General features: G+C 37.3%; 1 protein-coding gene across 1 annotated transcript; it reads right to left on the bottom strand.

Moving 5' to 3' along the window:
• Window positions 1–23,156: 23,156 nt before the first annotated feature.
• ITGB8 (integrin subunit beta 8) lies at window positions 23,157–65,581 on the bottom strand. The gene is made up of 14 exons (XM_062567800.1): window positions 65,452–65,581; window positions 51,064–51,149; window positions 47,681–47,855; window positions 45,687–45,933; window positions 43,628–43,793; window positions 40,713–40,871; window positions 34,579–34,674; window positions 34,390–34,479; window positions 32,404–32,538; window positions 28,952–29,357; window positions 26,546–26,771; window positions 24,953–25,056; window positions 23,623–23,786; window positions 23,157–23,530 (listed from the first exon to the last, which is right to left on the bottom strand). The coding sequence occupies exons 1-14, from the start codon at window positions 65,579–65,581 to the stop codon at window positions 23,408–23,410; spliced, it is 2,307 nt and encodes a 768-aa protein (XP_062423784.1). The 3' UTR covers window positions 23,157–23,407.
• Window positions 65,582–72,089: the final 6,508 nt, after the last annotated feature.

The following is a 72,089-nucleotide window of genomic DNA, read 5'->3' as shown; positions in this document are numbered from 1 at the left end:
TTGTGCACAATGTTGCTTTCCCCAAACCCAGGCTGATGATTCACTAATTAAATGTTGCAATCAGGAAGGTGCTTCTTCCTCATAAGTGTCACAAGAGACGTTAGTTTGGAAATGAGAGCACCTTTTCAAGCTGAGACCCATGACCTCATTTCGCATTCTGTTCAGTTCAGACTCAGGCATTAAAGATCTCTCAGCTTTACTCCAAAGCATTACATCAGAATTATGGTGATGATGTGACTGCAACTGATCATATACGAATGTAATCACACTGTATATAAATCATATAGTCCTTCCCCCCGACACTTTTATTCTAATGGTCACAGAGATGCTTCATGAACTAGCTCATAAACTTAATTATAGTTGTTATTACACAAAGTTATATCGGCATCACTTCATCCAAACCTCTACCATGGTTCATGGACACTGAACGCTAGCTAAGACTGAGAGCTATGTTTTTCTTGGCCTGTTGCTGTCGATGGTCCCATGGAAACAGCAAGCAGAAGTCAAATAAGTAGTAAAAACATGGCTAAAATCAATCCAACATCTGTTGCAAAAGAATTGCCTAGGATTTTATTTCAAATGGATTAGACTACTCATGAATGACATGACATTTGATTATAGGATGTGTAGTAACCTGTAAATTACCTCTCATTGATATAGCAGGATATACAAAACATCTTTCTTCTCTTTTAGGCCCTCATCTTGAGTAACATATTAGAAAAAACTTGTGAATAGAATTAATTTTTAATTACATGTATTAATGGGATATCATAATGGAATTAACATTTTAAATTAAAGTAATTAAAAATTTTTATTTGGGAAACAAGAAATACTCAAATAATCCTATGGAAAGAGAACAGAGGAGTTAACTGAGCTAGCCACTGGATGGCACAATTGCTCTATTTAACCATTGCAAAACTGTTTTTTTTTTCCTCTAGATGTAAGTGAATAAATAACTTAGTTGGGGTACAAAGTAGTTATCTTGCACACAGTGTAATAAACACAAGTACAAAATCAGAGTCATGCAGCAAGTAGGAAGTATAATGTGTTATTGCATAATTTATAACGTCTTGCAAGCAGCACTACTTTAATAGATCAAACAAAGCAATTATTTGAGTAATTGTCACAATGCCAAACTTTGCTTTCATTTATGTTATGCATTGCCACTGTCTTCAGATTAGTTAAAAAAAAACCCTAACAAAATGAAATTAGACTTCTTAATCAAATAATTGATGTTTTAAAAATACATTAAAACTAATAGGTCTAAACAGTGGTCACATAGAAATTGCTGTAATTTCTCAGTTGAGTTGTTGAGAACATCACTGCTCAGTTTGTTTTAAGGCCTCTATTTCATAACGTCAGAGATAACACTTTATTTAGTTGTTTTTTTTTCTTGATGACTTTATTTGGATCCACACTTTTTCTCCTCTTTTGAGGAAAAATAGGAAAGATATTATAAATTACAGCATGGAAGGCTATGATATACGATGCTAGCCTTCCATGACGTGTATTATTGGTTGGATTCTTGTTTTTCAAAAAAAGAATAGTCATACAAGGCTGACATTCAACCGTGGTAATACAACTACAGATCATCAGCATCCTTCAAATAGGCTTTACTGGCAGCCAATTACTCATATTGGACCTCTTCTCAGAACTTATTTTAATTTTCAGCTGGTCTCAATTGTTATTTCATGGGTAGATATAAGCCCAGCAACTAGGTGGGCAATCTGGGTGGGCACCATTGTTTGTCCAAACCAAATAAGGAATAAAGCTTAAGAATTGCTGATGTAACTTTTATTGTGGTTTCCTTAAAAAAAAAAAAAAAAAAAAAAAAGAGAGAGAGAGAGAGAGAGAGAGAGATCTACATGATCACATCACTTGTTACTTGGTTGCCTGCCTCCAATAATTTCTGGAAGATAACAGCAGGATGAAATTCTTAAACTTACGAGGTTTCTCCCAGTGTTGGGAGGAATAAAATGGTGCATGGTACAGAAGCAGACAAGGAAATAACAGGGTCTCATTACTCTTTCCAAAAGCCTGCTGTTGTTGGCTTGTCAACACACTAGTTTGCAAGTGAGCGCATGCATTGCTTCTACCTCTGACCTGCCCAGCCAAACTGAAAGGGACATGAGAGACCATACTGATATTATCAGGGAAACATGGGGAGGGTTTAGGTGGATGGAGATAATAATCTGCGGGAAACTAGACTTCATCAATTCCACTGCTCATACTTTATTTATTTATTTATTTTTAATTTAAAATCTTTAAAGACACAATCGGATGCCTAATTTCAGACAGGCACTGAAAAAAAAAAGGAAGAAATAAACAGTTATACCCACGAAAGCTATAGAAGCAAAAAGCATCTATGGAAAGAGTGAGAGTAGCTCAAAGAGTTTACATGTGGAAACCATGGCTTGTGGCCAGCTCAGAATCCCAGAGACTCCAGTCTTGCAGCAAAGCAAATTCTTTAATAGGCATATTTCAAAAACAGAAGAATAAACAATATTTGTATGAATAGCTGACCAGTTCATGTGTGGAGGAGGGATCCCCTTGATGGGGAAGAGGAGTAGTACCCTTGAGACCCAAAACCACTGGATAAAACTGAAAAAATGCACGTACTGAATACTACCAAAGACTCCTACACAGATCCAAGGCATTACCATGAAGGAAGAGCTTGCTTCTCTGTAAAAAAGAAATAAAAAAAATAAAGAAAAGAAAAAAAGAAAAAAAGAAAAAAAGAAAAAAAGAAAAAAAGAAAAAAAGAAAAAAAGAAAAAAAGAAAAAAAGAAAAAAAGAAAAAAAGAAAAAAAGAAAAAAAGAAAAAAAGAAAAAAAGAAAAAAAGAAAAAAAGAAAAAAAGAAAAAAAGAAAAAAAGAAAAAAAGAAAAAAAGAAAAAAAGAAAAAAAGAAAAAAAGAAAAAAAGAAAAAAAGAAAAAAAGAAAAAAAGAAAAAAAGAAAAAAAGAAAAAAAGAAAAAAAGAAAAAAAGAAAAAAAGAAAAAAAGAAAAAAAGAAAAAAAGAAAAAAAGAAAAAAAGAAAAAAAGAAAAAAAGAAAAAAAGAAAAAAAGAAAAAAAGAAAAAAAGAAAAAAAGAAAAAAAGAAAAAAAGAAAAAAAGAAAAAAAGAAAAAAAGAAAAAAAGAAAAAAAGAAAAAAAGAAAAAAAGAAAAAAAGAAAAAAAGAAAAAAAGAAAAAAAGAAAAAAAGAAAAAAAGAAAAAAAGAAAAAAAGAAAAAAAGAAAAAAAGAAAAAAAGAAAAAAAGAAAAAAAGAAAAAAAGAAAAAAAGAAAAAAAGAAAAAAAGAAAAAAAGAAAAAAAGAAAAAAAGAAAAAAAGAAAAAAAGAAAAAAAGAAAAAAAGAAAAAAAGAAAAAAAGAAAAAAAGAAAAAAAGAAAAAAAGAAAAAAAGAAAAAAAGAAAAAAAGAAAAAAAGAAAAAAAGAAAAAAAGAAAAAAAGAAAAAAAGAAAAAAAGAAAAAAAGAAAAAAAGAAAAAAAGAAAAAAAGAAAAAAAGAAAAAAAGAAAAAAAGAAAAAAAGAAAAAAAGAAAAAAAGAAAAAAAGAAAAAAAGAAAAAAAGAAAAAAAGAAAAAAAGAAAAAAAGAAAAAAAGAAAAAAAGAAAAAAAGAAAAAAAGAAAAAAAGAAAAAAAGAAAAAAAGAAAAAAAGAAAAAAAGAAAAAAAGAAAAAAAGAAAAAAAGAAAAAAAGAAAAAAAGAAAAAAAGAAAAAAAGAAAAAAAGAAAAAAAGAAAAAAAGAAAAAAAGAAAAAAAGAAAAAAAGAAAAAAAGAAAAAAAGAAAAAAAGAAAAAAAGAAAAAAAGAAAAAAAGAAAAAAAGAAAAAAAGAAAAAAAGAAAAAAAGAAAAAAAGAAAAAAAGAAAAAAAGAAAAAAAGAAAAAAAGAAAAAAAGAAAAAAAGAAAAAAAGAAAAAAAGAAAAAAAGAAAAAAAGAAAAAAAGAAAAAAAGAAAAAAAGAAAAAAAGAAAAAAAGAAAAAAAGAAAAAAAGAAAAAAAGAAATGGTAGCACACCATTAATAACTAGTGTGCAATTTGGATCTCCTGTAGAAGACAAATTAGCTCAAGATCCTAATTGTCCCACCATGACCTGTTACTGCTGCCCACTGGCCAGCACCAGCCCTCTGGGAAGGCTGCTGCAAAGAGGGGAACCCCTCAGGTATGGGGGAACAGCTGCTACTGCTTTCCAGAGGCACTGTGATACTGATCTCACCCCCATCTTGACTTATAAAATGGTCGCTGTAGAAGGTGGGGAAGAAAGTAAGTTAAGAAGGGCACCCACAAAATGCCCCTAAATTTGCAGCTGCTCCGGTCCATAGTGTCCCAAATGGATCATCCTGACTTAGATGGACCCTCCTTGAGGGAGAATTTGTCTTATTGTTCTGGGCTTGTATTGAGCAACATGAGTGAATAACCAGGATTTGGGGTGCTCCTGTGGTGCAAGTAACAAAGATATTTTGTACTGAATTAAAAATACATGTAGAACTATTTGGACCTACTGATTCCACAGGCAAAATCACAAGTTTTTGGTGTCTCTGCAATTAAAGCTCTGAGGATAAAAGCCTTCCTTTCTGTACATTTAGTGCTTATTTCTCATAAAGAATTCTAAAACAATTGTCAAGAGAATAGAGCACATAGAATAAATAAACTGTAGGTCTCTAATTTATTCTCAGAGCTTTGCTGATGCCACAAAACCACAAACAGCAACAGATCCCTTTACGCAAATTAAAATTTATATTGAGTTACAACCATCTGTTTACAATGCATAGTTTTGGGGTCTGATTCATTATGGCACAACTCCAATTTTATAAATGGCATTTACTTTATAGTAACATTAGAATACTATTTGGATGAATCTGGCTGTTTAATGTTTTAATAGTTTGTTTTGCTTTAACTGGCAGTTATTACCTGTTGAAAAAATAATGGCTGAATGTAACTTTCACTGCCACGAGCCTACTAGAAGGTCTCCTGCAGTTATCTGAGAAATGGACTATGACTACAGACCAAGAATTGGAATATGTTATAAAACAGAAACACTGGGCAATATATTTGGCAGGGTGCCAAATACTTTGCCTCCTTTTTTCTTAGTGTGCTAATCTCTCTTATGAAAACTCAAATGTGTGATAGTTGTACAGGGAGGCAAATAGATAGGGAGTTTGTACTGACATGTTGGTGTCTTTCATTTTTTGCTCTGATGTCATATTTGCTTGGTCATTCAAAGTGCATCCACGTTGTTGGATGGCACCCCTATTGAAAGAAGTCAAGTGGCTCCCTAGGCAGGGAAACAGAGTCTTGTTCATGGCACACTACTGTTGGCTTTCCTACAGCGTCAAAGTGACCTGTCTGTGCTATGTCTACATCTTGGCCTCAGAAGCAAGGGTTCTTCTGACACCAATGACACAATAGTGCAGAAGAAACTGGTACGAGCTGTCCTTAATAGGACAGTCTTACGAGGCTGCAACATTGACCGAGTTTATTGTAAGCCTTGGTGCCAGCACAGTGCTATTGATATAAGAGATATGCTATTGGCTTAAGCCATGCCAGATTTCACCCTTCTCTTATTATTTCGATGTAAAGCAAGCAACTTAAACACCAGAACCTATACCTTTCTAATACAAAGGGTATCGGTTTCAGGATACCACGAGTGGTTTGTATCTACTGTTCCCAGTCTGGTAACTAACCTGCTACAGATTTAAAGCATAAGGGAGAGCCCTACACAAGAGCTCAGGTTATGAAAAAGAAGTGTTTTCTTGTTTGTTTTTAAGATATACTACCCCAGCTTCAAGTATCTCACCTGGGATTCTTGAATTTCCTTATATGTTCAAGTTAAAGAAAAAAAGCAAGTATTGTGGACTGCTGGCACATGGTTTGCCATCATCATTACCTGCTGATAAAGATATAGATTACTGGTCATCTGTCTAAGTTTCACATTCGCAGACCTTGTCCAAGGAAGTATACATTGGCCCATTAGTCAGGAATACTTGCAAAGACAAAGTTTTTTGTTCAGATATATCTGCTGCACCCATCCTTGAAAATGTGGGAAAATACAAGACAATAAGTTAATGAGTTGTGTTTCCACGATTATATAGTCTATAAAGCAACTGAAAGCAGTTTTGTTTAATTTTAACTTTAACCATAGCAAAGTTAATTGTTGCTCATTTTTTTCTTAGAGACAGTTCCTGCACATATATACTACATTACATCTTGAATTTCAAGAAAGACTGAAGGAATATGTATGGTTTTAGAGGTTCTTTTACAGAACATTTTATTAGACCTATAGAAATACATCTTTTACAAATCAAGCTAGTAATGCATATTTTTAGAATACACTGAGTTTGTATCTCAAACTTCTACCTTTGCTCTTGTTTATTAAGTTAAAAAGCAACATCAAAAAAGGCACATGAGTTAAGTAAAACTCAGTAAAACTTCACCATAATCTTGACATTTTTTTGCACAATACAGGAAATTAACATTAAATATTAAACTGAGGTATCCAAACTTCACTCATTTCTTTTTTCCAAAACATCAACATTAGCATAGTCTCACTTTAGATTGTCAATTAGCCTATCTTTTTGCAGGAAAATAAAATAAAACCGTTAATAAAAAATGCATCTAGTACTTCTGCCTATGAAATGAAATTACCTTCACTGTTGTAGTATCAACTGTTGTAGTATCAGAATGCCTTTCCTGTCTAAAGTTATAGTGAGTGGTATTACATTTTACCTAGTTTATAGCATCACTTTGTTATATTCCTCTGTTTAATATTTAAAATAGCTTGGAGACTGCGATTTGATTCTAAAAAGTAATACAATATTCTACAGTGGATTAAGCTTTCTTGTACTTAGACTTTTTCCTGCCAAAGTCTACTTTTTTTTTTTTTTTTTTTTTTTTTTTTTTTTTTTACAAACTATCAGTCAGCAGCTAAGGACTCCCTTCAGTTACAGGCATCCATACAGTTGTTTTCACCTCAGAAATTTAGAAGAGAAGAATTTTCCCTTTAGGATTCCAATTTAATAAGAAAAATATAACTGCTACATCACAATAGTTTAAGCAATATTATAGAAGCCCAGAGGGGGGGAAGAAAAGCAAAAAGGAAAAAAAAAATCTCTATGACCTTGAGCAACACTCATACTCATTTTATGGTTCCTATTGTATCTGGTTCAAGGTCTTCACATGGAAAAACTAAACTGTTTTTTCCTAGTCTGTTCAATGCATGTTAGTAATGGCTTATGGCCATACAACCCCAGGCTATGCTCTCGTAATGTTGTATTAGGGTCACGCTTGCTCAGGGCCTCGGGGAGAAACCTCCAAGGAAATTGAGGCTTTGGTGGGAAGTGGCACAGGTGTAGGTGACACCCTGGTCCCTAGCAGAGCTGTGGGGGACATACTGAGGAGACAGGAATAACCCCAAATACTTACCCCCTGCACCAAGATGCCTTGGTGCTCTCTTCAGCTGTAGGGCTATTAAAGCCGGTGTGTCAGCTGTAGTTCAATGTGTGCCATTACATTTTGGCTAATTAAATTCTTTCAGCAGTTGCAATCAGGTGGGACGTTAGGGAATTTATTTATAGCACCCTCTCCTAAAGCTCAGTGGAGTGTTAACTTGCATTAAACAGCTGTGGTGTTTCAATGAGAAGGTGGCTATGCTCAGCAATTAGGTTTCTCAGGACAAGCCTGACTCAAACTTTGCTATTCCACTGAAGATGGAATAACTATGGCTTAACAGTAAACTATTAAGAATAAATTTTAACTCGAGGTTTATAAATACACATTGTTTTTTTCTGAGCTGAAAATATCATCACTGTAAACAAAATGTCACTATAATATATAAAAACAAACAACCACAAACAGTCCAGGGCAGGATTCCTTCTGCATTGCAAAGCAGAGGCACTTATATATTGGGCATGAGGAAAGTTGTAAGATACCTGAAGACAGGGTATAGCATCTCTCCCCACTCCACAGGATTTTCCCATGTGCCTTGTGATAGGCCACCTGATTAAAGCATGGTCATGTACACCTCCTCTCCCTGAACTCCTTCCTTGCCTCCAAAGGCAAATCACATCTAATTTCAGACCCACTGTAAACACTGTGACAGACAGACAAGGCAGTACTGGTTCAGAAAGGCTGTAAGATTGACTTTTAAGTATACGAATAATTCTGCATAATCATTTATGCATATCTCAGAAAAGGAGCTTAGACTACAGCTGTGCTTACTTTGTTTTGTTTTATCTGGTTAGTTCTGTTGGTGTAGCGTGTACCTGGCCTTGAACCGCTAGTATCAGAACAGATCTCAGATGCATGCGAGGCTTTCCTTGGAAAAGTCACAGGAGCTATCCTGTCTATGAAGCTGGTCCCTGATAGAGAAGGCCTAAAAGCATTTTGTCCAGTGTTGTTACTTCTTTATGCCTTGTGATAGTCTTCACTTCTGGCCGGTATTGACCTTATATAGGAAATTTTCCACCCTGGTACTTTATGCTTTGCTAACATATGGTGGATGTCAGTCTGTTGTTTCTCTTACATCTGCAATAAATCCCCTTTAGATTGCTCATAAACTAAAAGAGCCTTCCTAGTATTTATAAATTACAGTGAACCAAGTTATGCTTTGCAACTTTGTTGACATCAATGATATAACGCTGGTGTAACAAACAAACTTTAATATGGGAAGGAAAGATCACAGAAAGGGAAATTTTTCATATGAAATGTGAGTATGGAATATATGAAGAATATTTGGCACTTCTCTGATATGTCATATATATTCCACAAGCTTTTCAAATCCAACTCATGGGTGGCAAGAGAGCATGAGTTACAGAGCAGTCTCATAGTATTTGATCTAATGCTGCTGTGTGACACTTTTGGCCTGAAGTGATCATGTGGAATCGTATTTCAGATTACCCAAGGTCTTTCTCGAGAAATCTAATTAGACTTCAAAGATATTCCCACTAAAGTAGAGGAACTCTGTAATTGCAGCAATAGAAATGACATCAGAACCTTTGGAAAGCAAAAGATGCATACTACAAGAAAAAAAAAAGACAGGAAGAAGGCTGGCTGGCTTTTAGGAGAACATTGACCACGGGCCAAGCCATGCCCTCAGCTATGTGTATGCAATTCTCATTGAAGCTAAGGGGATTTGTATATGCCTCAGAACAGAATATGGTCCCCTGCTTTAGATGACAAAGCTCTCCCATAGCCAGATGAGAAACATACATTAAAAAATCAACATATGCTATAAGTTTCAATGTATTAAATTTCCTAACATAGCTATTCATTCAGCTGAAGAGGAGCTGTCTGCTTTTTACTGAAGTTTGAAAGTTTGTTTTCTTCCTAACAAATCCTTAGTAAATTGTTGCTTGCAGTACTGTTGCTCACTTCCACACAGCAGGCTTCTGGAAGGAAATTCAGGTAATACAGAAGGGGATGGTCTCACAACAATGTCCCCTTCAGAGTTAACTAGACTCCATATTTATCATGGATTCACGGGCCTATTCAGGTTGGAAGGAACCTTGCAGGGTCTGTATTCTAACCACCCTGCTCAAAACAGGGCTGACACTGTATTGAATCAGGTTGCTCAGGGATTCGGCCAGTTGGTTCCTGAGAGGACTGAAGAACAGATGCCACATCCTCTCTGAGCAACCTTAATTACTCTCCTAATGATTCTTTTTTCCTTATATTCAGTCTGAACCTCCAGTTTCAACTAATGTGCAGTATCTCACCATGTACCACAGTGAAGAGCTTGTGCTCTGTGTTCTTGATAACTTCCCCGTAGTCACTGTCAGCCTACAGGTAGGTCCCCCCAAAGCTGCCTCTTCTCCAGGCTGAACAAGCCCAGCTTCCCTAGCCTCTCCTCACAAGGCAAGGGCTCCAGCATCTGATCACCCTGAGGGCCCTCTGTTGAATTCACTCCAATTTATCAATGTCTTTCTTGTCTTGCAGGTCTCAAAACTCAGATGCTGTGTTCTAGATATCATCGAAGGATTAGAGAAGGAAAACCACTTTCCTTGAGGTACTGGCTTTCCTCCTGTTGAAACAGCGTCAGATTTTGTTAGCGTTCTGTTGCTGCCAGGAGACCCTCTTAGGTCATGTTCAGCTCCCTGACACCAGTACCCTCAGACCCTTTTCAGCAGAGGAGCTTCCCAGCCTGGATCAGTGCTATGCATTAGTCTGCCTCAGGTGTGGGACCTGGCACTTGTCCTTGTTGGGCTTCATGAAGTTCAAGTTGGCTTGTTGCTCCAGACTGTAAAGATGTCTACCTTAATTGAAATAAACACCCACATGCAGAAAAGCTCTTAGACATCAATGCTATGGAAAATCTCAAAACAGATTTCTGTGATGCAGAGCCTTACTTTCAGAGCAGTCCTAATAATCTTTTCTTGTTATAAAATTTTCTGCTTCTTGGGATTCAACCAACACAGAAGTGGTTTTGCACCTGTGCTGTGCTGTGCCAAAAGTTGGAGAAATCTCTGCCAACATTTTTAAGTGGCAAAAGTTCAGAGCTTTAGCTTTTGAACAAAGCCTAGGAGTACAATCATAATTTCCCATCCTTAACTAGTCAGGTAGCCAATCAAGGGTATTAAGGGAGAGCAACCCTGTCAGGGAAGCATCCAGGGGTTGGGGTCAGCTGTGAGTGAGAAGAGGCCACTGAGCTACAGATATAAAGCCAGAGACAGGGCAATGATGTATTCTTCAGTTAAGGACAATTCTAGCTTGGAGTGAGGAGGATTTGAGAAGTAATTGAACAAGAATTTTGGCTCTAGTGAAGAAGTAGTAGCAGAAGAGGTTGGCTAGTCTTTGCTTTTTGTGCCTAGGGAGATTAATGGAAGAAGGATCAACTGGCCAAAAAGACAGCGTTGGGAGCTGCTCTTGCATCTATTCTGAAAGATAAAAGGAAGGGAAAGCTCTAGAAGAAGTACTTTTCTTGCAGCAAGAGAGGGAAACTTTCATGAGAACTTATCCTATAGAGAAACCGGCAAGTGTATGGATATTTCTGAATATTCAGGGTAGGACAGCTGACCAGAGAAAACCAAGATTATGGAAATGTTCATAGAGGACACTTTGCTGAGCAGTTTAGTTTTCAGAAAGAGCATCCTACTTCTGCTGAGAACTAGGCTGATGGAAGAGATGTCCAGGAACATCGTACTGCCTAGTGAAGGGAAATGGAACTGCAGCAACAAGGTTCTCTCAGCTGGGTTATGGCTATGTACCCTCACTTACTGAAGGTACCCTTCTGGAGTCAGGATGTTCAGCAAGAAGGAAGTGACTGCGTATAGACGTGGAAGATGCTGTCATCCAGCAAACAGATAGCTAGGGCTTGTGCCTACAGAGATTCACACGGTTTGCCTACTTGGTGCAAAGGCAATAAACCTCAGAAACCGTGGGTTGCAGCTTCTAGTTACTATTCGGGTGAACATCAGCTACATACAGAAGAGGGAACATATGAAATTCTGAAGGCAAAACCTTTTGCTTTGTCATAACTTTCTCTGAAATATTTACCGTATCCTATGCAGGACTGGAAAATAAAGCAGAAAGACAGAGTTTAAAAGCCTGGCTAAGGGGATGGTATGTGGCAGAAGATCTCTGATTCATTAGGACTCGTTTATCTGCAGACCAAAGAGAGCCTGTAATGGAGAGAGGGACAGAGAGAAAGACATGAAAACTATAAAATAAAGGCTTCCATTAGTGGCCTACTGTAATATCACTTAATTAAAATACAGGAAAGACAGAGAAAGTTCTTGGAATACTACAAAGAATTGAAAGGATCTTACAATAAAATTACCAATCTAATCACCGCTACAAGCAACATGGATTGAAATTTCAGGGCTAAATGAGGAAAATAAAGGGTTAGGTCATATTACTTCCCATTCTTACTTTGGCAAGAGATCATGATGTTATGATAGTTCCACAAAAACATCAGCTGTGTCCTAAAGCCATTAATCAAACTAGTATTAGGATCTATTATAAAAGGAATAAGGGGGAAAAATGTGTATAACCATACATAAATAAATCTTTCATCTACATTTAAAATCCTGTATATAGCTCTACTTTCTCATCCTAAAGGAAGGAAAAAAAGAATACTAAGGACTGGAAAGCATTGGAAAAGGGGCAATGAAGATGGCCAGAGTTAAGGAAAAGTTTTACTATAAAGAATGATTCTGTAAGCTTGGACTCTTCAGTCTGGAAAAGATGCCTTGCACAGGTCTGACCAGCTCTGTAAGAATAGAGTTGATAGGGCTCAATGTCTATTTTATTTGAACACAGGAGGTAGGGACCACCAAGCAAAGTGCCAGGTTCAAAACGAAAAGAAGTGGTTCTTTATGCAGCTATTTTAACCTCAGTGTATTGGGGGAAAAAAAAAGAAAAAAAAGAAAGAAAGAAAGGTGTGTTCAAGGGCAAGTACTTAGAAGAGACAGTTACTGATTAAACAAACTAATCAGATTTAGGAAATTCCCTGAGCTGAAAGTGATTGGAGGCTTTAGGAAACTTGAAAATATTGTACAATTGTGCTGGTCTTTCTTACTTTTTTCATGGCATCCATTTTCTCCACTGTTGGAGAGCGTGGTTCAGCTAATGTCACTTATGTATCCCTAATGGATGGCACAATGCCTCTGACTGTCCTTGTGAATATTTCAAATGAAATCTTATTTTAAGATCTTATAGGAGGGCACTATGGGAAAATGAAATACATTGTTACAATCAAACTAATGTTAATACTTGAGAATTATTACTCCAAGCGACATCTCAGAAGCCTTTAATTTAAAAAAAAATTTTGACTCTTCAAGTAAATTACCCATTGAACAATAATCCTTAGAATTAGCAAGATTTCAGATATATTTTACTGGTGACTTTAGGAGTAGCTGGATAAAAATTCCACTATTAATTTTATATTAGATAAAACTGCAATAATCCAGGTGTTATAATCTAAAAAAATTATAATAGTCATCTCTGCCAAAGCTTACTCAAGCTTAGTTCTGTTATCTCACTAGTTCAAAGAACATTGCAAGCTTCACTTTGTTGGCAACCACCAGCATTGCCCTACACAAGGGCAATGGCAACGGGGCACTGAACAAGTAGGGAGTAAAATTTGGCAAGATAAAAACATTTGAATTCCACTTGAATGATAGCAATTAAGGTCAGTAATACACTTTCTTTCAAGATGTTTGAAGTTTTGTTAGGAGCTGTTTGTTAAATATTCATTTTTTCACGTAAAGATCAAGTACATTTTTCACTAACACATTTAACAGAAAACAGCTAACAAGGTAAGCAAAACTCTTTCAGGAAAGACTAGCCCAGTGAGTTGCACACTGCATTATTTTCAAGCAGTTCAAATCCAGAGTCTAGTCTTGGTGAATGAAAGAGGATAAATACAAAATGCAAGAATACTCTACAATAGTCACTTGAATAAATTCTTTGTGAGGCAAGAGGGAACGTCAGCTAAGACAATAAATAGAAATTCTTATGTTTTGGTTTGTGAAATATGTCCTGTAAGACAAATAATCAGTTTTTCAGTGGAGGGATACAAGATGTGTTACTAACATTATCTTTCCGAACCTGCTACGCCTGTTCTCAAAGGGGAGCTTAAGGAGTTGATCCACAAAGGTGCTCATCATGTTTCCTCGTAATGGTCTTCAGCTAAACTGCATGGGCCCTGAGACTCTAAAGACTCAAACCTCAGACAAAAGTGTTGAAACCAAAGATTTCTATTTTTTGCCTGAAAATTGATCTAACAGGTTTTCATGCTAGGCAGCAAAAAATTCTGTCATATGACAATGAATCTCCCTTCTGAGAATGTCACTTTTTATTGATTTGCAAAATGACCCGACACATTAGCCATTATCTTTTCTTTCTTTTGATTGTTTCATTTTTTTAAAGAAAGACATGAGCAATAAATTGCCTAAAGGCATATTCATTTGTTCTCTGTAACGTCATGATTAGAACCTGGTCATGAAACAAGAATGTACTGTGAAGGTGCTGTCTGTCTTCCATGATTTAGGTTTAATATGCAAGACAGCGGGCAAAAAACAAACAAACAAACAAAAAAAAACAGGAAAGTGCAATCAAGGAGATGGATTTTGGACAGCACTTCAAATAATGGTTTCGCTGTGATAGCAGCCTATCCAACAAAAGAAACTTGAAAATGTGAAGGAATTTTTAAAGAAAGATCTGATAATGCATGAGAAAGTAGGAGAACAATTATCTTAAATGTAGAAAAAGTAAGTCATATAGCTTGTAGCCTCTGACAGGCTACTTAGCAATGTGTGACAGACACTTTGATACTGAAGAAAAGGTAATTTGGATGATATATTCCCACTCAACGACTCACATATAAAAACCTACATATAGAAGTATTTATAAATAAAACTTGTCATCAAAATGATGGTACTTGATAGGAAATATGCTTTTGTTATATATACATTGTAGAAGCTGTGAGGGGTCCAGATTTAGAGCCAGAGAATCCCTGTGGGTGTTTCAGGATTGGCTAATTCACCAAGAAATAACTCTGACTTCTTAATATTGGAAAGCACCAGAGAAATGTGACTGCTGGCTGCATCCGACAATTTTGGGAGATGCACTGCTCAGCTTTGCTCTAAGACTTTTTTTGAATTTTTTCCTGTGTGTCCCAAAATAATAAAAAAGTTCTCTTCAGAATAAATCAGCTGTTTGCTGAAGAAGTCCTCTGATTCAGTGCCTACAATTTTTCAAGAAGGCACAGGGGGAGAAATCTCCAATAGCCCAATTTAGATAGGGAGAAATGCATAAGGAGCTGAGAAAGATGTAAAGTGTTTATTTTTAACTATGTTTTTTTTTGTTGTTTTGGGGGTTTTTTTGCACTTGGGGCAGCTGCAGAATGATTCAAGAACAGAAGACAAACTACAAGCTACAAACTACAACCTTCTTAAACACTTCTGAAGACACCAATGACAAGGGTAAAGAGCCCTGTATTTAAGATTTAGAAGTCTTTAAAAGCCCTGCTTTGTCTGTTAAGTAAAGCAAAGGAATGCGTAAAAATTCTGTGTAAAACCTGTCAGCTGATGTGTCCTGCTCCTTAGCAGTTAAACCACATATTTTGAACCCTCAGTGATGCTTTCAGAAAGATTGAGTTAGGGCTATGATCACAGGCTAAGGAATCAGAGGTGGATTTGTGGGAAGGACTGGTCCTGCAAGCAGCTCTGAGGGCACTGGAACCCCAAAGAGGGACAGGTCCCAGGCTTCAGAATTCAAATTTCAGAAGCATAAAACAGAAGCTTGGGATGTAATTTTGGTTAGGAGTCAAGTAGGAGACTTGTCAAGCTGCAAAGCTGAATGAAACACACCACATACACTGATTTCAGTAAGCATAATGTGACATAATTTGGCAGTGTTATGTTTTTGTGGTTAATCATTTAGTTTTATCAACTTTATTAACTTTATCAACTTAATTTATCAATTAAACAGCAACTGTTCTTTATGAATCACGCAGTACAAGGCCAGAAAACAATTACAGGCCACATTACGCTCTGGGCTAAGTAGATGACAGATGATTTGTAAAAAAAAGGAAAAACCTGCTTTCTGCCATCTAGCACAGTTTCTTCAGGGTGAAAGGCCAGGAGTTGATAGTGTTTGCTCTCTAGCCCTAATAAATAAGACTTGCAGCCTATGTCTATATAATGTGAATACTGAACAATCAGAATTTGGACCAACATCAAAACTCCCAAACAAAACAGAGCAGTCAGAAGCTCCAGCACCACACTTATGATATCATTGCTCCAAACACAGCTTCAGACTATTTAGGCTTTTTGAAAAACTCGATTTTTTATTTAATTCATTCAGTATACTTAAACAGTTCTGTTTTAGATCCAGGGTAGCAGGAGTGTATTATTTCCAATATTCTTGTCTTCATTGTAGACCTGGAAGGAAAAGAACCACCCGTCTTTCAGATTAACATTTTACTAGTTAAGATCAGCCTGTTAACAAAGTCTTCATTCCTAATTCTAATAATCACATTTTGGTTGTCATCATGCATATTCAGATCTTCACTTAAAACTGAGCAGCTAGCTTATGCACAATGGTCCCAAATGCCAAACCTTTCTCCTCCCATCCTCTCTGTATATCAGATCAAATTGTGCACCCAGCACAAGGGGTGCACAGAGAAAAAATTTTCATGCAGGGAAAAAAATTTATAATAGTGTTCACCTACATGACTACTGTCAAAAAAGTCTCCGAAATCAGGATTTCTTTCCTTCTCCAGATTTAGAGGCTGTAATTTAGGTTTCGTTCCTCTTCTGAGAGCTTGAGCAGCAAGACTTTTTCTTGTCAATGGTATCTGCAATAAAATAATACTTGCATTACAGCAGAGCCAAATGAGGGCATTGCTGTGCCCTCACTTGACAACTTCATGGAAGTGAATGAAAATTGGTTCAAGACAAGGGATCACTGGATAGTGCCAAAAATCCTCACTACCTAGACATATTAAAGTATATAGGTATGTTTTAATAACTGGATTTCAGGACACAGGAATAAAGGAAGACTTCATACAGCTCACTTATAATTATTCCACAACATATAGGGTATGCAACATAGCTTGGTGCCAGGATCATAGTTTATAGGAACTTAAGATTAATCTTAACACTGGCTTCTTCAGGATTACATATCAACTGGCAGAGAAGAAGCTCTATGTCTGTAGCTCAAGTTGCATGCTTAAACTACATGTCTGAAATTCAGATTTGGGCCTACGTTTACCCTGAGTTGGTGAAAATATTAACGTTCCCTCTACACAGAGCTTTCATGGGAAAATGTGTTTACTTCTCAGTTAGTGGACCTGGATATACGTGCTTATTCTGTGTGTCAGTGAACGCTTATGGATCTCTTGTCTCTGTGACAAGGACATGAAAGGACATGTCTCATATACTGAGATGATGTTCCTTGTTTTGATAGAAAAAGCAATAAGGATGCACAGGCTGTTGTCAAAATATGTATTTATTTTTTCTTCCTAGTTTTGCTGTACTTCTTTTCCTAGGTTTTTCTATTGTACTGGTAAGTGCTGGAGACTAAGTGACCTAATGACTGCACATATGTTAGTTGTCACTTGATTCTAACTCTCATCCCCAGAGCAAAAGCTAGATCATGTTAAAAATATGAATTTTCCTCTGCACCAGAGAGTCCAAACAGCTAGCATTACCCATGATGTAATTTAGGAGTTTGGAAGTGGAGCATGTTCTTAGTGCCACAGCTGTCTCTTAGCGATGCATCATGTTCTTATAGCACAAACTGGATGTCCTGACACACAGTACTTCTGAAGTCATTTTCATGAGAAATTTCATGGCAATTTGTGTAAAGCAACTGCTATGACTGATTCTACACAAGACAAGAATGCAGGTGCCTTCCATATTTATTGATGACTTTCCACCAGTACTCATAAAGCAATGTAAGGCTGCAGTAGGTGGCAGAGATGAGGTATCTGCTCAGAAATTCACTCATTCCCAGAGCACTAGCTCCTCTACCGCCCAGTCAGGGCAAAGCAGAAGAAAGGATACTGTAACTACCTATTAATTCATAGAATATTTCTATAAGAAGGATATTCTTGTCCCCTAAAAGATGCATTAATGTGTCCATTAGGTAGCACAAAGTAAAGCAGCTGTGCTTCCAAAGTGTTCACTGCTAGCCTATTTTTCTCAATTTTTCAAAGTTTGTCCTGAACATACATTCACCTGCTTACCTACATCTGATAAACATAGTACTTTTCCATATTTTGATTCATCTCTCCTGATAGTCTTATTTCACTTTAAAACTGCTGTAATCATATACTTCATTATATTTCTTCTTGTGGACATATTTACACACCTTACTGAAACCGCTTTACAGTACAAAAAAGAGGCCAACATCTTTTTCTTAAGTAAGTTGTCACAGATATACTAAGCATTAAAAATATGAAAATTCCACATGGATTAAATATCAATTTTATTTTTTAGAGAGCAAGTACAATGATGTTGCATTAAAATAATGCCATGTCATAGTTGTTACAGCTCTGATGATAGAAAAATAAACATCTCAATATACTACAGTGTCAACTCATTAATAAATATCAAAATAGAAGTTAGTAGTCAACCAAAATTAATAAACAGCTATAAAAGTATACTATTTTAAATAATAAAATATTCAGTATATTTCCAGACAAACAAAAGTAGTGATTTAAAAGTATCACTTAAAACGGGAAAAGAACAGTAAGAAGCTATACATTTAGTTAAAACCTCTTCCCTTACTAACATTCTCTATGCATAAAAATCTAGAGAATCATTATTTATCTGCATATATTTTCTTACAAAAGGTAGTATATGTTAAACAGAAAGTTAAAAACAAAATATGTAGTATTATTAATAGTTGTCACACCATTGCTAAATAAGACATGTTAAAGTAGTTTTGTTTTCTGAAGCAGTAGTAGGTAAAAATGAAAAAGATGTTAGCATGGAGGATTCATCCAACACTAATGCCTTCGCAATTTAATCTTTCTTATTTCACCATCTCCTTTCAAAATATAACTGAAACAGCCTCAAAACAAGATAGACATCAGGACAAAACTTTAAGATCTGTGTTGAATACATTTTTTTAACAAGTGCCAGGCATTTTAGTATTTTTTTTTTTAATAAGCAGGTACTTTTTTCAAGAGTATGCACAAAAGAAAACAAAGAGAACATGTAACCCATTTCTAAAGCTTAAGAATGTCTTAGTTTAATTTAATTCTATTTCTTTCAGAAATACCAATCATTCAAAGCTGGCTTGTACTCATTGAAACTCCATTAATTTGGCTCACTATGGAAATTTATTCATGCTGACTAATTTTAACCTTTTTTCCTCCTCATGAATTTCAGTTCTATGTAATATCCATAAGAGGTCTGTCCACTGAGCAGTGTCAAGATCATGATTAAAAAGTAGTGTTCTTCTTAACTACTGCTCTATTCCTGCTTACCACATAAATCTCCATTTCCAATGTACTGCAAGAACACCGTAACTACATTTCATATAATTAGACCATTCAGCATTGATTTACCATATTCTACTTAATTAGGAAAAAGTTCCCTAAGCTTCTATCCCTTCATATTTTCCAAAAAAATTCCAAGCAGATTCATCTATAAGTACCTTTTCCCAGCTACAGCTCACATTACCTATGGCCAGTGCAGATTCTGGGGAGGTGGAGGGAGTCAATGAGCAGAAAAGATGCAAAAAGCCTCCATGGCTGAGGAATACAGACTGCATATAATTCATTTCCAATGGTTGGCTAAGCACCTAGGATAGACAAGGTGTCACCTCTGTCAAGCCAGCCTGCTTTCAACAGGTTTCCTGTCCTGACAAATAGAGAAGTATGGCCTCAGAGTGTGATCTCTTTAAGGATGCTACCTAGGATGTATTATGCCTGCTTAAGATGCCATCACTTTTCAGGTTCCTGCAAAGGCAGCAGTAGGTCCTTGTACCTCTCTCAGTCTTGGGCATCACTAGTCCTGGTGGCTGCTTCCAGGACTAAGGGTTGACTGAGGCAGCTTCTCTCCCACAGTCTGCAATACGTGTACATTTATGTATATACACTAAGCAGTAAGTAAATATTATATTTGATCAGGCTGGGAAAACTATTTCTTCCTATGTAGTTTGAAGAATACTTCACATAGCAGACTTTCATGACACCATAGAGAGGAAAAAATGAATCCAGTTGAAAATAATGGGTAAAATGTAAACTATGCCTATAGAAAAGTCCTTCCTTTTTAAGCCCACTTTCAACATTGCTTGTGAACGTAAGGGAATTTCAGCCGGGCACAATGAAAATTCCTTGCATACCATATGCACGTTTTCTAGATGAAATAGCTATTTTCCCACACCCATCTGTAGTGATGTTTTTAATGTGTCCATGATGCTTGGATATAATCAATTCATAGTATTTCTTCAGTTCTGTATCTTTTTAAAAATCTGAACCAGAAAGCACATTTTCATTGTATGAACCTGTGCCATTTCTGAAATGTTATACAATGAGACAGTTAAATGTAAAAAAAAAAAAAAAAAAAAAAAGAATTAGAATTAGAAAATTTTACCTAGAATTTTTACCATTTACAAGAGGTATGTAAATGTTCTGGCTTGTGGGATGAAAATCTTAAAACAAAACAAAACAAAACAAAACAACGATGAAGTACCACACTGTATGGTGCTATATTTTGGGGTATAGGCATGTAGTCAAATTATTCTTTTTTTTCTCCCCTCATTTTTTGTAGGAGCCTAGTATTAAAAGTTTTATTTAAAAACTTTAGAGCAATCTATTCTGAGGTTAGATGCTAGGTTCCTCCACCTCCTGTTTTTATGAGCATCTTTGACGCAGAATACACTGAAAACTAATACGAACTAATTTGTCTGTAACATCTCCTATATTAAGCACTATAGGAAGCGCAGTCATTCTGCAATTGCTGAGCAAATTCCTTGTGAATTACAGGCTGCTTTCTCATTTAAGGTCATGTGCTGAGGGAACACAGCTCCCTAAATAGTGAGGTTTTTGTTGGGCTATTCATCTCCTGCAGCAGCTCTTCTAAAAAACATGGTCAAAGGCAGAGAGAAACAAGTACCAAGTAAAGCCACAGTTTCTCATGGAGAGATTCCATCCATAGAAACAAAGCTTCTCCCAAGGACTCTGCTCTGTGTAAGCTCCCCATGGGCCTTCTAAAAGCCTTGACCTGTCACATTAGCAGCAGCTTATTCTTTCTCACTAGCCCACTCATCACCCCCTCCACAATATAGCAGAGCAATGAGGGAGATGCAAGAACCTCCCCCACCCGCTGCCTTTTCCTTTCCTTTCCTTTCCTTTTCTTTTCTTTGTTTTTCTTTCCTTTCCTTTCCTTAAAAAAAAAAAAAAAAAAATCAGGACAGCAAGTAGCTTACAGCGCAGTTTGCCCCATAAGCCAGCTCCACTTACCAGAGCCTATGACATGTTCAGGCAGGTCCCCCCTCCCATTTAAGTCTAACGATGAAAAATAATTTTAAAGACAAACAATAGCTATCACTTCACTAACTGGTCTAAGGGCTATGAGAGACGTACGATTCTGAGGAGTCTTTTTTGCTAAAAAATTGGTATCCCATTGTTTGAAGAACACAGCTACATCTTCTATTAAACTGACTTATTTTCAGTTGAGCTTTTAATATTTTTGTTGTTGTTGTTACGCTGACCAGACAACCAGGCACTCTGTTTTATACTCACTTAAAAATACCAATTGTGACAAGGACAATATTAAGTAATCTCTTACAGATAGTTTATCATCTTAATCCCACTGGAACCAATGGTCTGGAGTCTCTTAATTTCCATAGGAAGAAAATTGTTCTATGCTGTTCTGTTTTAAAAATAAAATAAAGTTTAAAATAAAGTTGATACATTACAGAATAATTCTTCATACTGAATTGATCTATAAATAACATGACAGTGAGGCTACCACCGAAATCAGTGTCTGTGTAAGGAACTCCTCTTTTCTTTAAATGAGACAATTTTAACCATATGGTAAGAAGCTCAGGTTCTACTGTGAACTGTGAATGCTTTAGAAACATTTCATGGTGCAGTTTATAAAATTACTAAAAACAAATCCTAAAATCTAAATCTTTTAGGAAAATTCAGTGGAAAGCCAACTGTCTCTATATTATTTTTCTTAATCACTCACTTTATCCTTAGCCCAAGCAATTCACTGTGAACCCCTGTATAACACACAGTATCTGTTCTACATCCTGCCTTCTTTTCGCACATATACTCCTCAGATTACAGTGGGAATTTACAGTATAGAAAAGGTACAGAATAGGAAATAGTAATATTCTTATACATTTGTAGAAATTGCATATAAAGATGTTTCTGTAACTCTTACCTGTAACAAATACAGATCAATATTTAGTTTCAGTAATTAACACTGCTAAAATTATATACTGCATACTGTCTTCTGAGATGATTTTTTCGCCAGCTAGATCTTAGTGCGTATTTCAGGATCAGAATTCCTATGGTTTTGGCAGCATAAAATAAGTCAATCAAATTGTTAGTTGACCCTTCCAAATAGCATATGGCAATAACATGTCTTGCAGCACTACAGCCTGCTTCAGGGTAAAAAAATGTTTCTGGCTGACCTTGTAGCTTAAATTCTGCTTTCAGATAAGCTTATTTTGGTCCCACTGTGTTTTGAAGAGTTTTTGCTCACTTCTGAAGGTAGAATTTGATACTACACTTATGAAGTTAACTAACATGTTCTCTTGAGAAAAGAGACTCCTATTTTCCACACCTCCTTTTGAATTGCAGTTACCTTTTCATACCAAACGCGACACATTTCTCAATGCACAGTCAAAAAAAATGAAGTGGTTAAGTAAGGATTCAAGAAAACTAATTGTCAACTAATTTTACACAGAAAAAAGAGCCCATGTGGAAAATCACACTTATGTCTGACATTCAAAAAGAACAGAGCCCTTATTTGGCAAAACACTGACATGTAGCTAGCAAAACCAAACACATCTCTGGTGTAATTTATCTGATTGCAATAGAGTTGATGCTGCTAACTCTGGAGGTGAAGTTAGCCAGCAGTGATTACTCTGTAGATCATGCAGCTGGTAAGAGGAACTCTCTCATTTTTTATATGCACTCAGTTTTCATATATCTAAAATTTTTTATTTTGAAATAAGTAAAAGGCTAAAAATTATTCTCTTTATCAGAGAGAAACTATAACGGACACCATCATGTATAGATTAAAAATGGTATAATATACATATTTATCTGTATGTGTGTGCATGTGTGTATGTATGTATCTACACATACACACAACTATACACACATCAGTATAACTAAGGACTCATTTAATCTAGTCATTTTTATTTAGTAATGAGAAAAACCTAAGAGGCTAAAACAAACAAATTAATGGAATTTAGTCAAATGAGAGAACTATAAAAGTACCATTTACTCTATTTAAGAGTATTTGAAGTTTCATCTATTGCCACAATATACAGCAATATTATTAGTTCAGTCACAGTTTTTGTCCATTCCCACAGAGCATATCAGTACTAGCTACATGTAGAGTGAGATCAGTGCTTTGTCAGACCTGTTCAAATCTACATTCTATGCCATAACTAAATAAATTAGAATACATTAAAGTGCTACATTAACACTAATGTTCTGGAACAGTAGTAATGCACATTTCTCTTAAAAAAACCCAAAACAACAACAACAAAAAAAAACCCCCAAAACAATAAACCCCCCAAAAAACAGCAGCTATCACTTCAAACAGAGTCACATTATGTGACTATGTTTGCATGTCACTTTGTTACAGTATTTAACAAAATACATGACACAAAATCAAATAGCAACAGTCGAGACTCTTACAGAGTACAAAAGTACTTTTTAAAAGTAGAAAATGATGGAAATAGACATTTGCAGAAAACACTGTCTTCAGAATTCACACTTGAAGGTTTCGTTTAATCGTAACTTGCTGATGTCGATATTTATTTCTTCTGGTTTGTCACGTCTGTATGTTACCGTTCTGGTACAAACAGTAGGCAAAAACATCTTATCCTTGAAGGAGAAGATACAATTTTTATCAACAATTAGCTAACTTTTATGTGCAAGAAAAAAATACTGAATGTGATGGGTCTGAAATCAATTACCTTCTTTGTTGTAGATACTCTGTAACCAGCTGAAGACTTAACTTTATTGCTATTCCACTGCAGAATTATCTGCCTGATGATAAGTACAGTAAGCAATCCAATCAGAAATGTAACTATAAAGATTATGGAAAAGATTCTAAAGTAGCTTCGTCCAGAGAAACATTCTGCAACAAAAGGAAAACACAAATGTAAAGTCTAAAATATGGAATAGACACAGTCCTAAAATACTTTTGTATTTCTCGCTGCACATTAATTTATCAAATTAACTGAAATTTAAATTGCATTTAATTTCAATTAACTAAAATCTAAATTACATTTCATGTTAACTTAAATATAACAAGATCATGTTAAAAGTTAAGGGGGGAAAAAAAACTCATGTTGCCATATAGAGGCTTTAAAATTAGCACGTTTAAAGAAATGTAATTTCAATTAAGATGAGCTGTAGAAAGAAGATCAAACACTATTACTTCTTTACTCTACAGAACTAAGATTAAAGCTTCATTGTGGCAGCCACCATAAATTATCTGTAAAACTATGAGTTTACAGCTGAAAAAGAAAAAAACCACAAATTGTTCTGGAAGTAAGGAGCCAAGACAGTTTAATTTTCACAAAGTTACAGAGCAAATCACAGGCATTGTATTGAAGAGAACAGATTTCCTTGATTCCTTGTCCAGTGCTCTCTTCATTGGCCTCACACAATACGCTTTTCTCTAATTAATACTAAGGTCATGAAACTAGTATTCTCAATATGTATTATCATTTATGAGCTTCTGTAAAATGAAAAACATAGAAAAATGTTAGCTAACAAAAAGTGCCCATATATCTACATTTTTGTTCCAGTCTGGACCTGATTAAGATTTACAAGATTTTATTAAAAATGACCATATTCTTTCACAGCTCTCGTAAATGTACAGTTGTGTGTACTTGAAAAGCATATTTAAACATTACTGAAAGTGAAGTAAGCATTCTACTTTATTATTCTTTGTTTCTGGTAATGTCAAATAATGTAAACATATCCAAAGTAATAAAACATACAGATGCCATAATAGATTTTTATAAATATTTCTTTAAGCATTGCTCCAGCAGGATTCATTATTATTAGATGTGACTTCTCAAGGAGCTGGGAAATCTGATGTAGCAATGCTTGCCAATCATATTTCCTGTTATTATTTATCTTTCACTTTCCCTGAAGCTAAGAGTGGTTTTATTCTTTTTCCTGCTTTGTTATTGCATTAATACTAATACACTTTTGAAAAACAGTAGTGAATTCTATTATTAATCCTGACAGATTTTAATCTCTTACTAAAATTATCTAGAAAATGTCACATACCTGAAGTTTGGTCAATATAATGCAACATATAACTGCATGAGGTTTTACACTGGTCAAGTATAGCTTGAGATGCATTGTTAGGATGATGGCACTGAACACAATTCCTGTAAAAGAAAAATGTATTTAAAAACCCTTGTATTCATCTGCATTTGCCTTGAAAGATTATATCAACAGGCTGAAGTATCATTTGCACATTGTTTTCCTTTTGTTAGTAAAAACAGTATGACTTTTATTTATCTTTTTCTGAAATGTGATGCCTCTCTCAGCATTTTCTCCCTGTGATACTTCTCAAAACCAACTGGTGAAAAGTAGTAGAATAACACAAATATCTTTGGCTTTTAGCCACCTTCATCTGGTCTCTGCTCTACATTTTGTGAGGTGTGTTTTTCAGGAGGTGTAGCTCAGGACGCACCTCTTCTTCAACTGTCAGCCTCCAATTCAGTTTTAGGGCTCCCTCTTATCTATAGGATTCATTCTTACTAATTTCACCTTACAGCTCTGCAGAAGATGGACATAACAAATTAAATTGAAAATGATTTTTTAATGAAGATATGCCATCTTCTGAATTTATTAAGGGCACGTATTTCACAGTGACTTTGAACAAATCAGAGCCAGCAAGCCTAAATGCATTTTATCTACTGAGGTCTTAGTAGTTAGTTTTTTAGACGTGGTCCAGCTTTTCTCCCCAGTTGTATTTACCAGATGAACTGTAATTCAGTTGAGTACTAATAAATAATTCGACTTTGATCATGCTTCCCTTTCCAACTAAAAGCTGATCTGTCACCTTCTTGACCACAGTGAGGTTCAGAAGATTACGTGCTCGCATGGGAGAGCCTAGAAGAACTGTGCCCAGGGAGAAAGTTTCGTGTGCTCTTTAAATCAGCACCCATCAGTGGACCAACAACAGAGCAGTCTGAACTTCTCTGGCTGCTGGCTTCTGCCTCCACATTGCCCCTTCCTGGGCAGGGATAAAGAAAAATGATGCATTTTAAAACTTACACAGTAAAGACTAAATGGTTTGAAACTGAGTAACAGACAGTGTTGTTCTCTGGGTAAGACTAGTTCTGCTCTGCTGACCCATGAGAGTGGCAATGAGCAGGCACCACTCTTGTTCCAAAACTCCTTGCTTCATTTAGGAAGCACAAGGAGTGGAATCATGAATAACCTGTATGCAAAAACAAATAGAAAAATACTTTGGACTTTGTGGCATACAAGAGTAGGATCTAGTGTCCACCTTTAAAACTCCAAATTTATGAGCTTTAATTCCTACCCAGAGGATTTTGTATAAAGAATCATCATTAAATATATATGATGAGATGATAATATAAAAAAGTCATATTTCTAAAGACGCACCTCCTTTAACTGTAGAAAGCTGAAAGTTGAACACAGATTGGTGAATATGTGTGGACATGCAACTCGCTTGATTGCTAGTGCAAATCCCTCAAACACATGAAAAATCTCTCAAGTAGGAATTCTGTTTCAACTTCACACAGGCTAAACATCTAAGAAATACAGTACGCACTTAGGCCACCAGGAATATTCCTCTCTTTGAAGTATATAGTCAAAAAGTCAAGTGTAGCACAAGAAACATACCAGTTTTCTTCACAGGCACTGTTACAACTAGGGCAATATTCACACAAACGGCCAAAGCTTCTTGGATCAGTGCATTCACACTTTCCACATACACAATTTCCTCTTCCACTGCAAACTTGCCCCTTTGAATTCAGGCACTGTTTTGCTAATTGCGACGAACACTGACAACGGTCACCTTCCCAGCCAGCAAAGCATTTACATTTACCAGCTTCACATTCGCCATTACCTGCAACATCAGATAATCTTAAATCATATGCTTTTATGAAAATATAGAAAGTCAGTTTTTATATGCATATATTTGTAACATTACTGCTTGAGTCTTAAGGTAACTTAGCTAACAGAGCTAACTCAGACTTTGGCTTGCTAATAACCTTTTAAGTGTTACCATTTTAGACTGAAATTTCCAGAATGATACAGATTTATGCCTGCTGGTTGTTGTTAATTTAAGCTAAAGTCGTTACCTTATCTCATTGTAAAATGTTTTACTAGAATTTTCCCGGTTGCACTTGCATCAAAGCAGCTGAGATTAAAAATTACATAACTATCAGGAAAACAGTCTTCAAGCAAACTAAACAAAGTTCTCCTCTTTAGCAAGAAAGCATTCAATTCAAATAAACTACAAGATTTGAGGAGGAAGGAGTTTCAAGTTCACATGCACATGCCAGTTTGGATTTTTTTTTCTTCTTAGGAACATGCATTATAACAATATCTTTCTACTATTCTAAAGAAAAGAAGACTGAGCTGTATAAGTGGATGTGTTGTATATGAACTGTAGGTTGTTCAACAAGAATTTAAAATGCACAGCCTCAAGGGTTTAAAAGCTATAAAAAGTCCCTGGTAGCCTCTATATCTTTCCAGGCAAAGCAGTGGGAGCTTTAGGATGAAGTCCATATTTTTCCATGTTCTATTACATTTAAGTAGGTGTACAAGCGACAGGCTGATAATGTTTATACACATTTTTCACAGGCTGGGAAAGCACCTTCAGGAAATACAGAAATAGCACATGAAACACATGTGGATCTAGCAAACCTCATGAGACCTCCACTATGCCTTGGCCGTAACCAAAATTCAGGCACAGTGTGATGGTCTTGTGCTCCAGGGATTCGCAGGCCAACTGCAGATAGACAGTTGAATCTAACACACAGGATCCCCCAAACAGGAATGAAGGAGTGAAGCCAAAGTGTAGGCCACCCCTTTTTTGGCTGGGGAGGAAGAGTCTCATAGGACATCTCACAGCAAGGCTCTGCTCTGAAAAACACCCCGCTGAGAGGCCCATTGCTCAGTTGCGGCGCAGGTTCCCCTTGTGTTTCTGCTAGGCAGGACTACCTCATGCATGAGGATTTCCAGTACATCTTATACAAAGATTCCCCTGTCTCATCTTTTGACCCAGGCACCACATATCAGGCTTTACCGGTTTATAAATTTGAAAGGTCTGTTTATGTTAAGAAACATTAAATTTGCAACCTAGTTGCAAACCTAGAAGAGTGAGAACACAAACCATAACTCTTTGTGCTATAATGAAGCATTTAAAAGATTACGTAACATTACTTCTCTTCCTTCTACTCAAAGTTCACAGTCCCAAGCAGAGCAGAGCAAACAACTCTGCTAAAGTCAATAGCATTACTCTAAATTTATCCTACTGTAACTAAAAAATCTGTTCCACAATTTACTCCTTGGTAAATACAGTGACGCAAGAAAGTAGTGCAGATTTTAAAATACTTTAAAATATTACTTCAAAAGGAAAAATATGTATAATCTAGTAGAAATATAGTAGTGATGCTGATTCAGTCCCATTTTTCTAAGTAATATTAACTGAAAAGTACATGTGTTGTACTTGTCTCACACAATTTTCATTTGCATGCTTTTGTTTATGAATAGGAAGTAGGCCACAAAAGGAATAAGCATTTCTAATAACTCTCCTTGTTTATGTGCCAGTTATACTTAGAGCAGGTATTCTGGACAATGTTAACATATATTTTAATATTTGAAATCAAGTGTTAATCTATCTCTAATGAGATTGATTTAGGATGTTAAAAAATCATAACCTCATTTGGAAGTTAGTCCTCATAATCTACTATCTTATTTTCCCAATAAGACTGAAATGGATCAATTCATTTTCTGGGATAATATAACTATCTTACCCAAGATATCAGTATCGTTAACCTTTGAAGAAATTTGAGACTGAAGTGTTGAAATGGCTAAGATTAGAAACAATCTCAGTAAAACCCTTAAAACACAGTGCCAAAATTTAGAAAAAAGCCCAGGAGTGTGCTCTTGTAATAGAAATCTTGTCCTTGGCAGCCTTATATCATGATTTTCAGCTGTATATAATGTATATAATACAAGCTAGAGAAACAAAACAAAACAAAAACAAAACAAAAAATCCACCTAAATTCTGCAGCTTACCAGAACACAAGTTTCCATGGTGATATGGGCAGGAAAAATCATCCATTTCACAGTACTTGCCATACACCTTGCCCAGCTTGTTTTTGTAACAGAAACATTTTCCACCTACGCAGTCTCCTTGGCCACTGCAGATGGGCTCGTCCTGGTGTCGTCTGCACCTCTCAGAAGAAAATGTGTCTCTATTGGGATTACAGTTAGTGTCACTGCAACGGGACTGTTCACCATCAGGAAAAGTTTCATCAACACAAACCCTTTTATGCCTTGCACTGTCTCCACACTGACAGGCACAGTTTTTATGTACATTAATGATGGTGGTTTCATTGAAACCAATAGGCTTAAGTATCGCGTATTTTCTCTCTCCAGTTGTATGACATCCTTTCATTGTAAGTGAGACGTTGAAAAGCACCTAAGAAGAAATACAGATTTTACATCATTATTATTTCCTATAAATTGCTTAACATTTTTAACTCATAAGTAAATCAGAATTTTACATTATGTAGTTATGTGTACTAGGTAGTAAGGACCAAACACATGGTGGCTATTTGAGAAATATGACACATTAGTAACTGCAGGGATCACAAATGGAGTTAAAACCCTAATAGTAAAAGAATGATAACAGTCTACATTTCACGTTAAGAAGGCATGGCTGCAGAAGACAAGTTAAGTACATGTTAAATACTCACAGAATTATCATTATCATTATCCTGTTTTTATTTAACATGTCTGTTATGTGTAGAGAAGTACTCTGATCAGAACCGGGGCTAGATTGTACAAAACAATACGCACACAGAAGGAGAGATACTCCTAATAAAGGGACTCTATAATGAATGGTCCTGTTGCAGAAACAAACTGTGCCAATGTAAAATACACCAGATTTTTAGGCCAGTTCTCTCTACTTCTACTAAAACAGAGGAATGGCTCAGGCCAAATCAGCAGCTTATTTTTGCCACTGAGTTTTTGCCACTTAGAGAGTAAGAAGAAGAGGTCACAGGGTGAATAGGAATCAAGAGCAATTAGCTGGCCTTGCAGCTCTTGCTGCAGCCCTGGGCATAGCAAGTGCTGCTCTGGGTGAATCCAGTGCCTATTCCCTAGCCATGTCCCCCTTCTACAGCTACTGCCACCAGCCCCCTTAGCTTTCTGCTATTCTGGCATGGGATCTCGGATGATTTTGGAGCTCTAGGCAAATTCCATCAAGCTAGTATCAATCACTACCAAAACTCTTTGACATCTTTGACATCTGTAATATGTTCACGGCAGAGTAGTCTTTGTATTTGGTATTTAGGTTTTTTTGTTTGTTTTTGGTGGGTCTTTTTTTTGAGGGGGGGGACTGGTAGGCTTTTTAAAGGATCTTCTCACTACAGCCTTTTAGCCTGCTGACTGAAAACGATTTTTATTTTTCTTAGACTCCTCACAGAGCAAATATAATCAAGAAAAAAAAAAAAGGAAAAAAAAAAAAAGGTGATAAGAAAGCCCAAGAGAAGTGAGTATTTTCACTCTACTCTTTATCATCTAAGGACAAAGATTTTCCAAATCATACAGCAGATACGGAAACATAGGAACTGATTACAGAAGAGGTTGAAACTATCCGCAAAGACTAAGCCCATTCATTTCTGGCAGCCTTCTCCCCCTCCTGCTGCGCCCCCACACTAGAATAGCCAACCTCTTGTTTGACAATGGCATCTTTGTGACGAGCCGGGCCGTGGCAGCATACATGAACAACAGCAGAAGACTGCTGTGCAGAAAGGCATGCACTTCGTTAACTGTAGTATTGAGTGTACATAAAGGTTTTGTCACTGCCTTTTCTTCTTTTTGTTAAAATGCGTCCCTATGCACATACCTCTCAGCTGCCCTAGAATCCTTGTGCATCAGACTTCCTCCATTAGGTTACAGGGCAAAAGTGTGGATATGCACTAATTCATATGGCAGGTGCACATCGTGTGGGGAGAAAAGCCTGCAGCTAGAGAATATCCTTTTTATTCAACACAGAACGCTGCTAGAGAACACAGTCTTCAAGTAAAACACAGTACTGGAGGAATGGCCAGGAAATGGGAGGGAAATGCAAATAATATCTTGCACATAAACCATGAAATTTTGCAGGTCTGAACACAGTAGCAGAAAGATTAAACGTATTACAACTATACAGTTATGACAATGTGAATACTGACACTCACTAATAGCCAAACTTAGTTTTGCAACCCCTAAAGAGGCTGTAGGACTCTTCTAGAATATAATACACTTTTGTGCTTTGGTTAGAAAAGGAAGGAAGAAGGATTAGACAATGAAAGGAATGTTAGAATTAAGGAAAAGCATTTTGCCTGTAAACAAATACTGAAAGGAGGATTTACGGTTAAAAATAAATTAATCTCTTGAGGATGGCTCACTTTCAACTGCTGTTAGCTTTAGAACCACATGTAATCTTTTACAATCAACTGGCTTGGCTTTTTATTAAAAAGAAACAGATATAAATATTTTTCTTTTCATTAAACACAACAAATTCCAGTCCTATTTCTTATGACTTGCACAGGACACAATACTGTAGAAAAGATGAATTAAGAAGAAAAACATAGCAATTCTCCTCAAACCATATGAGCCAAACAGCAGCAAATCTTGCAGACAAATTTAGAAATGCATAAAATACGTTTAAATTAACATATTCAAAATTCACACATTTAATCTACTTATTTGTGAGGTTGTTTCTACACATAGACACAAATAACATTACGTCAGCTGAGCCACGTGTACATGGCAAGAAGGAAAAAGCTCCTTGACCCTACACTCCAGAAACACAGCCCTCTTCCTGGCAAGCAAAACGAGTTACTCTGCTAGGCCAAGCAATCAAATAAATATATCAACAGAACAAGAGAAGTTGTTCTGGGAAGAAAACCATGTTCTTTATATTAGCTAGACATTATCTTCCCCTGCATTTTCTTGGTGTGATGCTCCAGTTTTAAAATTAGCTTTATTCAGTAGGTGGCACTGGCCCAAACAGGGATAAAGCATTTTATTAATTTTATTTAGAAAATACACTGATTATCTGCATAGAAGACTCCTTCATAAGACAAGGAGAGTTAAAGGTAGAGTCTCATGCAGAGCCAAGGAGCAAGAATTCCAATGATTCTTTTCCACTTGGTGATCATCTTTCAACCTCTTAAAATACAAATCTCGTCACAATGAACACGACCATTGTGTCTGGTGATGGACTACAGAGGAGAGTTTTAATGGACATTAGCTTTTGGGTAAAGCTTTGAGTCTTAGTTCCATGAGATTAGTGAGAATTAAAATAAGACTCAGGAAAAACAGAACACAAGAGAATAATAGAGAGTCTGTGACCATAAATCACAAAATTCCATTTTCAGTTGAAATAAATCCTGTAAGATTTCACACTATTGAAAACCAATCAAAGAGAAAAAATAGCATTTGAATTCCTTAAAGAACGAGAAATCTCAACATACTTCTTCATTATATCCCACATTTTTACATCCTTCCATGCCTGTTTTTTTACTTCCATCAGGACAGATTGCAGTGATATTGAAATTAAGATCTTGGATCTGGTTATCCACTTGAATTTTCACTTCAGAGATTAGTTTCTGTAACAAAAAAAAAACAACTTTTAGTTGCATTGCTTCTCAACATATAATATGCATTAGTGGCTAATACCAAGTACTGCTACTACATCTGATTAAAAATGAAGAAAGCTTGTCTATCTGAATAAGCGACTGAATTCAACTATTGTATTCCATAAAAAGACCCAGTAACATTCCAGATATATACAACCAGTGAACTGGTAATTCTGAAATTATCAGCTATTTTAAGTGATTTTGGGGCTGTATTTTTGATAATTTAAAAACTTATTCTAAAAACAATGTGCAACAAAAACTGGTTATTGTTTGAGAGGGAATATTGTCCTTTAGCCATACATTTAAAATGAAACAGTAAATATTGTAGCATTACAACAATATAATGTACAATTCTATGTACAATGTACAATTATATGTACAATAGCAGAGCTATTCTTAACCAGCAGAAAAGATTCCTGATTGACTTGATACTTTAAACTTCTGATATTTTACATCTACCTTGGAAAAATTTCCTCTGAACAAACCTCAGGGAGATCTAAAGGCTACAGGATTATTCTTATTAGTGATTTATTCAGGTAAAAACTACGACTGTATAAATCAACAAGTGGTTGATATCCATTAGGGCTTGTTACAACATAAAATAATGAAAACTCTGTGAATAATATTTGCTGTGTCCTCTAAAATCCAACTTATGAATTATGACAGAAGTATTATTTCTTGACCTCTTACAAATTTATTAAAACTTGTACAAGCTAGTGAGCTGAAAATTGCACAAAGAAATTACTAAAATTCCTTACATTTTAGAATTAAAAATATCAGGTTAGTGGTATATTTTTACTTTTACAAATGGAAATTTAATTACATGAGTCTGAACACATATTTATCTTACTGACTTTTTGAAAAGTAGTGACTCATCTTTGGCTTTTTAGCCAGGGATTTTCAGCCAGGGTTTTCCGCAACTAAGCCAATAGGTTTCCCTGTTTAGAACAAAAGTGCAAGAGGCCCACTATCATCTAACACCAACACTAAACTTCTTTTCTTATGTAAGTACTTTTGCTTTCAAAAGAGCAAAGCATTGAAGCCCAGTTAACCTTGTGTTTGTAAATTATAGGTCACTAAAACCATGGGAAAAAAAAAATCTAAATATCAAATGCAACAAAATTGGGGTTGAGAAGGAAGATGATGTCTAAAAAATGAAAATAAGGCAAGGACAAAGAGTGGGTGGCCAAAGCAGGAAAGTCCCAAAGAATCTTCTATATAACTAAGTGATTATTTTATAAATTTTCCTTTCCTTTCCTTGAATGTTTGCCCTGGGTTGTCCTCTAGAAATGGGAATGGGATGGTCAGTGGCACTTTAACAAGAAATAATGCATTCATCCTATAGCATGCAAAAGGACCAGAATCTTCAAAAAATGGAACCAGTAGTATTTCATACATTTCACACATATATTGCCTAGACAGTGGTGTATGGCCCCTAACTACAGATCTGAGATGCCAAAATACAAATAAGTAAGTCAGAGATTTCTGTGAAGTAATGTGACAAAAGTGCAGAGAATCAAACAGGATATTTAAGAGCGGCCTTACTTAGGAAAGGAGTGCTAATTCTTGGCTTTGAGAAGTCAACAGTCGGGGGATTTGACAGTCATCATGAGACAGTGTCACCCACCAACCTGGACATTCAGAAGGAATGTAGGGAGCCTATCCACATGGACTCTGAAATCCATGATAGTCCCTACTTTTCTGAATAGGAGTCAAGACCCTTCTAGGCATCCATGAAAATTCCAATTTCAGGCTCTATATTACTAATGGTGAAAAATCCTTGTACAAATACATTATATAACATTGTTGTTCTGACCATACCTGATAGGCTTCCACCACCAAATCATTGAGATTTGCTGCTTGTGATTCTATCTGTCTTGCAACAGTACCAGGCAACAGCGGTAACAGATCCTATGAAAAATACAATCATTTATGTATAGTTTTTATTTTTAATATAAATACTGTTCTTTTAAAATCAAGGGGGGGGGGGAAATCAGGTTTCTAACCTACTTTATACCAATGAAACTGGTTTCCTTGAACTGCAAAAATAACATTGATGTTATTGTCAATCAACTTTTCAGAAAGCTGCCCAAGCGATGGATGCTCCTGCAAAATATAACAGACCAGAGAAGACTGTAGTTTAGTAGGAAAAAATCTTACATTTGATATGTTATGCTATACAGGATTACAAAACCACTCCCATCCTTCTTTTTAAATTTACAGAAGAATGCTAGGCCTACATCCAAGAGAAGGATTAAGGCATAGGTTAGACTGTGACTGGCCTATCTGTTGGCAGCTACGTAGTGGCGCTGCATGCTTGGAGGACCCACTGAACCATTTTGTTACCATTTTGTTGGTGTTGAGTCTGGTGTTTACGAAACATCAACTGGATATGATATTGCCTGTGATCTGTCTAGAATTATGACAGGACTCCTGAGAACAGCAGGAGGGCTCTTGTGCTAACAACAGAGAGAAAGAATGACACAGGGGCACTGATATGAGGTATATCTTGGGGAATGGCAATGCTACTGAATGGTCGAGTAATTAGAGTTTGTTTGCCAGGCATACGTATTTTGGCATGGGGGATGAGACACAGCAATTCAGAGTATGCAGTGGCGCACGTTCTAGCAATCTCAAGATTCTAATCTTATTTGCGACTGACACTTTTCTCCTACTCTATATAAGACCTGCCTTAGCAGTGATGCCTTCAAGTCCCCCAAGTATGCGTCTGCTATTTTCTGAACAACAATTTTGCTTGGTGCTTGAAAAAGGCAGCATAAGTTTCATGTCTCTCCCAGTATTTTCTCTTATTTGGTGAAGTGTCTAAGATAATATGTCCTAGGCCAGTGACAGTGGTGTGACCTGCTGTTCATTTGCTGCTGGAATGAGAGATCTGACACGGATTCAGAACAAGAGGTATGCTACAATCGCCTCATCCAAGAGTATGGGGAAGCACAAAGGTGTCTGTGTGGTCCCAGTGGGCTTTGTACATCTGGGCCACATGAGATATTTCCAATTCCAGTATTCTAAAATAAACTACACCTGCAAGTTATCATTGCTTTACTATACACCTGTGAATGCTTCTCAGGAAGGAAATTCAACACTCACAATTCATGACTGAATGCAGAGTAGTAGTCCAGGCTTTGGACAATATCTCCCCTTACAGAGATGTCATCTAGACACCTATCCACTTGTGCCAGGTTCTTCAACCTCTTTCCAGCCCATATACTTCTGCTGTCCTTCTGTTTCTGATTTTCTCTATCATTGATCCCCTATTCTTTCCCCCCCACCCTGTCTTTTGCACACACAGACACACACACACACACACACACACACACTCTCCATTTTCCTGAACAATTCATTAATCCTCAGAGAGCCACTTGTTATTCAAGGCACTCTGCAAGTCAGCTGCTATCCTAACCATAATTCAAGTGTCAGGGCAGCAGAGAGAAAGTTATGCAAGGAGGTAAAATCTACTTTCCATCACATTCCACCATTAAATATAGCCTAGAATATAAGCCTAAATATAGCCTAAAAGAACTAAAGAGTCTCTTACTGCAGTTTGATCTTAGCCAGGGTCCACACATGTTTCTCACCCTTTGGTAGAAGAGTGGTTAAAGTTAGGTAACACAGTGATAAATGGGCCTTCTTAAGGTTGCAACTGGGGCATATGCCATTCACCAAGGTCAACTGAGAATACAGTCCTATTACACAGCACAATTATAGATGATGTGTAGTGGCCTTGTTGCCATTCTCAATGTGCTACAACTGAGACTTCCTTCTCCATGACCACAAAACACAGAGCTGGGGTCCCATTTGTGCACTGTAACCCTCCATACAGCATGCATCTCTTCGGCAGTTCACAGATGAAGCAAATGCATCCTAGAGCACAGACTAGCAAAGCCAGATGTTCTGCAACTACCTCCTGCATTGTAAATGTGTAAAAAACAGGGGCAGCACTGAGGGATCATTAGATAGTAGTCAAATAAATAAGTCTCCTGCTTAATGCATGACAGTAGATATGTCTGCATTCCAGAAAAGTGACTCTTCAACATCTCTATGCCTGATGGCAAAAGTCTTGAGATGAGCGGCATCAGAAACGGGTTTCCAAGCCCTGATGAAAAAAAGTATTCTGATGTACTCTGTATTCTGATGGAGCTCACTGAAGTCAAGAGGTGATATGCAAAGAATAGAAAGGGTCATAGGGAGTAGATATGCAAACTACCTAGTTTTTTACAAGTACAACTGAAGAAACTTTCATCTACTTGTCAAATAGAACTCACTGCAGTATCCAGTTTGGCTAACAGTACATTAAAACCTTATTTCAGATGAAAAAGAAAATTTAACATTTTATTAGAAGAGAGTTGAAAAATTTAATCAATAGAACTATCCACACTTTCTTCTTCATTTTAAGCATGTACAGAGATGCCCTAATGGATTACTGGTCACTGAAAGGGCCTCATTTTCCTTGCTGAAAAAATCTTGCTGTGCTTTATCTGTTTTTATCTTATCTTTTCCCACTACTATGCAGAAGAATGTATTCCCATTATTGATGATCTTTTTTCTTCCAGTTACTATTTTAATCAACTTGTTCTTAAGCTGAGACGATAACTAATACAGATGTTAAGTTTTTCAGAAGGGTGAGTGAACCAAGCACATATCTAATTAAAATGGACTAGATTTCTTTCCTGTCTTATGCTTTTTTGCTGACCTTTGGATGACTACTTAACAAAAGCTAGAAAGAAGACAGCCGTAAAAGTGACTAACCAGAAACTTTTCTATCTTAAAGGTTAAGATTATGCAAAGGTAAAGCAAAATCCTCTTAACCGGTAGAACAAAGAGGATGCAAAAATATATCAAAATGCCATCTGATCTATAGCAGCAGAAACTAAGAATGAAAGTAGGAATATAATATGATTACAGACAGCTCTTTAATTCAGTATATCACATCAAAATTACACTGATAAATAAAAAAGCAAAAATAAATTTTTATTCTTTATGTCTCGCTTATATTTTTAAAAAAGATGACAGCCTTTCATAGAATCATAGAATCAGTAAGGTTGGAAGGGACCTCCGGAGATCATCTAGTCCAACGCCCCTGCTAAGCAGGGTCACCTAGAGCATGTTAGACAGGGTTGCATCCAGGCAGGCCTTGAAGATCTCCAGACAAGGAGACTCCACCACCTCTCTGGGCAACCTGTGCCAGGGCTCCGTCACTCTCACAGGGAAGAAATTCCCCCTCACGTTCAGGCAGAACCTTCTGTGCTCCATTGCCTCTTGTCCTGTCACATGGGACAACTGAAAAGAGTTTGTCCCTGTCCCCTTGACACCCTCCCTTCAGGTACTTGTACACATTGATAAGATCCCCCCTCAGTCTTCTCTTCCCCAGGCTGAAGAGGCCCAGCTCTCACAGCTGTTCCTCATAGGGCAGGTGCTCCAGCCCTCTGATCATCTTTGTAGCCCTACACTGGACTCCCTCCAGTAGCTCCATGTCTCTCTTGCACTGGGGAGCCCAGAACTGGACACAGGACTCGAGATAAGGCCTCCCCAGGGCTGAGCAGAGGGGCAGGATCACCTCCCTCCACCTGCTGGCAACGCTCTTCCCAATGCAGCCCAGGAGACCATTGGCCTTCCTGGCCACAAGGGCACACTGCTGGCTCATGATCAACCTGTCATCCGCCAGCACTCCCAGGTCCTTCTCTGCAGAGCTGCTCTCCAGAAGGTCAGCCCCCAGCTTGTACTGGTGCCTAGGGTTATTTTTCCCTAGGTTCAGGACTCTGTACTTGCCCTTGTTGAACCTCATGAGGTTCCTCTCTGCCCAGTTCTCCATGACTGATATATATTATCAGTCATTGGTTTTTCATTACTATATAGTAATGAAATGTTATAGTGTGAGATTCAATTGTGTTTGATATTACATTAACACAGCAAAGCTCTGTTGCACAGGAAATGACATATCGTTTAAATAGATTTTTGTTTTGTTTTGTTTTTTGCTTGTTCATTTGAAACTCAAGGTTTTTTCTGTTTCTTTCAGGATCTCTAGCTAATGAGAATATGACTAAAATAATTACAGGATATATGACACCAAGAAGAAAAAAAAAGTCAGCAGGAAACCAGTACAACCACCCTTCTAGGCTCTTCTGTATTATCATACCAAAAGAGCTCCAGAAAATATCTAGTATTGAGAAGGAGTGCTGCTCTGTATGTATTACCAAACTTTACATATGAGCACACAAGAATTATCCTGTGGCAGAAAAGAAATAGAGGCTAGCAGCCAACAAACCCATTGGCCAAAATGTGCCAGCATAGATCTCTACCTGTTTCAAGGTAATTTCATTTGGATGGCTAACAGGTCTACCTAATTTCACAGAAAGCATCATAGCAATAATCATGAAGCTTTCTTATTCTATATGGGACAATAAAATCATGATCCCTCAGCCCTGAATCCAGAAAATCATTTTGAATTTTCTTCATGGTTGCTTACATAGAGAATAATTCATTTTTTTTTCCAGTTGAGACAGAAGTTTATTTCTCAAGCTGGACAGAAAATAGAAATAATTTGTTTTGAAACAGTCAGTATCTTTATTATCAAAGGAATCCTGAACACCAGAGAAAGATTTGTATCCACAGCAAGTGTTTAATAATCAGAGCCAAATTCCTCTCTGCAACTGAGAGTATTGCAACTCCTCTGAAGTGGAAAAAAAAAGAAAAAAAGGAAAAGAAAAAGAAAAAGATTGCACCAGTAACTCTTTAAAAGAAGGAAGAAAAATGTTAGGGAGACCGATAAGTAGGCCGCACTTTGGGAAAGGGAAGTTTCTGGATTACTTGCTTTAAGAAGAATAAAGGCATGGCTGCTTTCATCACTGGAACACTGTAACAACACTGAAACCGAACAGACTAGCTAGAGGGAAATAAATAATACCAACGCCTAAAAGGGAATACCCGCAAGGTGCCAGAGGGAGCATATTAATGCAGAACATCAGATGATAATCAGAAATCCAAACAACCTTCCTGTCAGCTTCTGCTGAACTCCCTGCTCCTTTCCGAAAGGTTCTCAACACGCATCTATTCCAGGAAACCTTCTGTATTTCATGATCACACACCACACAGCAGCTGCTTACTGCTGCCTCACCATCCTCATAAACACCAGTTGTTTGGACTAAATTCAGGCCTAACCTAACTTGCGCGTAACCCTCACTGGCTGCAACAGCACGTTCCCGGCTTGCATCGGAACTGAACGCAGGCGGTGGCCTTTAACAAAGTGAAGTTAGCACTGGGAAGAAAGTTGCAGTGTCCTCTCACTGATATCATAACTTATATATCTGTCTTCTGATTATTTGGTATAGCAATTAAGTAATGTTTCACATTTCTTGTGACTTAATAAAAATAGTCAATGTAATTAAATATTACAAATCTTAGGAAAAATTCCTTTCTTAAACCACTCATGACTATTTTACCCTTCTTGAAGAAATTCTTCTGAAAGCTAAAAAATCTGCTGATATAATTTTGCAAGCACAGATTTGATGACTTTTTTTGTACAGATATATATTATCAGTCATTGGTTTTTCATTACTATATAGTAATGAAATGTTATAGTGTGAGATTCAACTGTGTTTGATATTACATTAACACAGCAAAGCTCTGTAGCAAAGGAATATTTTCTAGCCCTTCAAAGTTGTTTTAGTTCATTGCTATTGTACATCTATTTTACAAAAAAAAGTCTTTTCCATTAATTAAACTATGCCTCTTCTGACCATAAAGCATAATTGTGACTTTTGCCTTACTTGCAGAACCATGCAATTCTTGCATATTACCAGCTTTATATCATGGAAAATATCACAACAGAGAATTCCTACACACATTTTGTTAGAAATACACATGATTTTTATGATATGGTAATACTAAAAAACACCAAAACCCAGGAATACATTCTCCTTGCTGTGTACTGCTGATTTCGACTCGAAAATACTTTATCCCAGATAAAAAGAATACTAGTATTTCCAGGCAACTGATTCTTCATTTCTTGCCTACCAGGCTAATACTATTCTAACAACTGAAGTAAAAGTAATGCATTAACACCAGTCTACATTTTTTCTACATTTTAAGACTGCTTCCCTGAAGGCAGAACATGACATATACCTTACCATACTCGTAGCTTTGACGTACACATTATCTTTCAGATGGCAGTTCCCATCATGAGGAATTACTATCCCTGCTAGTTTACTATCCAGGGCCAGATGGGAAGTTTGATCTGTCATCACAAGAAGTAGTCGCTTGGCTTCTTTGCGCCATCCAATATGACTCTGAAAACAAATCAAAAATAAGCATAAGAAAGCAGTAACCACCAATTTTCTAAAATAATAAAGAACGATATGAAAGATTAATGAAAAAGTCTATTTTAAGATTTGCACTGCTTAGAAGCACATAGTTTAAACAGGGGTATTTAAAGCATTCTTTTTTTCTTTTTTATTGTATGTTTATCATGCCCTAAGTCTGCAAACTACTTCTGTGAGGCCCATTTACTACCTTCTTTCCTTTTTGAAGAAAGATCCCTTAAAATATATACAAGTTATGCATTATATAGTGGGCTTGGACAACAGCTGCCACTTCACATGTGTCTCCATTATATACAAATGCAACTGCATAGCATTTGCATAATTCTCTAGGAGCTATAAAGCACAGCTTTATAGATATAAAGATCTTTATTAAGATCACTATTTAGTGCTCTCTTTTATTTTCCTTGCTATTTGTTTTTTTGATATTCTTGTCATCCTATGATTTTCTCCTTCTATACAGGTTTCCAGAAAGGACACTTATATACAATCAACCAATAAGTAAATTAAAGCCTGAGTGTCTTCATCCATCTACAAATTGAGAAATTTCTTATTAGGTACCAAAAGACTATGCATATCCACCACTCTTAAGAGATTAATGACATGGTGTCAAAAGTAAGGGTGATTTAATGTGCAAGTTAGTAATGTGGAGGAACTAGCAGGGCAAGCTTATATCTAAATTGGGTTGGGTGCCAACTTGTATTTCCACAACATTTATTTTCCTGCAAGGAATAAATGGCTGTTTTAAAAACAAACTTCAGGGAGGGTCACATGAACCTCATATGCTTTTCTATTCTTCTTCTCATTACTCCATTTTCTTCTTCTGTGATCCCATTTCATCCTCCTTTTTCCTTCTGCCTTGCTTCTCCTTCCTGTGACTCTGTTGCCTCTCTGCCATTCACCTTATCAGGTATCATTCTTCTCATGTGAAATGTGTCTGCAATGTAGCTCATGTATTCAGCCAGGCTGCACAAATTATTTGCTACCCTTCCTTTCTTTGCTTTGCAGAAAGGGCTTTATCTCCTTTTCTTCCAGACTCATTACTTGCTAGCTCTGATTGGGGAGTAACAGTAGGGATACTAGGTGCAGAACAGTGTGATGTCCTTTCCAGCTTGCATATCAGGCCACCAGCCTGATTCAGCCAAGCCTAGACAGTATTACCCTAAAGGAGTATTTTACATTTTATTTATAAATAGATTATACCTTAAATAATCCCAAATTCTGCACTGAATTCTCCTCCAGAAATGTAGAACCTGCTTGCTCCTAAGTCTCCACCATTTCACTTTGCCGGTTCAACGCTCCTACCTACATGCACCATGGCAACCAAAATTTTAAGTAGCTTCATGTCCTTACCTGCTATTGCTTGCAACAGGGATGTATTGGTTACAGCAAGTTGAAGCAAGTTATACAGTTCTATTGTAGGCAAAATGAATGTACATTAATATAAATTGTCATTCATGATGGTAGTTATGAATTGCACGTTGTTCTTATCCAATTTGGTTCACAATTCAATTAGCAGGAAAGCCTCCCCACTCATGAATGTTTCCATTTTACTGTTTTTGGAAGTATATGTTATTCTCTAACTTGAATGTCATAAGTATGGAACACTAAATTTTAAGGAGTATTTCTAGTGCTTCAGCATAATTTTTATAGCAGCTGTGATCAGTGTCTGTGAAGAATGACTTTTATTCACCTGTTTTACAGCTCATCAAATTTTAAAAATAAAATTGGGGCCAAATCATTCATTTTTTGCATTGTTTGGATTCCTTTTTGGTCTTGACCCATTCTGCCACTCCAAAAGAGAATATGAAGATGGACAAGATAAAGGAATTATCCTGACATCATCCCAAGAGACTAGAAACACTACAAAATCCTGTAGTTCAGACAGGAGTTGAACCACTTAATGCAACAGGATCAAAAAGAGTATTTTATAAAGCACTACTTAACCAACAAATCAATCAATGTACAAAATTCTATTGCACTCCTAGGCATACAAGGAAAATGACATTCAAAAGAGCCCTTCTGAGCAGATTCTTACTACTTAATATGATTACAGCTTGGGAATTACTGATGCAGATATTTTCCATCCCTTTCTGCATGGGCGGGATGGTGATGCAACTTTATCAGTATAGGAAAGTTAAATTTTAGTTGATTTTTTGTATGAACTCTTTAAAAGCAGAAATAACGCTTAAGTGCATTTATTTTCAGCTTCTGCACAAGAAGATAAATAATTGACTCTTCAGTTTTCAAAAACATTTTTAAGTAGAAGATATCAGAAATGTCAAATTGTATGTCCGTACTTAAGAAGACAAAGAAGGCTTTAATGATTTTTTGAATTTTGTAATTGACTGAAAGTAATATATGTGCCTGTTTAAGCAAGAAATGGTTATTTCACGATGCTAGTGATCTGCTGGATAGGTTGAACCAAAAAGGATAAAAATAAACTTTGGGAGTAAAAGCATCAATTTTAGACAAACATGCTTCAAAAAAGCCACACTATAAAGGACATCATTAACTAATGTTGAAAAAGACTTCCTGGTCTTTTCAGTTTCAACTGGAAACAGACATATGGACCTAAGCAGAAAATAATTAGAAAAGAAGAAGAAATCTTACTGTTATCAGGCACTGAACTGACATTCTGAATTCAAGAACAATGAACATAGATGTACTGACATATTTATCCATGCCTGAGTTACCACTTGGTCTTTTGTTCATAAATTCCTTACCTGGCATACAGCTGCTTGGAGCATTGCATCAAAACCCCCTTCGGGTGTATCAATATTCCCAGAAATTTTTTGTTTATTCACTGCATTTCTGAATTCTCCTATGTTGTCAGTCAGGGATAGCACATGAATATAACCATGAGGAGGCATACAATCTAAATTATAATCACTGCACAAAAAAACCCCAAACAAACAAACACAAAAATAAAAATATGTCCATTAAATTCCATATTTTCCATTTGAAAGAGATGTATTTCCTATCAACCCATTAAACCAAGTTACTAATGAAGATGTATACACACGCAGTGAAATAAATATTTAAAGAAAGAAAAATAACTCCATATGAAATTAATTTCAGTGGGAACCAGTTCTGTTATCTTTTTTGAACAACAGATTTTTCTGGCATTTCGCATAAATTTATACAATATAAATGTCATTAATATAGTAAGGTAGATATGTAGTATTTCTATGCAGAATGAGAAGGAATACAACATGGGAGACAGTGTGATCTCACAGAATGTATTATGCCTTTTGGAATGTCTATAAAATGATGCAGATTCACTTTTTGTTATATTGAGAAAGGGCGACTACACAATAACATTACGATCCTATGCTTGATGCATAGGCTACAGGATTTAAACCTAAAATAATCAAATTTAAGTTCTTACATCCACTATTAGGATGTAAAAATCACAAAACTCATGCTGAGATTAATGATAGTTATCTCATTATATGGATGGGAAACTAGACTTTCAGTATCTAGAGTTGTTAAACATTACTTTTTGGAATGACGTATGAAGGAAGAAAGCATTAAGTTTGACATAAGCAAGCTAGTACAGTAGCACTTATATAGGTTGTTGCTCTGTGATCCATTTACAGCAGTGGCATTTATGGCACAAGCTGAAGTGCTCCGCTGATTTAGAGATGCTAAACAGGCTTCATCTCACTTAACTTCTGTTTCACAGAGTGTAGTAAATCCACAGTATTCTATTCTCCATAGTAACTCTCTCCGGAGTAATCTATTCTCCTTGGACTCAGTTTACAAGCATTGAAGGGAAATTGGCACTGTAAGAAGTAATACATCTGTAGATATCAACTTTAGGGCAAAATGACTCATGTCTCAGAAGTGCAAATTTACTGCTATTGACTATATAGATAGGTAGTCTAGATGATCGTTTTGGAAATAGTCATTTGTATTTATCGGATGAATTCCACCAATGTCCAATTCAAAACTCACTGAAATTAAAAAAGATGATTATGGACTTAACAGAATTTTGGATCAAACCTCTTCTGGGAAGATTATAATTAGCAAGGAGATGTGAACAGTGTTAATATTCATTTAAAAAAATTATTATAGTTTATGCATATTTGAATTTGTTGTGAGTAATCTTGCCCTCTAATAGGTTTAGGAGGTGATCCCTCACTTCCCAAAGCATTGAAATAATATATAAAAGACATAACATTAAAAAAAAGAAATGCAATCCAGAACATTTTACTCATTTAAAATGGGAGTTTGTTCATGTAACAACTTCAGAATTAGATCAAAGGATTGCTTTTGTTCATTAAATAAGCTAAAAGAAAGAAAATGCATCACATTTACAGAAGTAGAAATTCTAACAAAAGTCTTAATGAATACAAGACCATATACCAGAAAGAGAAGTCCTAGGTTATAAAGGACAAAAATTTGTAACAAAATCTATACAACAGATATCCCAAATAACTTAGAACATATCAGTTGATTATACAACTAAATGTAAAACAGGCTCAAGTATACCAAAGATGCACGTCTACCTAGAGTCTGGAAAGTTATATCTATATTGTTTGGTTTGTTTTTATAAATCAAAAATTGCACATTTTTTCTGATACAGCAATCAACTCTGTTCTTCTAAAATCACTCTTCAGATATTTCAAAAGTAATCACTGTATAATAACTTTTAGTATTTTCTTAAGGATCTTGCTGGAGAACCAAAGTCTAATCAAACAGATACAGATTTTCAAGAGCTTTGAAAACAAAAATGTATGATAACTTCTCAGTACTAAAGTAAACAGAAACACTACATACCTGCATTGGTTATGGATTCTACCTGGGTGAATGCTAATATAGGGTGACACAGTTTTATCCACATATGATCCAAATCCAAGTCGAAAATCAAGAGAAATATTCTCCATTTTTTTAGATAGAGCAAATCCAACTGAATTTAATTTTTCTATATTGTTGTGCATAGAGGCTGAGACATCAACTAGGTAATAGAGATCCACAGGGTATTTCTCTAGAGGACGGACTTTTAATATAAAGTTTGTTTCGCTTCCTGATGCAAAAGAAACAAATAAGTTTATTTACAATTTTTGAATGTACACTTAAAAATACCTTACATTTATTCTTGCAGGAACATCAGCATAAAGCTGTTTGTGCCCAAACAAATAAACAAGAAAAACTCCTAAGAGTAAATAAAAATGTGAAGCATAGATCAAAAACAAGCTGTAAAGAGGCTCCCTGTAAAATATATTGCTTTTCTTCCCCTGAAAGAGTATTGTATGATTTATTGTAAAAAGTTTGTCTTTTCCCCATTCTCTTTTAAATTCCTGGTTATGCAAACCCTTTAGCATTATACCCAACAGCAGCAATGACTAAAAAAGTACATAGATTTGCATATAAATCGTGGTCAGTTACTTCAAGACTACAGTTTTAAGTATATTAACTCACATTGCAACATATTTATCGTATATGTCTAAAACTACACATGCGTACCACAAAGAAACCAAAACCCAAAAAACTCAAGTCAGTTATGCTTCAAGTTTATATCAGTCCGCTTCTAAAGATTCAATGGGAATATTTAGTAGGATAAAAGAAAAATAAAGTAAATTTGATAAACAGGTCAGCTCAGCTCGGTTTTCATAAACGAAGTGCTCTGCTGCCTGTCTAGACTGTCAGATCTGACCACGGTGGGCCTGACGGGACAGCCCTTGCCCCGTGCAGCACGGGAGTGTGCAGCAGCTCCATTTTACACAGCGCTTCAAAACATTTACCAAGATCCTGGCAGAACTGAGACTGATTCTCTTCTCTGCATCTAAGTTTACCTACTTTTCAAGAAAGTGCCCTCCTACAAAGGTACTTCAGTGTATTTTATCCTTCTTGTCAAGTAGGACTTGACACTGTTAAATGTTCACTGGTAAAGAGAGTGCAAAAAAAGCAAGAATGACTTTATGGATTATTCTCATAGCATTTAATTGGGAGAAGGGACATGTGTCCCAAAGTCACTCCACTGGATGTATTATCATTTTTTTCACCCTTCCTTTTGAAAGAAGAGTGGTCTTAATATCAGGCCTTTTTAAAGAAGGAGAATAGACATATATATATATAGGAGAGGGTTCAAGAACGTTAAGTTTTACGAACTGCACAGCCCCAAAGCAGGCACTCGACATTTCTTAATGGCTATGAGACAGCTCCCCAGCTTGAGGATACCATTTGTAGATGTATACCTATCTCTACTGCATTCCTCCTAGGGGAATCAGGTTTTCACTTAGCCTTTGTAAATGAAATTTTAGGCACTGAATAGCTAAGTCTCCTTTAAGAATCCAGCTCTTTCTTTCATATGGACTTTGGTACCATCACAGTTGTCTAGTCAATGCATTTAAAAGTGACCAAATGATCAAAAAGCTTATCAAATGGTGAATTTAGGAATTCTAGCTCCATTTACTTACAGTAAAGGTTTGTAAGGAAAGCAATTTATAGGCACTTAAGGGAAAATGATTTTTATGAGTGGCTAAATAAAAAGAATCAAGAAACCATAACAGAAAGAAAAACAGAAGACTGTTAAAATCTTGTTTCCACTTATTGCCTGCATTATTCTGATCTTCATCTGTGTTTGTCAGAACCACTTCTTGCTGAAAGCTGTCCTTGAGTTTGGGAGCAACACCATCATAGTCCTACAATATGATGTTATAGCATCATTCTTCAAAATAAGTATTCCAGCCATTTTGGCACAAACTGTACTTAAATATTATTCTATTTAGTTTACATTGAGTATAAGATCAATGTGTTAGAGACAACTCAACCTGGACGCAGTTGGACTGAAACTTCTCCCGGTATCACTTGTGTATTTGTTTCATGGTCACTCGGTATTGCTACATGAACTGTGGGATTTTCTACAAAATCTGATTGGCAGCCTCTTTTCATTAAGTTAAAAACAGTGTCACAGCGTCCCGTCTGTGTTGTGTCAGCCGTGAAATCCTGTTTTATAAGAGACAAAAAGTACAAAACAATCTGAGCTGAAAAAAACAACTGTAGCATCTTCAAAGGCATGCAAGAAACAAAATAACAGTCTTTCAAACAATAAAATATGCTAACATAATTGCATAAATTGTAGGACTAGTTCATGGAAGCCATATGTTTTTAATAAGGACAATGACAAAATATTTAAATTAGAAGTTAAACCTAATTGCTACAATGATTCTTTTCTACAAAGGACAAAACTTTTGTGTGAGAAAGAGGATCTTGCACAACCAGAATGAACTGACTTTGGAGAAAAGGAAATCATGTACTATATTTATGACACTACAAAAAGTTTTATGCTATGTTCACTGAATTAGTTCCACCAGGAAAATGTCATTCGCACTACTTCAAAACATATTAGTTTTCAGAGGAATCTACCAGTAATTTTACTTATATAATTCTTAAAAGTAGAAGCAGAATTGAGCTTTAGCTTTATCTAACCTGAATTTGTCTACCACAAAAATTTAGGTTTTATCTCATACCCTAAATCCAGTCCAAAGACTAACTGGAATATAGATTTTCAGTCCCTAGAAAGAGGAAGCTATGTACTACAAGACTGTAGAGTTTAAGATGCCACCTACATAAGAAGCCTCTGTAACAAAAGAAAATTGATTAGCTGAAAGATGATCTCAGAATAACCAGCATGTTCTTTGTTCCAGTGAAACGGCTAGTTGCCAAGATTGTGCCAACATGATCCAATGCAAAATTTCTTCCTGACCACAAATCCTGACCACAAATCTGGTGATTAGTAAGATCCCGATCATGCAGGAAAAAAAAAAAAAAAAAAAAAAAAAAAAAAAAAAAACTTAATAAGATCCTTTGTGCTCTTTCAAAGCCTTGGTCCATCTCAGCCACAGCTGGAGACCAAACAATGGACAATCTCTAATATTTCAGAGGCAGATGGGGAAAATAAACAAACAAAAATTGCATGGAGCCAACTGTGCATTAGGGAATAAATAATCATTCAGACTCTAAAAGGACCAGAGATAGCCCCTGAAAAATGAGACTGGATAGTCATGTATGCCTTAAAAACACAGCTGAAAGTGCTGCAAACACACTGTTTATGATTCTGGCAGTCCTGTAGTCCCCAACACCTACAGAGCTATGGGATAAACACAGGATTTCATTGCACAGATGCCAACTGCTACCACCACCATCCTCTTGCTCATTCAAACTGCAGATATCTTTCAGAGGAAATGTTTTTGCTTAGTCAGTCTTTGGAATTTTGAAAGCTATCTAATCTCACATATAAAATTCCAGAAAATGATAAGGATCTGGTAAATTCAAATCACTAATAAAATATTCCAATAGGTACTCCTTCTAACAGGCAGGAAATCATGTCCTGTTTAAAGATTGAATTTGTTTCATCATTTGGTTTTATATTTCTTTTGCCAGAAAGGCTGACAGATATTCTCTCTGCTCTGCTTGCCAACATTTGCTCTATCTTTTCTTCATACAAAAGATTTAAACCATACAACTGAATATAACCATAAGCTGAATAACTCCACTTAAGTTCTGGGCATTAAGTCCTATTTTCCATGTTCCAATTCATTCTTCTGGTCTACCTCTGACATAGTACTTCCATAACCTTCTTCAATGTAGATGACAGAGATCGCTTTTTGAGTTGACTGCTATTTATATATCCTTTTAGGTGTATACAGGTTTCAAAAATACAGATTTTTTTAAATGTGCAAAGTTAGCTGCTCTGCTGGTATCACTGGCAACTATACATATGCAGCATTTTGTAGTTTATTGTGTGGTGGTATAAAGTCATCACATATCAGGTGTTCCTCAAGTCTGCTTTTCCTATTAAAAATATTGATCAGATGAAGCAGTCACGCTATGCTAAAAACCTACCCCTTTAACCTTTGCTCTGGAAAAGTTCTGTCTGAATTAATACAGGTTTTGCCATTCCACAAATGTTGATGCTGAGTATGTGAACTTACTTTTAAAGGATAGTTTGACATATCATTGACTTCCACAAACAACTTGCAGGACTGACATAACAAGTGAGACAAGAGAGCTAGAGGAGAAGTCAAACCAGGTCAGCGAAGTGATCTGAGTGCCTGGTTAGAAGGAAACCTATTATGTCTTTAGTGCTAGAAAGCTAAGAAGTGCTGTTCCATGATAAATACAGATGTAGCTGGATAAAACTGTTCCTTTGTAACACAGGATATGAGATCACAGTAATGGCTCACTCTACATCGTAATCGTTTGGGCCATATACACATTTCCTAAGACTTCTCTTGTAAAACAGGCTCTCCATGCCTCTAATCATCCTTGAATTACTTGCCTTAAACTTGTTTCAGACTAAGTTAATCATTCCAAGACTCAGAATCTCAGATAAAGTCACACTAGTGCCTTGTAACTCCTTATCTCTTCTGGGCACGCCCTAGGACTTTATCTGCCTTTTTTGCTAACCTGAAAGCTACTAGAGATAATTTTCAGGTGACCTTCAAAAGCTCTTAATTGTCAAGAAACAATCTTAAAATCGTTGCTCCTCTGAAGTGCTTAAAATGAGTGCTTTACTCAAAGCCATGTAACCAACTGGTTTTCTCCTTCAAACAAACTCAGAAACTCTCCTATTTTTACAGTTCCCAAAACGTTAACAATTCCAGAGTAATTCACCCTAAAATGATAAATCTTTTGTGACAAGCCTCAGAACTGACAATTTTAATTGTCAAAATAGAAGAATATCATTTTTTCCATTTGTGACAGAGGTTGTAATATACAATGAAGTCAAAGTTAAATCCACTGTTAGTAAAACCTTTTGCAAACTGCAATAGGCATATATGTATAGACTAACTCTGGTATCAAATGAGGGCTTAATGTAAATTATTGATAAGTATTTGATTCTGAAGCCAAAAATGGTTGAACTCTCAAAGTTACTATGTCTGCCAAAGCTGCCTACAAAGCAGATGGAAGACATTAAAAAGTTCTCACTTTATTTAAAATTACTGCTATTTTCCAAATAAAATATTGTATTTTCTCGTTTGGAAACTAAATATATTTCACATGATTTCTCAGGTGCTGTCTCCAAAGGTTGTCTAAAAAGATTTTTCTGATATTTCTCTGTATAGCTTTTATAGTTTAAAATATTTTTTCTTTATAAAGATCAGAGATATCTAAAATATAAGGTCAAAAATAAATAAGCAATATGCCATACCTCTTGAGCACACCATCCACACTCTGGACCCAAAGCAAGGCACTTTGTGCATGTTACTGCATTTGAAGTGGCACATCTGTTTTCTGCTGCAGTGAAATATAAAACCAAATATTCATGATTCATGATGATATGTGGGAATTGTAAATACCTAATTTTAAACTAAGATTTCAGAAATGATTTCACCAGACTAACAGTGACGACAACAGAGCAAAACAGAAGTAAAACAGAATAAAGGCATTTGCAGAAGTTTTTGCAACTATAGCCTAGAACTATATGTATAGCTAGAATAAAATCCATTATCCAGTCCAAATTTCTAAAATCCTGATTTAGCATAATTTTGAAGTAAAAAATTATCTTTTGGTATGGACCTTGCTGATTAACTGCCTAACAGAAAACATTTACCATGTAGTTTATCTCTTTGTAGATTCTAAGTCATTTGCCCGTAACGAGTTATTTATTATTCACTCTGTATGGAACCCAAAATGTTTTCTTACTTTCTATAAATATGCCCTCTCTGCATTTGCTGGACAGAATTGTAGCCAGAAGCAGCAGATTTTTTTTTCTTTTTTCAGGAGCAAATACAAATTTATCCAGGATTAAGTGTGACATAGATTGAGGACTCTTATAATTGTGTACTAAACTACTGCAGAAATTGCTCCTACTAACAGACCCATGAGCAAACTACCTTATATCCTTTTCACTTTGTTTTACAGATCACCGCTATAGGTCACTCCTTGAGTTACCACTATTTAAAAAGCTTTGCTACACAACTTGGCTGTCAAAAGTTGAGAAAAAGAGATATCCTTTTCAAGGGTTTCAGTCAGCTCGACTTGAATGTCAGTGTTAGTGTATTCTTTCAGGACACTCAGTGCAAGTACCTTTTACATCAGTGTGTTTCTCTACAAGGCAGAATCTGCCTCTGAGAGTTATAAGGAAAGTACATAATTTGACTCTTCAGTAGACAGAACAGTAGTGGTAGTGTTTTTACAACGCTGCTTAGTGGCATATTCAGCATGCTATATTCAAATCTTATGATTATAAAATATGCTGGGAAAAAATGAGTTACTGTATACTGGAAAGTCTGCATCTCTTAACTGGTTGATTATTATAATGTGCATATCCTCAAATCACAACAGTTTGAGGAGTGGTTTGCTTTTCATCTGAAGTTTTGACTAGAGATGCCGTGTCAGATTCTTTCTTTCCAATCAGCAATAATGCAAACCATCTCTCTTTTTATACTAATGACAGCAGTTTCTCACACTGAAAAGCAGTATTAGGAAAACATTTACTAAAATATCTTTTAATCTCTGTTTTACTGATTTCAGATAGGGATTCAAAGAGGACACCCAGCATTACATGAACAGCTAGTCCTCTAAATCACTCTGACTAACAGGTGATCCACAGAACTAATCACAGCTTGCAAGTTATCATCATCTCCAATATATATATCATTATTGATATAAACAAGACAGCGTTTAATACAGCACACTTTCAGTGTTATACTAGTAACATTTTAGGTTGGTGGGAATTCCATTAATTTCAAAGGTCAAACCTGTATTTCTCTTTCACATAAATGCTGTTTACAATTTTTGTCATGCAGTCAATGTGAAAAGAAATAAGTATATGAAAGGGAGAAAAATCATTACAGATGTGAAAGAATAAGCTGAAAAGCAGCCCAGAAAGGTGCTGGAACAGAGGAAAGACTGATTAAAGGGTGGGAGACATGGACACGGATAAATAAAGGAGGAGTTGCTAAGGAGAGTAAAAAGAACAAGACAAAATCCAAAAGGTTTTTGTTTGTTTATTATAAAAACAAACACAGCAAGTTTGACTTGGATGTGAAATGAGAGCAAGTTCATTCACCACTACTCTTTGACACAATAAAACTTTTTTGCATTTATAAGAAGATGTTTTTTAGCAGCATTTTATATAATGTACTCTGAAGGACCAGACTTGGAGCTGACAGAAAAAGTCCACGCCAACCCCAAGAGATAAGAATGAGAATAAGGATGCCAGGTTGGTAAAATCATGCACAGGGTTGTAGAGTTTGCTGTAGGCCTATTTCTGGATGTTATTTGTAAAGCATAAAGACAGAGTATGAAGTCAAGTTGTTTCCCTCCTTCATACTGAAGGAGAAAAAAATAAAAGGGAACTCATAAAGTAACATCCACCTTGAAGGGATGGAGATATTCCTAGAATAAATAGTTGACAGGAGGAAATGACAGACCTCTGTCTCTAGCTAAACAAGATGATACTTAATCAAATTAATTCCTGGTCATTACTTCCAACAGTAAACCAAAGTAAACCAACAATGGCATTTGGCCTAATTCATTTCCCACAGTAATTTCTGAATATCCTTGCTTAAAATGCAGAATCATAGCTACTTAACACAGGCAATAAACTCTCTTAAATTGTCCTTTTCCTAAATTAAATGCCTTTAAATATGTAACAAAACTGTATTATCTGTTATACCTATTACAAAACTGTATTATGAATATGTAACAAAATTGTATTAGTGTGTTGCACTACACACATGCTAAAAGGAATAACAAGTGTCTCTGACAGGCATAAGTGCTTATTTCCAGATGCATGATAAAACTGAATTTGCAAAACAATTGTCCCAGACATTTTTCAGTATGCTTAGTTTAGGTACCTAATCTATTTGAAGTCTATTTCAATTAATAGAGTCAGTATTGGAAAACATAGGTTCTTTCTGTGTCTGCTAAGGCAGAAGAAAATAAGATCTTAAAATCCATTTTGGATTTTCAATGTGATCATGGGAGATGAAATGCTTTAACAAACGAGATGTATAATATTGCTGGATGAAATCTCTGCTGATAACTCTCCAGTCTCAAGAGTTCCGTTCTCACAATGTGAAGTCACTGATTGGCAATTGACAAACTTGGTACCACTGGCTCAAAATTTTGATTTTTTTGGAATAAAGAGAAACTTCAAAAAGGTTTATTAATACTCGAGACACATTCTGGCTACATTACTACCATAGTTCCCAAGTACACAGTCCCTTAGAGCAGTAACATTTACGGACATGCTTTCATTCACCAAATATTTATTATTTAGTTATAAGTCTACTCTAAACCCATACTGATTTAGTATAAACTTCTCAGTTTCTTTTAAAAATCATACACTAAAGCAAGAAACATTTTTATGAGTTGGCTCAAGAAAGAAAGATTTTTCCTGCCACTTCACCAAAAACAGAGTCCAGACAAGACTAAGTTACTATTCAGCCAAAGCTAAGGGCAAGTTTCTACTGGCTTAGTTATAACTGATGTATGCCAAAAAGTATTTTCAAAAAGAAGGCCCAAATTTTGTGCTGGGAACTGCACAGGCGTACACATATGATAAAAAGTAAGTCCAGTAGGTTACACTACACTTTTCCAGCTTTCCCCACAAAAAGAGAATTGCATTCCAACTGCTCCAGCTATTTACAAGGAACACAGGTGTCGCAAGCCTAAATTCTCAGCAACCAGGCTCAAGGCTCAGCAACAAGATCAAGACTGGACGAAAATCGTGTAAGTTATAATCGTATCCTACCTCCCTCATATGAAAACAGCTTTATCATGATCAGAGTATTTATCTCAGAGATGGAATAATAACAGTGCACACTGGGAGCCAAGAGTGGATGTTAAACAGGTTTTCAAACAGACAGCACTTTGTCGAAGCACAGCCAAGAATTTGGATTTATATTAATTTCGCTGTTGGTACATGTTTGTGCTGTTTTTGGAGGGTGCACCTTTTGCTTTTTTAAAACAGAAAGCCAAAATATAACCAGCAGCTCACACTGCCTGATGATGGTCCTCACATTGTGGAACAGAATTTAAAGCAAGAAGGTTTAAAATTATCTAGCCTCTACAAAGCTCTTTTTTTTTTTTCCTTAAATTCTACATCCAGTTGTCTTCTATGGAAACAGGCAACCAATCTGTCTCCATAGATAATGTCAATAACTCAGGTGTAGCATCACTTAACTTGTATTCAGTACACTGCAGTTACCTTCAGCCTTCTCTCTTGAGAAGCTAAACCACGTGATTCCTGCAGAGGGGACAGTCAGTAACTGTCCCAGGTAACACACAGCGTCTCAATACATTTTGTCTGAGAGTGCAAATACAATGAAACGCATTGTCAAAATATTACTGAGGGGGAATTTTTTCCGTGATTATTGTGTCTGACACTACTTGCTCAGATTACAGGGGAAAAACCATGAGACTGCTCTTTAACTGCCAGTTCTAACCCTTAATCCTGGTATTAGGGTTTCCCCCCAGCCTTTAGCAAACAAGCACTAAGCGCTCTATCTTTGTGCACAATGTCATGCTCTAAAAACATGCTTTGTCATACTCAGTTTTTCCAAGACATAGCTATACCCCCAAACTGCATTTTAGAGGCCATTCTCCTCATCTAGAAATTGAGATTTTGACTTGAAAATTGTACATCTATTATGCTTAACAAATTCCTAAATTGCTTGAACAGAAATTCCAAACAACTGTCTTCCTTCCCCCCTTTCCTGTCATATACTTGATTTGTTAATCCATTTCACTGTTGTATTTATGGTTACCCACTTCGGTTTCACTATTCAGACAGGAGTTAAGCTATATACTGACTTGAAAATACTGTTTACCAGCAAAAGAAGTAGCAAACCCAAACTGAGTAAGTAAGAGACATACATATTTGCTAAAAAGAAGAAGATGAACAAAATGAAGTGCAAAACATGACCGTCATTGTTAAAAACTGAGCCCATGAAAAATAGATCTTTAAAAATGGCAAGTGAATAAAAACACCTTCCCATAAAAAAGACATTCTTTTCCAATTAATCATTCAAAAAAAAGTTAGCATTCCTTAAAAGAAAAGTGGGGCTTACCGAAAGAGATAAAACCATAATGTGGTTATAAACAAAATAAAACATGTAAATAAGGCATAAATAAAAAGTAAACGTGCACATCTAAATAAATACCATGAAAAGTATCACTAGTGAACAAGTCCTGATGACCAATATGGGTTTCCACTCCTAACTCTGCCACTGTGTCATGGATTGTTTTGGAGTATCTCAGTTAAACTGCATTTGAAGGGGAAACAAAAATGGCAACAAAACTTAAAATTCATTTTGAGTCCTAAAGAGTGAAAAACAATTATCATAGGAAAAAATTGCCCTACGAACATGAGGGTTATTACTGATAGTGACAGAAATTAGTTTGAAAAGCCATCAAAATATCTACTGCCTCAGTGTACCAGAGCTCACGACTTTGCAAACTGTGCAGTGAAATAATTAAGACTTTCCTTTTTTTCACAGTTCACAAGGTATAAGCAACAACATTCTAGAGAAGTGATCCTGGATATCAGCTAACCAAGACAAACAGTGTTATCATTCCCCCTTTTCATTATCAGGTATTGGTGGGTTGAAGATGAAAGGGAGAGACCTCTGTCAACACAGCATTAGGAAAAGGATAACTTATGGCTGGTGGCGGTGAAGAGCAAATATAGCAGAAACCTGTTATTTAATGGCATATAGAGGTGGAGTTCCCGAGCAGTGTACAGACTGTGCACACTCTTGTGACTGAGAGATGATACGGACACTAGGCTTCATAAAGCTACTCCTGAAGCCCCTGTGGGGCTACATGTGTCTCTCTCTGCTTCTTTTCTCTGAAAAGTTTGGTCAGTTATATATTGGACATTATTCAAGAGAAAAACTTAGAGAACAGAAGTCTCACCATTTTTTCCATGGGAAAGTATTGTTTCACATAAACTCAAGTTTTTCTTGGAAATATATCCATTTTGATGACTTTTTTTTTTTTCCTTCCTGACAGAAAGGTGCATATAGTGCATTTTGGGAAAAGATACTGCCACAGAATAGCTACCAGTAGAGCAGCTTAGAACACACAAATACAATGTTCAAATCACAGCTTCAGATATGACCTTGAATGTGGGCAGCAACTACCTCAGACTGACTTTGTTCCCAAGCCACAATACAGAACGCAAACAAGCAAAGTAACCTTGAATTTTTCATAACATATAGTTTTTGTTTCTTGGCCAACTCTACTTGCAACCTCTCCTTTCTATGAAACTTCCTGCTTTTACAGGGGATGGTTCAATTTTGTTGATGCAATCCATGTCTGCATGAGTCAAAGACTATTCAGTTTCTGAAACCAACCTATCCTGTTCTTTATAAATAAAAACGTATATGATAATTTACGTTTATTATATCATTAGAAGGGCCTAATTTCCCACAGCCATCAGCTGTTATGTCACAGGTTTGATGACCCTGTTTGCACAGCTTTGCACCCATATAAATAAAGAGCATATGAAACCGCAAACTTCAAATCTCTTTTTATTAAATCCCTTGATTTGGCAGGTTTAGCTCAGTTGGTCAGAGCGTGGTGCTGCTAATGCCAAGGTTGTGGGTTCAATCCCCATACGGGCTATGCTGAGGGTTGGACTAGATGATCTCCAGAGGTCCCTTCCAACATTACCTTATGATTGTATGATTATAAAAGAAACTCCAGGATGTGTGGAGCTGTGTTAATTCTCTCGTTTCCAAAGTGGGAATATGAACATGGGAATTATTATACCCTAGTCATTTCCAGCTGCTAGAATCTCACTAGGAGTTGGCCAGCTTGAATACAGTCTGCTACACTGAATACTGCTATAGCAAAGCCTAGAATGGCTGCTGCCATATTTCACGGCTAGTTTAATTTCTTTGTGCATTATTAATCAATACAAGCAAGTAGCATAATAATAACCTAGAATCATCACTATATTCCTGGGTATAATATACAATATTTACTTAGATTTAAGATGATGATGAATACAAAGGTAGACACAAATAACTTTTTTTGCCTATTTAAAGAAGTTTGATCTTCAATAAACGGCAAGCCCAAGGTGTATCTCCCATCAGCTTGTACAGTTCCACCTCCTCAGCCAGGAACTCAACACTACATCTCCTCCCTAGTCAAGCTTTCAATTGCATGTTGAGTCTTTACCAGCTTGCTTTCTACTTTGCATGAGCACTACCTCTGCTTGCTGCTACATTTTCATTAAGAAACTCAGAACCAGTGCAGAGGAGGGGAAACAGCTCAAAATGTGGTAACTGCATCTTCTTCACAAGATGCATTACCACAGGCTTGCTGATCCTTGTTCACTGCCTCGACGTGGTTTCTCAGTCCATAGTGGTGTAAACAACTGACTATACTTACTTTATTTATATTTGCATATCCTGTGACTAGAACGTAATTATTCTATACTTCAGACTATCCTGCTAAAAGAACCAGTGTCTCAGTTCTAAACAGAAAATGATAATTAAATTGTGCTCTTACAGCATTTTTTCCTGAAACAAAACCAAGACCCTAAACCAAAAACGGTGTGTGTGTACATATGTATTAGGAAGACATTACAGGGTTAAAATAAAATAGTAAACACATATGTTGTTTGCAGTCACAATTAGAAAACTTCAAGAGTATTAAACCAAAGAGAAGACAGGTATCAGAGAGGGTAACCATCGCTCTTTAATGACTTGTAGTATTTAATACGCAAGTCTTGGGAAAAGACGTACTCAGCAAGGCTATCTTAAAAATGTCATTGCATCACGGAATACAAAGTATTTGGTATTTGTTATTTTGGTAATTTGCTTTTCAACAGAATTGTAAATCTTAGAACATGTTCAGTGGCCATGAGACAAATGAAACATGGTAAACATTTTCTGGGATCTTCTTTTAAGATATTTTTATTTGTTTTCCACTCTTTGAATGCAGAAATATTTGTAAGTTGTCATATCTTAATTATATGATAAAATAGCATCAGAGCCTATTAACATCCAGTTTGATAATTACAACAGAAGTATGTGTCCTTCAATGAGTCCTGAATACACAGACCAAAAATTAATGAATACACAGAACTTCCAAAACATAACTTGGTTTCTAAAATAGGAGATACATGCATTGCTCACACACATTCAGAAAAATACCAATCAAATCTGTCTAGGAGCAGATATTGCCCATCTTCCATTTTAGGTTTTTATAAGCCATTTACTTTTTCATAATTTTGGAGCCAAGATTACACAAAACATGACTACAGTCTATAAAATATGCAGATTTACATACTAACTATAACAGCTTGTACACTGTTTCAACACATGCTTCTGCCTGGGTTTCTGCAAACAAATATTCACATATGTGTATGTTTTGCAGGTGCAGTTTAAATGCTTTACAACGGGAAGTCTTCAAATATGCAAGTTCAAGATTTTAAACAGGTAGTAGTATATTTAATGTTCTGAAGTCATTCCATAACATTTTGGAAAAAAAATGCAATTCAACAGTTTTGCTTAGATTAGAAGAGAACACTTATTTACGTCATTTGTTTTATTTAGGATATTTTGCATCATTCTTGTCAGAATGCGAGTTGTCTCAAGTCTTCTTACTTCCTGGGAGTCCTGCTTGTAAAAGAAGTTTAATCTTTTTATATTTCACCTTCAGCTTTTCAGCAAGAAACTGCCATCTGAAAAAAGCAAGTTGTCAGTATAGTACTAACTCCTGTCAGCTGCAGGAGATGAAATGGAAACAAATCTAACCCTGAAATACAGAAGAACAAGTGGAAACCACTTAGCCTAATTCACTGGAATACTGAGAAAGAAGAGAATTTATTTTGGGAAAGGGCAGTTTCTGGTTTTATCAAACAGAATACTTTTGTGATGCCACCACACAATAACATGCAGCTGTATCTATTATACAGCTATGACAACAACATTCTAAAAATATTTAAGTTTTTAAGATATGAACGCAATAACAGAGTACTGCTAACATCTTGAATCCCAAAGAAGTCAGAGGAGGGACTAACAAACAACAAAAACCAAGCCTCCAAGAATATTATTCCACCTGCCTAAGCTAGAGCATTTTCCTTCTCCAATATTTATAGCTATAAGTCTCCGTCTTCGGATCTTCTGATAATTATAAATACTTTAGGCTCATTGCTGTCACTATGGGTAATAGTAGACAGAAATTACCACAGGCAAATGATAATGAAGTTAGGGAAAACATAGAAAGAAATGAAGAAAAAGTCAGTTATGAGCTTTGAAAACTTTCAAGCTTAGGCAAATAGAGTCTCAGCTAGAAGTTGCTTTTTTGGCAGCTTTCTAACACTGTAAATTCCTATCATCCTGAAACATATTTTGCTCAAGGGGTTATTCTTGTTCTGCCACCAGAACAAGAGGGAATCCTGAATGGCTGGCAAGACGCTTACTTTTCTTCTTGAAGAAAGGTTCCATTACAGTGGACAGTAAAGTAATTCATTAGAGCCCTATTTCCTTCCCCAAAGCTAAACTAAATAGCCCACGTCAATTTAGCTAACTGCCAAGAAAAATGATTTTTATTTATTAATAAAGTACAAGAGCTTAGAAAAGAATAATAGACCATATCTTATTTTGTCCATCGTGATTTGTGCCTATGCAACCAGATGAAAAAGTATTACGTCTTTCAACTGGTTAGACAGAAGTGAGCAATCAGGAATGGAAAGACACAGGAGCTTTGAATATAGATTTTGTTGGAAAGGAAGACATAAGTAAAAGGAGACACTCTGAAGCCTTAAGAATTTGATAAGAGTTTCTTAGCAAAAAGTAATTGATGTTCCATTTTATTTTCAATATATTCTACTTGAGAAGCTAGGTTTATACCAAAATATCTGGACTACCAGTTACAGTAAAAGCATAAAATAGTTCACATGTATTGTTCTTGAAAATACAGCATATGATTCTAGTGTCATTAACATATTTAAGGAGCACTGAACAAACGTTAAAGCTGAAGTCACAAAGTCATTCTGCTGGTCCTTCTTATTTTGAAAGGACTCGTTAAATTCCCATCACTGCCCAAGATACACCCATCCCAATACTTAGTAAAAATATATTTTTTCTATTGGCAGTTTTTCATATAGGTAGGTATTGGTCATAAACAAAATACCTCACTTAGCGTAGATTCGTTTTGTCCAGTGAGGTTAACATCTTTAAGCTCAGCCTTCCCTAAAGAAGTGGTATCTCTAGTTTCTTCTGTGGATTGCTAATGATGAACCTGACTTTCTGACAATAGTCTTGATAAATATTAGCAATCAAAGTAAACTTATACAATTTGTTAGTATAGTATTACATGTTTCTTGTCAACATGCAACTTTAGTTGCATGCAGATTAGAAATTAGTAAATTGTCCCAAATCCCAAATGCAATAATATGGCCATCTCATCCTTCTTTGCCCCCTTCCCCCCATTTTAAAATTGCCTTGGTTTGGTAACTCTCCGTTATGCTATGCTAATATTTGAAATTGATGTGGTTTTATCTTCAACAGGAGTCATTCTTATAAAAAGTTTCCTCATATTCTTATTTTGCAATGGACTTCTTCCTAGGGACTTGCAAAATCCTTCCAGTATCTATGCACTTTGTGAAGTATATGAGAGATTATAACGATCATGGACTTCATGTTTAAATGTCCTTTTGTTGTATATACAACCACTGGAAGGTTTATTTGATAGAGATTTTCTTCCCTGTCTTAAGCATTCCATAAAGCTTACATTCTGATACCTTACTGATGCTCTGGAAAGGTAAATTAATCTTAGATTGTACTTTAAAGGAAAATTAAACGTACTTATTCAGGGCTCTTGACTAATAGAGTATAGCTCCTGCTTGCTTGGTTGTTGTTACGGCTCTGGCCCTTAAAACCTTAAAGACCAGAAAATAAGCCACTGCTTCTTTAATGTACTGTAAAAAACATTCCTGATGAGCGCAAGCTTCAAGATGCCTTCACTACTACTTTCTGCAACAGCATGTCCTTAATGACATACCACCAACCTTTCCAATGCACCAAGAGCATGCTTATTCCTCCTCTAGCTGGTAAACTGCCCACATCCTCTCTCTGTGGTTCCCACAACTATCCCATCTCAAACAGCTGTAGTATGGAAAACATTGTAAATATATGTAGCCACCGGTTTCATTCAATTTGCAAACAAAACAAAATAACATTTTTTAAAAAAGCTTACCACACAAAAACATAGAAAAATCATATGAAAATGCAGCGGATTATGAGAAGTGCGTAATTCGAAACCCAAACCTATACACGCCAGTGGCATAATATGCTTCTCAGGCAAAACAGAAAGAACAGGATCAGCAGATAAGCAAACCTCCACTTCCCTGTTCCTCCGAACCGCACCCTACAGCCATGTCCCCTCCCAAACACTCAGGTTGGCTTTCCTGAAGATGGACCAATAGCTTAGGGAGAGGATCACCCACACAGCCTCCGGAAACTAATAAATTAATAAATAAATACAGGATTTCTCTTTTTCTTGGATTGTTGTAAGACTTACAAGAACTGAGCTGTCTCAGTATTAAGTATCCTATGCAGTACAGCTCCACTGAGCCCTAAGTGGAAATGGACAAGTAAAAAGAAAAAACAACAGGCAAATGCTACTAAATGTAGCATTTCTTTCTCTCTCTCTCTCTTTTTTTTTTTTTTTTTTTTTTTTTTTGTTTTGTTTTCTTTCAGGAACATTTCCTGATCACCTCTCTTCAAAAACATTTCTTTCATGGCTGGTTTCAACGACCTGTTCTACTCTTTAGAGAAGTGACACAATAATAACTTATGAAACTTTCTAACTAGAGTGAATACAGATGAGAATCTGAAGACTGGTGAAACACCAAAGAATCAGAGGAGAGAACATTTATGAAATACATTTGGCATTAGAAGTAATGCTATTGGGATGAATCAATTAACACTTGTCCCTGCTATGATCACAGGCCCTCTACTTTCCTAAAACCCCTAACTTATCTTTTCACACGATGCTAAAAAAGATGAGAATGTCAACTGTTAAAAGGTCTATAGTTTTGTCAACCTGACTACGTAACAGAATTGTTGTGTGGCTATTCCACAGTATTTTAGTCTTAGATATTTCATATGGTTACACAGCAGTTAAAAGCTAAAGACTTTTATCCGTTTAGTTTCTGAATAAGACAAGTGAACTAAATCTTTCCACTCAAGTCAACAGTTACACCACAGATCAACATATACATGGTATCACTGCAAAATTCAGCTTTTATTCAGCTCATCAGTTTACTTATTTAGTTGTTCAGTTTTTAGTATTCCATAATAAATTTGGGATCTGTCTAAATCACTGGGAGGCAAATTTAATTTTGAAATAGTTCCATTCTTATGTCAGGTATTTGTTTTAGCTGGCTTAGTGAGCTGCAAATTTCCTATGGTAAGATTTACTGAACAAGGGAGCCTTTGTAGAAGGCAGCAATAGTAACCTTTTATCTGAGCTTACAGAACATTTAATTTGGGACTTCCAACTTTACAGTGTTGTGAGGTTTCCTTTTGTACTCTTAACTTCAAACTCAAGGGCCAAATGGTACCTCTGTTTATATCCAAGCAGTAACTTGTATCTCAAACTGTAGTTTGCAATGCAGATAATTCAGATAATAAAACAGTACATTTTTCAACAAGAGCAGTAAGTGCTCAAGCAAGAATGTACGAATGTCCTGTGTAACTTCATGCACCTTTTTTTTTCTTACAAAACTGGAGATTTGATGCAGCAGATACACAGGTACTGCCAGCTCTGCAAATAAATTAACTGAACTTGCTGATGGCACAGGAACAGCATGATGCTCTTTGCCATGCCCAACTGAAGTTGTCAAGGCAGAAACAGAGAGGAGTGGCTGTTGCAACAAAGCTGTGCTGCCAAATAGCTGTACAGGGAGAGGTGCCCAGAGCCTCTGCAGGAGCAGCCTGCAGAAGTTCAAACAGTTCAGGTGGTGCTGCACTGGCTCCGAGAGCTAATGCAAACCTCTCCACCCCCAGAGAGAAAAACCACCTCTCCCCCCAAAACATCATTCATGTGTTCATGCAAGGAAGCAAAATAAAACAATCTTTTTGTTTCAAGTATGGCTCCAGCCTGTAAAGTGATTATGTATGAAGGAAAGAATTCAGTGCAACTTTCAGCTTTCATGAATTAGCAGAAGTTTCAAATAAAGAGGAAAAAAACAAGGTCTCTTTGAGATACAAACTGCCTGCTGACACAGGAGCTGCTGACACAATAAACATGGAACCCATGGCATATCATTCATGCTTCTCTTCACTACCACTGTCAAGTACAGGGAAGACAGAAAGCACTTTTCTGGAGCAAAAGCATGATCTTCATCTATGTCATTCTTTTCTCATAAGATAGAATACTATTTGTACAGTGAACAAGAATTATATCTGTGCCATGTATTACCCAGGAGCTACAGCTATAAGCAAGGACACATTGCACTGAGGCACTGAACAGCCCTCTCCATCAAGTTTCAATTAGCCTTCAAACTCAATTACACTGCATAGAAAATAAGCTGGAATACTAAATGCAAGATGTCATGTTTCATAAGAAATTTAATAATACTATATTTTATTTTTTTCATTGACATTTACTTTGGTTTTGAACTCAAAATATGAGGCCAAAAAAGCAAAATAAATTATCTTATGAAAGTTAACAAATTATTCCACTGTGCATTCCATTCCACTGGGCAAATCTGGCTGAAGTGGACACAAACTTGTCACATATGCAATAAGGAATTTAAGAGTAATACACGTTCCAATTATAAATCTTAGAGGTTACAACTTAACATTTTAAATTAACTCCAGGTTTAAACTTGGAATATGTATTTACTCCACAAAGATAAAAAAAAATAAGGAAAGGAAAGGTGATTAACAACGATCTGCTTTTCTGATCACCAGCAGCTAATAAGACTGTTTATGAAACACTTGAGTAGCAATATGATAGATCTGGCTGACAAACTGCTGCATGATCTGAGGTACATTTGCATAAACTCATTTCGACTTTGCGTTTGAGCTTTTACCTGCTGTTACCACCGCCTCTGCCGCCGCCACCACCGTATCTACCACGGAACTGTCAACACACCCGTTATTGCTTTTTGCGAGGGTAGAGGCAACGAGCCATCAATCTTCCTCTAACTCTCCCCGTTTTAAATCCCGGCACCAAGCGCCGTGTAAGCGATGCAGAAACGAGTGTTTTCACCCCCAGAACTGCCCGTCCGCAGCTGGTGACCCGCGGGGGTCTGCGCGCCGCAGCCGGGAGGTTCGCGGCAGCGGCGGGGTGAGCCCGGAGCCCGCAGCGCCCGCCGAGCTCCCACCCCGCGGGAAGCCCGTGGGGCTCCAGGAGGGCTGAACCCCCCGGGGCTCAATCGCTGCCTTGCACCAGCCGCACGAGCGCGCCCAGAGGCCGGGGCTGCGCGGGGCTCCGCGGCAGGTACCGCTCCCGGCGCACCTGGCCCCCCGCCCGCGCCGCCCCGCGCATCCCCGCGGCGCGGGAAGCAGGGCCAAGCCCCGCGGGCGCGGCGCGCAGCCCCGGCCGCACGGCAACTTACGGCGCTGGCAGAGTCCCGGCGCGGCCGCCAACAGCCGGGCCGCGCCGAGGAGGGGCCCGGGGCCGCGCTGGCACTTCTGCACGGAGATGATCCCCGCGGCGAGACACGCCAGCAGCGGCGCCCACATCATGCGGCGCGGGCGGCACCTCTGCGGCTCCCGCTCCCGCTCCCTCGCCCTCTCCTCGGGGCCGCGTCTCGGCGGCGCGGCGCGCTCAGTCCCGGCCCCCGCGGGGGCGGCGGCGGCGGGGCCGGGGGAGGGGCGGCCGCGGGCCCGGCACAGGTAGGGCGCGGGGCGGCGCGGCGGGCGCGGGGCGCCGCATCTCAGGGGCAGCGCCCGCCGCCCCCCCGCGCCCCGCAACGGGCGGCCCGGCGGCGGCGGCGGCGGCGGGGCCCCGGCCGAGCGCGGCGAGCGGCTCCCTCCATCCGCCTCCAGCCCGGCGCACAGCGGGCTTTTGTCCGCCCGCCCTGCCCGGCCGCGGGGAGGCACTTGGCACCGCACGGGGCGAAGCGGCAGGAGCGCAGCGGGTCCCCCCCCCGCCGCCGAAAACAACCGCTGTCCCCGCCCTCCCCGCCCCGCCGCCGCCGCCGCCGCCGCCGCGCCGCCAGGTGGGCCTGCCGGGGCCGCCGCCGCGCCCGCTGCCCGTCGCGCCCCGCGCCGCGGCCGGCCCCGCCGCCGCCGGCCGGGCGACGCTGCCGAGCCGGCGCCCGCGCCCCCGCGCCCGCCCGCCCCCGCGCCGCCCGCCGGGCCCCGCAGCGCCGCCCGCCGCCGCCGGGGCTCCCCGGGCCGCGGGTCCGCGCGTTGCTAGGAGACGGCAGCGGGGCAGGTTCCACGCCGGGCCCGGCCGGGGGTGGGGGGGAGGCGGGGGGCGGAGCAGGGCCCGGCCCGGCCCGGCCCGGCGGTGAAGTCACTGCGCCCGCCCGACCCTCTTTGTTCGGCGGCCGCCGGCCCGCGCCCATTGTTCGCACCGGCCTCCGCGGGGGCGGCGGGCAGCCCCCCGCCCGCCTCGGTCCGCGTGGTGGCGCCCGGGGCAGGGTGGGGGGGGGCGCTGCCGGCGGTCTCCGCGCTGCCGCCGCCGCCCGCGGCCCTGCCTCCGTGCGCGGCCTGCGCGGGGCGTCCGGCGGCCGCTCGCCCGCTGCTCCCCTCGCGCTCTTGCCTGCCCCAGACGTGCCGCATACCCGGGCCGCCCCGCCGGGCCCCCGGCCACCACGGTGCCGCGCACGGGCCGGCAGAGCTTCCCCTGCCACCGATTACTTCATCTTAAAAAAAACAAAAAGGAAAAAAAAAATAAGAAATAACCTGCTGCCCTCCTCGCCTTTTATCGCGCCTGTCACCCGCCCCGAGTAATTTCTGCTCGGAGTTTCCACCCCTTCGGGCAAAGTGGGAGTAACTCAAAGGTTAGCGGTGCCCTGGGCTGAGCGGAAAGTACCTCGCCTTGAGGCGCGGGGGAGGAAACTCCCTGCCGGGCCCTAGGTGCGTTCTGCCACCTTCCCGGCGCGCCAGGCCCCGCGCTGCGAGTCCTGCCCTTCGCTGCCGTTACTCGTGGTGCTTTCCCTCCCCTTCAGGGGCGCCCGGAGCGGTATGTCCAAGGCCCTGCCTCGCCGGCCCCCCGGGCAGGGCCGCGGGCGCAGGTGCGCCAGGCCGAGCGTACCCCGGGCCGAGCGCCGGGCCCCTGGCAGGGCTGCCGGGCCGTCGCTTCGGCTTCGGTGCAGCTGAACAGGTCCCAAAAGAGCATCGCCCCAGTCGGTCTGTGCGGCGTGCATCTCTAATAAAACATTCAAATGCAGCCCACGGAGACACCGTGCTGATTTGCAGTCTCGATGAACGTAAGGCTGTCAGAGCATTTTCAGGTCGTGTGCTAAACCCTCACGGCACTAAGAAAAGGATGGTTTGTTATCTTCGTGTTACAGGGCTGAAATTGAAGGTACTCTGGTTTTGTTCAAGGACATTGAGGAAGAGATAGTAATGGAACAGTCCTCTACTCCCACTCTTGGAGTTTTTGAATACCACATAATTTTTCTGCTTTGCCTTGGAAAAATCCCCCCATTTTGAACATTTATCTTGAGTGTCATTCCTCAAGCTGCCAATGTTCAGATGAGGATGCTGTATGTGACAAACCCATATATAATAATGATAACATAAAACAGTAGCATCTACATGACTTCAAATACTATGGCATTCTTGACCTAAGAACTCTATGCTTTTAGAGACCACAATTTAAACTACGTAAGTGGTAAGCTACCATGCCTGTAGGGTTACCATGGGAGCTAAAATGAGTAATATTCTTTGCAATGAGACATGTTTGTGGCAGGTGAGCTAAACTCAGTTCGTTCGGATTTGACAGTATGTCTTGTGTCATGACATTGCAAATTCATGATAATTCAAAACTATCTGGAAAAAAGGGACTGCTATGAGACAAATTCAAGGAAATATCTTTTAAAAAATAGCAGAAACAAAAGCTACAGAAAATGAGATGTCTCTACTTTGGAATTTTTGCTTACCTCTTTATTAGATCAGAAATTAAATTACTATAAATATAGAGAACATGGCTCTGTCCTCCACAGCATCAATTATCTTGTGAATTTCTATGCAGAGGCTATTCACTACAGAAGTGGGAAAGGCACAAACTGTTCCTTACAAGAATGGTGTCCAATAATTTGTCGTTCTGGACAGACTACAAATACCTATAGTCCAAAATGGAAAGGAAAAAAAAGATAATTTTCATATAAAATATGAGACAAATGTAACTGAAATTGGCATACTGTAGTCCTTAATTTAAATGCTGAGAATATTAAAAAAAAGAGGGGATAAGTCAGTGTTGGGTGAGAACTGTTCATCCTACAAAGATGACAATAGCACCAGGAATGAAGAGCTGAAGGTGTCAATGCTTGCAGCCCGTACCAGTTGAGGCCACTCCAACTCTTCAAATTATCAAATGCAGCTCCTACCTACTTTTTTCTTTTCATGGTAGAAACCAAAGACCTAAAATATTTATTTATCCTGCAATGTTGGCATTTTTAAATAAATTGCTCTTTAGATAGCATTCATAAAACAATAATATAAACTGTGTTTCAAATAAATTAACTATTATGATTTTTACGAAAAAAAAAACTTTTTACAAAAGTTTTACAAAACGAGGACTTTAAGAACACTACAACGGGATTTAAGAGCCGGTTGCAGTCCTATCCATGAGGCCATGAATGCATGTGGTCATGCAGTTGTGGAATCTCCATCCTTGTGGGTTATTTTAAACTCAGACACTAAACTCAGGGACTGGAGAAGTCCCTGAGCAACCTGATCTAGTTGATCTGTGTTGAGGAAAGGGCTCTAGAGGTTTGTTTCAACAGGAGTTACTCTATGAATCTGTGTAGTTAAAAGTGAATAATGCGTTGTTCTTCTGCATGTTCTTATTCTAATTTGTTAAAGTGTTATTTATCATTGTGTTTTCTTTCCAGTCAGTATTTACATTTGCTTTACTACAACAAAATATAATTACTACTGTATCAAAGCATTGGAGAATAGCCTCTTTATGGAAACAGTTCTGAAAATGTTACATCTACAATGAATAGTTACTAGAGGTGGTCAAAAAACCCAAAACATTTCCTACAAAAACCATGTTCCTTTTTTGGTTGAGTAATTCCAACCATCTTTGATGTGCCATTTCATGGGGGAGAATCCAAACCAACATTACAAAGGGAAGAGTGATGGTAATTTACAACTTCTAATATCAAGACCTTTTTATATGAAAATTTTATTATCTGTTCATTAGTATGTCATATGATTTCTTACATTATCATGGCATCTTATGCATTATTAAAATCACCATAGACAGCATTTTAGTATACTTAAATTAATTTCACTTTCCCCCAACTTTTTTTTTTCTATGAGACCTCACTTTGAACTACTGCTTTACATTTAATAATGTCAAATCTCTTTGGAGTATGATAATTGTTTTGAATCTGGGGGGGGTTCACTTGTTCCCACTGATATTAACATACAAATTCTAGTTTCTTTGCTATATAATTAAATAAAAGAGTTGGCTGATTGTCATACACAATTATATTTGCTACAGTTTGAGTTCTTTTTTACACAATGTTTGAATCTAAACTACATCTGTTTCATATGAAGAAGTCAGTGAATTTTTCAAGACTTTCATAAAGCATCAATTTAAAAAGATGGAACAATTCAAATTCAAATTCTATAGCTGCTCCCAAGAAATATATTACCAAGAAAGTCATAGGCCTTTCCTCTAGCAATGCAGACTGTGAACAATCCATCTGTCATCACAGAACGGTAAGATTGGAAGGGACCTCTGGAGATCATCTAGTCCAACCCTTAGCATAGCCCATACAGGGACTGAATCTGCAACCTTGGCGTTAGCAGCACCACATACTAACCAACTGAGCTAAACCTGCTATGCTGTTTTTCATATTCAATAAAATTCTACATAAAATTATAATTGTCCTATGCAATTCACAGTTAATTTTTGTAACAAAATGTACATTTTGTCACTTTGACAATGCTGTGATATATTTCCTTGCAAAATATTAGACCTACATGCATTATTTCTCATTTGTAGGCTTTATTCTCACTATCCAAACTGTTTGGTAATGTCAGCTTTACAAGACAAAATAGGATACTTACTCATGAAAAATGGAAATACTGTTTTTCATGATATTTTTCATGAAAATGTACCTTAGTCACCAATACACACTACTGAACTTCCTGAAGCACAAAGAGAAAATTATTCAATATAAGAAAAAGTGATAATCTAAAAAGACCAATGCTTTATGTAGAGACTTCACATGTGCATTTCACAGAGGCTTGCAAATCTTGCTTGGGTTTTCAGTTTCAGTGATAGGCCTGCATGAGAAAACCTAGCAAGATTTGAAGCATTATCTTTTTAAATTTACCTTCTTGACCTTACATTTTGGTCAATGTTATGCAAAGACAGGTTGAATTTTCCATCCTTTTATTTTTGATCATTCCAACCTAGTGGTCATTGTGTATGTTTTATCTAACCAATGTTCTTATTCACTATTTATTTATACAGATTTAACTAAGATGAAAGTTTTTCTTGTCTATAAGTACTATAAGCAATATTCCCTCCCTTTCTCTTTCCTGTATGCAATTACTTGCAAAACCCCCTAAAGTACGTATCTCCTCCTTTCTCACATAACCAATCCAACTGTAAGTATATATATTAAAAAGTCAATGTGTAGTACCCTAGAAATCCCAGATCTTGATCTTGTATGCTTCAGTTCTTGCCAGAAGCTTACTGAAGCAGGTATATATTGCAGCATAATAAACCTGATCTACTTCATACCACTCTGGGAAATAAATTTCAGTGCTACAGTTAATCATTTTTATGATCTCACCTTATACAGTTTGAGACAGAGGGAGAAGTGGCTTCTCAAGTGAGGACCTTTCAGTCTATTTAGGGTTTACTATGGCCAAAATCAGTACTTCAGGCTCTATACAGACACCTGTTTTCTAGGACATCTGTGGTACAGAGAGCCAATTTGTAAATTAGTACTGACAGAGGCCTTAGCAAAGATGCCCTTGTCCCCTGTTGAGAGTGAGTAGGGGATTCTAGAAACAAGCAAATAGAAGAAATTATTAAAATAGTCTAGCTAAGATGCTTGGAAGCATAAAAAAAGGTAATGTAACAAGTGGTCAAAGATTAGGATTGTTTATTAAAGTGCTTTAATAATCTCTTTCTGGAAGTATTTACTGAAAAAAACCCTACAGTGTATTCAGTTGAACAGATGTGTTCTGAAACAAGAACATTTTAATTGTTGTCACATGGAAAGTTTTAAAGAACAATTACACTGAGATTTTTCAGTACTTCCACCATGCATTTTTATGTGACGGAACTTGTATTTCAGATAGAAGTATTTTCTTCCTTTTGACAAATAAACATGTGGTGCACTTTGAGAGCATTTCTGATTTCAGATAGAATAGCTCCCATCTGGCCTGTCTTTAAAGTATAAAATTTACCTGGGGCTCTTCTAAATCTAATCATTAATATTTCCCAGAAACTACATCATAGAATTACAGGCACTACAACCTGATTTCTGGAAAGCAAAGAATAAGAAGGATAGTAAGTCGGGTAAGTTATTTCATCAACCTAATTTCAGTGGGACTTTTGCCTGAAAGATGGAAGACCAGGCCCCATGTTACTAATCTTTGTGCCATTTTCCTATGTTTTCTTTCTGAAAAGTAAAAGCATATTGTCTAACTCAGTTTTATGTTCACATATGACTGCAGCCCATCCAAAAAAAAATCATTATGATTTTAATTTGGATTGTGTTTTTTCAGTTCCACGGGGATGGGTGATGACAAGATTTCCTCTTACTTAATCCATATACATATAGATCAACAGAAACAAAGGCTGATGAAATCCTCTGAAAGTTTAGGTTTCAAAGGACAATTTATGAAGTAAACAAATAGTATTTTAATTTCTGCAAAGGAACAACGGACACTGTGAAGTTCAATAATGGTATGTGTCACACTTTTATCAAAAAATGTTTGTATTATTACAAATGGAAACTATCCACATTGCACTGGCACTCTGTTTTCCTTTCTTTTACCTCCACCCATTTCCTTCTGTTCTTGTCTCTCTCCTTTCACTTTGGTA

This window comes from Rhea pennata, chromosome 2, assembly GCF_028389875.1.
Source record: "Rhea pennata isolate bPtePen1 chromosome 2, bPtePen1.pri, whole genome shotgun sequence".
NCBI lineage: Eukaryota > Metazoa > Chordata > Aves > Rheiformes > Rheidae > Rhea > Rhea pennata.
This window is presented reverse-complemented; position numbering and strand designations above follow the sequence as displayed.

Excerpts from the sequence above, each read along its gene's own strand:
- ITGB8 (XM_062567800.1), bottom strand. The coding sequence starts at position 65,581 with ATGATGTGGGCGCCGCTGCTGGCGTGTCTCGCCGCGGGGATCATCTCC. Across the intron at positions 34,675-40,712 it reads ACGTCAAAGCTACGAGTATG|GAGCATCCATCGCTTGGGCA; the intron begins GTAAGGTATATG and ends TATATTTTGCAG. Across the intron at positions 23,787-24,952 it reads TTATATTGACCAAACTTCAG|AATGTTTCTCTGGACGAAGC; the intron begins GTATGTGACATT and ends CTTTTGTTGCAG.